We start from the raw sequence: 70571 nt of genomic DNA, 5'->3' as shown, positions 1-70571 counted from the left end.
AAGATAAGGAATATGTAGGGACTGTTATACACTACTGTGTGGGGAATAAATTGGTACTACAATATTGGAAGGCAATTTAGCAATACCTATTAAAGCTAAAGATATCCTTACCTTATCTAACAATTCCATTTTTCCATATATGTATACCCAAGAAACTCCCTCAAATGCATAAGGAGGCATGTAAACACGTGGTCACTGAAGTATGGTCTATAACTGGAAAACAGTTGGAAACAACCTAAATGTTTGTCAACCTGAGAATGGATAAGTAAACTGTTACATGATTACACAGTGGAATACTATATTATCCTATATAATAAAAGGCTAATATGCAAATAGACCAAAATGCAGAACAACCGAACAACCTAACAACCGCTTGCTATGATGTGCACTGACCACCAGGGGCCGTGTGCAGAACATGGCGGGCGTTGGCCACGGTGGGATGGTGGAGCAGGTGGGGGCGCCAGTCACTGTCATCGGGGAAAGCCTCTGGTGATTACTTAAAATTCTTTACTCCCACGGGCCACAATCCCGCCTGGCACTTGCACCTGCAGCTGGTGCAGGAGCTGCTGCTCGTACCCGCTGCTGGCACTGGCCTCAATCGCTCAGTGTCAGCAGCACATGGGAGCGGCAGTGGCAGGAGCGGGGATTCCAGCAGACAAGGGACCAGGGGCCGCAGCAGGAGGGTCCTGGCTGGGGTGCAGAGGATGGGTGGAGACCCGCCTCTGTGCCCACTGCAGCCCCACGGCCCACAGTTCCTTTCAAGGTGCACAAATTCATGCACTGGGCCCCTCGTAGTTAAAATAAATGAACTATCCCGGGTAGCTTGGTTAGAGCATTGTCCCAATACATCAAGGTCGCAGTTTCCATCCCAGGTCAGAGCACATACAAGAATCAACCAATGAATGCGTAAATAAGTGGAACAACAATCAATCTCTCTCTCTCTCTCTCTCTCTCTCTCTCTCTCTCTCTCTCTCTCTTTTCCTCCCTCCCTCCATCAATCCCTCCCTTCCTCTCTTTCTAAAATAAATAAATTTAAAAAGAACTAGAGCAGGAACTAGAATATTTACATATAAGTCTCAAAAAGTAAAATATCAGGTGAAAAAAAAAGTGGCAGAAGAAACACAAAATATACTGCCATTTATATTAAGTTTAAAGGCATGAAGCAATACTATCTATTTTCATGTATGATAAACATTTTAAAAATTTCATGATAATAATAAACTTCAAGTTCAGGATAATTGTTACCTCTGCTGAGGAAGAAAAATAATGACAGTATATGGAGAATCTGTAGCCAAATCTGTATTATTATGTGTGTTTTTAAGTGGCTCTGAAGCAAATATGGCAAAAAGTAAATATTTGACAAAGCCGTGTGTGGAAGGCAAATTTGTTATACTGTTTTCTATACTCTGTATGCTTGTATATATGGGCCTTGGACCCTGGAGTACTGGATTTTTCTTGTGTTTTTTTCCCCCTGCTGCTTTTTATGTGTTGAAATTCCACTCATTCTTTGATATCTAGCTCAAGTTTCACTACTTAATTGAGAATTTTCTTGACAATCTTGTTAGTCCATACTATGTTCTTTCTTTTCCAAATCATGTTAAGTCTATAAAGTTCTCTTACTATGTTTGGATGACCATACTTTTTTATGTTGTTATTTAACTATATATTTTGCCTTGCATTAATATTTGACTATACACACACCTTGTCTTTTCAATTATATTGTAAGAGCCTTAAGATAAGGGACATCTTAAACTTTTAAAATTCTTCCCTAGTGCTCAGTGGAGTCTAACTAGATATTTATTTATTTATTTTTTTAATATATTTTTTATTGATTAAGATATTACATATGTGTCCTTGTCCCCACGTTACCCTCTACCCCCCCCCCCCCCCCGCTCATGCCCTCACCCCCCCGTTGTCCATGTTCATTGATTAGGCCTATATGCTTGCATATAAGTCCTTTGGTTGATCTTTCCCCCTTACCCCCACCCTCCCCTACCTTCCCTCCAAGTCCCGACAGTCCAATCAATGCCTCTCCGTCTCTGGATCAGTCCTTGTTCATCAGTTTATGTTGTTCATTATATTCCACAAATGAGTGAGATCCTGTGGTATTTATCCGCTCTCCAGTTCCATCCATGCTGTGGCAAATGGTAAGAGTTCCTTTTTCTTCTTCCTCTTCTTAAAGAATACCTTTCAGCATTTCATATAATGCTGGTTTGGTGGTGATGAACTCCTTTAGCTTTTTCTTATCCGTGAAGCTCTTTCTCTGACCTTCTATTCTGAATGATAGCTTTGCTGGATAAAGTAATCTTGGTTGCAGGTTCTTGCTATTCATCACTTTGAATATTTCTTGCCACTCTCTTCTGGCCTGCATGGTTTCTGTTGAGAAATCAGCTGACAGTCGTATGGGTACTCCCTTGTAGGTAACTGACTGTCTTTCTCTTGCTGCTTTTAAGATTCTCTCTTTATCTTTTGCTCTTGGCATTTTAATTATGATGTGTCTTGGTGTGGTCCTCTTTGGATTCCTTTTGTTTGGGGTTCTCTGCGCTTCCTGGACTTGTAAGTCCATTTCTTTCACCAGGTAGGGGAAGTTTTCTGTCATTATTTCTTCAAAAAGGTTTTCAATATCTTGCCCTCTCTCTCCTTCTGGTACCCCTATAATTCTGATGTTGGTACGCTTGAAGTTGTCCCAGAGGTTCCTTACACTATCTTCATATTTTTGGAATCTCTTTTCTTTTTTCTTTTTCGGTTGGGTATTTTTTGTTTCTTTGTATTTCAAATCTTTGACTTGATTCTTGGGATCCTCTTGTCTGCTGCTGGATCTCTGTAAATTATTCTTTATTTCAGTCAGTGTATGCTTAATTTCTAGTTGGTCCTTTTTCATGTCCTCCATGGTCTCACTATACTTATTGAGGGATTCATTAAATTTATTGGCGGTTTCCATAAAATTCTTGAAAAACCTTATAAACGTGGCCTTGAACTCTATATCCAATCGTTTGCTTTCCTCCATTTCTGCCATTTGTGACCTGTTTCTTTGTCTCCGCATTTTGGCAGCTTCCCTGTGTTGATAGAGTGGCCCTGCGCGCCAGGTGTCCTGTAGGGCCCAGTAGCTCAGCCTCCCCAGTTACCTGGGGTGGACACTCTTGGTGCACTCTTGGTGCCTTGGTTGTTGTAGGATCACTGGGAGGAATTGACCTCCAGGCCAATTGGCTGTGAGAATCAGCTGTGTCTAAAGTGGGAGAACTTCTGTGCTGAAGATACCCTTCTGGGGCAAGACTTGCTTCAGTGGGGCTTTGGTGCTCACTGAGTCTGCTCCCTGAGTGTGTCCCTTATGGATCTGAGGAGTTGCAGTCTGGATGGTCCCCCTCTGACCACTGGGTACAGTGGCTCCTGGATCTAAGGAGGTGCTAATTCAGCCTCTGCCTGAGGCCACACAGCAGGAGCCACGAAGAGGCTCAGCTGTGAAGCAATGCAAGCCGCTGCGGGGCCTTGGGCCTTCTCTTGGAAGTTCCAGGTCTGCCTGGTTCGGCTGCAGTTAGGTACATTCACATGCAAAAGCCTCTGCCGCAGCCTGGGTGGGGCGGGGTCTCAGGGAGTCAGAGGGCGGAGAAAGCGGCCATGGCCGATTCTCCGCCCAGAGTCGCGCGTCTCAGTGTTCCGGTAACGGCTGCAAGCACCTCTGAGGGAAAGCCGCCCTCAAGTTCGCTCGCTGCCGGACAGACCAGCTTCTCCCCGTGTGAGACCTGGGTCCCCAGAGACTTCCCGGAACCGGAGTTCAGAGCAGTCGGGAGTTTGTGATTCAAAAAGACAGCCGCGTCCTCAGATGCCACCCCCTTTACTCGCGCGCGTGCGCGCGCAAGCCGCCGTACCTCTGCACTTGTACCTCTGCACTTCACCTCTGCAGCTCCTCTGGCTCTCAGCGTGCTTTTCTTTCCTTCTAGTTGTAGAATTTACACTCAGCCAGCCTTCCTGTTGTTCTAGATGATGTTTGCTCTGTCCTTTGCAGTAATTTTCAATTGTTGTGTGAGGCGGCAATTTCCCGGTGTTTACCTATGCCGCCATCTTAGTTTCTCCTAACTAGATATTTATTAAAGAAAAGTGATATGTTAACTAGTAATTATAACCCTCCCTACAAAACCTTTACAGAGAAAGTAAAAAATACTACTAGTATTTGAGCTACATTTGCTTTTATTTTCCCAGAGAGAGAATACTAATGAGCTGTGAAATGACCAAAAATTAGGCAGCAGAAGGGAAAAGAAGATATAACTGGCTTGTGTATTACACATTCTGGAAAATCAGCTCTTGAATGATTAAGTGTGGAAGAACTCTTATGGGGAAAAGCAGATTTTAAAATTTCATTTTATGACTACAGAATTGTTCTATAGATCATTTCCAGTTTTGAGGCAATCCGGGCCAAGCTTGCAAAATATTTTGGATTAACATTTTTTTTTTTTTTTTTTTTTTTTTACGACATACAATGTAACCACATACAAATACACCTTGTTATCATTCTGCCTTCAGTATTTATTGGACTGGACATGGGAATGGTGGTCCAAGGAAACTAAAAAACAAAAGTTGTTCCTTTGGAATAAGAAAGGGTTTTGAAGGAAAAAGAAAATTACTTTGAGTTCAATGTACCCTTAGTCTATCATGTAAAAAGTGCTGTGTACTTGAATTAACCACCTTACCTGAAACCTCAGAGTAATAGCTTAGTCTACACTAGTCCAGGATGACCGCTAAAGAGCACAGGAAATGGTTAGAAGTCTGGACTGTATTGTCTCTCCTCAGGATGGAAAGCTGGGTATCACGGAATGAGATAGATTTAGGGATTAGTATGGTGTCTTTTAGCCTAAGCAGCAGTTGCTATGGTTTAAGTCAAAACTACCACCATTTTGTACCTGGAGAGTTTCCTAATGGGCCTTTGTAATGTTTTATTAAACTAGGCCACTCTCCTGTGGTCCTTTGGCCTAAGTGCCACAGCACTCAGAATAGTTACCTAAATTAAACTGTACCTACACCTGTGTTTATGCCTGCATTTTTTAACTTGGAAGTGTCCCTTAGGGAGGTTCTGTAATGATGACCTCTCTCTATCTCTGTGCTGTTTGTGTCCTGACCGAGAAAGCTAGACAAAAGTTTCTTGCAATTTGGTAAGATACCATATATTCCCTCGTGTTTACCTCTTTTGTAGGCATTATTATTGAAGCAACGCCCTAAAGCAGAGTATTCCTGTAGTAATGATAAGCCTTGTCACTGGTCTCTGCAATTTTGAATTTCCCTAAATAAAGAGAAGCAGGAGAATATACACGTATATATAAAATGAATATATTGGGTTCTCAAAGTTCACTAAAGGATAAGTGTTTGTAAGTTGGAATGAATTTCCCGTGGAAACAGTGTGATTAATTATGGCTAGATTTTAAGTCAAGGCCACAAAACCCAAAGAATATTAGTAGGTATAGCAGGATAAGTTGACTAAGAAAATATATCTTGTTTTCTTGTCTGTGGGCTTATCATGGAAAATGAGAAGTACTTTTCTCTTCTCCTCTCTAGTGGGATGGTTAAGATGTGATTCCCTAAAACCTCAAGGAGGCACAAGACTCAATTATCTGGAAGGGGAAGGGGTCTAAGAAAAGGGGGATGGCTTGACTTCAGGAGAATTTGGATCTTTTGAGCTTAGAAGGAGGAGAGAACCAGAGAAGAGTCAGTTTCCATAAATGGTTAGGACTTATGTCTACTACAAAATAACAGATCAAGAAGCTGTAGACCTCTCTATGGAGGCTGGCTAGGATGTATGGTCTCAAAGTAGTAAAAGTATTAATTTATACTAAACTGAAACAAGTCAAGGGTACATGTGGTAAACTCTATGGCTACTATTAAGAGAATAGTGAAAGTATGTGTAAACAATATCATGCATAAATACTCAGAGAAAACATAATAATAAAATAATAAAAAATCCTCTCAATTAAGTCAAAGAAAGGCAAGACAGAGAATAAAAGGAACAAGTAGTATGAAACAAAATAGTAATATGTTAGCTATGAATACAAATACATCATTAATTAATCATAATATAAATGGCAGGACTAATAATCTAATTAACATGAGACAGATTAGCAGGAGAAAATAACCAACTTTATTGCATATGTACACATGGGGGTTCCATAAGAATATATTACTCGAGGACACATTGGGCAGTTGAAACTTATATACTATTCTGAACTAAGTGGAGGGAGGCAGGGGTCTAAGATTTCAAAGGGAAAGTAGACAATTCATAGGTAGATGAGAAAGTGCAAACATATGTTAGGTCACCCAGAAACAATGAGAGCCAGGGGAGTTCAACAGCTTGGATCCTCCCTGTCTGCCATACTTCATTCATATATGCCAAGGTGAATAGCTAAAGTGAATAGCTCCCTTCCTTTAAGCAGGTTTTTCTATCTGAATTCTTTCAGGCAGGTAAGGGCAGGGTCAAAGGTTCTATCTTGAGTCTGTTGTTTCTTAAAAATAAAAATCAATATCCCAAAAGGCATATTTGGGGATGGCAAACTCTGGTCCCCCTCCATACTAATGTCTTTCTCAGAATCTTCTTTCCAAGGAACCCAGCCTGTGGCATCCTCTGGGGAATGGTACATCTGGAGGATTAGAATGTGTGCTCCCCTACAGCGGGAGGTTGAAAGGTGGCTCATTACTAACATGTTCAGTTTGTCCTTTCAAAATATACAAATATTCATGGGTCATTCCTCTTTCTCTGAGATAGAGTGGTTAAATGCATGGAGAGATGCCAGGAATTGTACCATCTATGTTTCTGCAACAAAGCAGGAAACATCACTACAACATTAACTGATATTAATGAGATAGAATAATTAGGAATTAATGTTTGAATATAGGTGAGGAAAATAGAGCCAGTCAAGAATTCCTCCTAGGTTTCTTACCTGGATAACTGAGTAAATGGCAGTACTTTGAAATAAAAAAAAACCAAGTTTTTAAAATATGAGTTCAGTTGGGGTGTCTTTAGGATGTCAAAGTGGAATTGTTCATTCAGCAATGAAAGATACAAATCTGGAGTTCGGGAGTGAGCTGCAGTATGTATGTATACTCTTCAGCACATGCCTAGTAATGATAAGGATAGCACAAAGCTGACAGAAAAATACTTTAGGGAACAGAGGGATATTTCTCTTTTTTTAAAAAAAACAACAAGCCCATAATCTCTAATTAGTATTTTCAAAGATGTGAGAAGGTATTGCCTACCTAAAACAAGAGCAGGAATACCATAAAGAGAATGATCAGAAATATAAGAAAGCCTTGGGAATGAAAAGTATGATTGGCAAAAGAAAAATTTCACTCAAAGGACTATAATTGATCAAATATTTCAGAAAACACAATATGAGGAGAAGGTGAGAGACAGAAGGATAATTCATAGATCCTGTCTTGGTTCTTTAAAAAAATATATCATTCATCCTCTGGTGAGTTCCTGGACAGGTTTAGTAGGAAGTTCATATGAGGAAAGGCCAGGGGGTTGTGTTCGGCTGCCGGAAAGGATCCAGCAGAGGGGACGGTGGAGAAGGGTATCACTGATGGGATGTTCTCCTGGATAAGACTGAATGCGATGGATTCCATAGCTCTGGTGCCGGGGCTCACCTTAATAGAGAGAATACCCTTTCTTTGCATAGGGGTGAAGAAAATGCATGCAAATGCACATAACTTCATGTAATTGGCTCTTCGTCCATTCAGGCTGCTCTAACAGAATACATAGAATGGGTGGACTATAAACAACAGAAATATATTTCCCATAGTTCTGAAGGCTGGGAAATCCAAGATCAAGGCACAGGCACATTTGGTGTGAGAGAGGGCTTACTTCCTGGCACCTTCTCACTGTGCCCTCATGTGGGGGAAGGGGCAAGAGAGCTCGCTGGGGCCTCTCTTATAAGGGCCCTCATCTGTCATGACAGCTCCACCCTCAGGACCCAATCGCCTCCCAAAGACCCCACCTCCAAATACCATTGCATTGGGGGTTAGGTTACAGCACATGAATTTGGGGGGACACAAACGTTCACAGTGTCGCAGGTGAAGTGACTGGAAATGGAGGGAGTCCTTTCCTAATGGTTCCTGTTTTCTCTATGAAGAATGGACACTGTTTTCTGTTGAGGCTTATCGTGTGAGCATGGAGGTTGGGGTGAGATGTGGGAAGGGAACTCTGAAGAGTGTAGACATTTTTCTGAAACAGTCTAAATGAAGGATGAAAAACAAACTAGAGAAGGGAAAAAAAGCTCCTTAGGGGAAAAGAAATGATTGCCAAGCTACTCTGAGGACCCAGGTGAGTTGTAGGGGAACACCAGGGGTGGCTGAGAGTAGATTTTGACCATCAGAGCCAAAGCGAGGAATCCCTGAAAAAGAGGAGGCAAGCTAGGCTCATAATAAGAAGGCGCCTCGGTCCTTCTGAGAAGAGAGTCGTATAAATGAAAAAATAGGAAAACATTCTCCCATGAGTCATAGGCCTCATTTTCGTCAGCTCCCTGGTCCTGCTTCTTTCCCTTTGATGTTTACAAAGGGACATGTGATTATAAAGGGGAAAGATGAAGCGTATAATAAACCAAGGATGCAGGAGAAGGAGTAGCAGAAGGAAGAGACTCAAGAGCCCAAAGGAGGGAAGGAACACCATGCACCCAGCTGGGAGGCACAGAAACTTCCCGCAGGGATCAGACACTTGGCTGTCTTCACCGCTCTGCCCTCAGCATCTAGAACAGAGCCTGGTGCAGCATATGTGCCAAATAGACATTTGGTGAATGAATGAAGCTCACAGCACACTCACTGGCTTTTTAGATGACTGAGCACACGGATGTCTCCTTTCTATATTTCCTCCCCTCCTTTGTAAAATGTTTCGAACAGCCTTTTCTAAAGACCACTAGTCCTACCGCTGTTCCAGAGGACCCACTGCCCAGCCCCCCAATCAGAGCCGCCTCTCTGTTCTTGTTGGAAAGGAAGGCACAGCTTGCTTTGCAAGAAGCTTGCATAGGAAACAGTGCAATCTGGGCTGCTCTTTGTCCCTTTCAACCTCATTCCCCAAATTGAAGAAAGAGAAATTTAAGGAATCTAAGGAATATGAAACTTGTCTGAAATGGTCTTTATTGAGCTGTGCTTGGAAGCAGCTGAAATCCTGAAGGGCTGTCAAGACAGCCAAGAAGAAAAGAAAATGAAAAATAACTTAAACAATCCTAGCCAAAGTTGGAAAAAAAAAAGTATCTAGAGCAGCTGTTATTTTTTCCTTCCCAGGATGGTTTGCCTTTCCCCTAGTTTGGTGATTGTTATAATATTGTTTCAGATTATTTGGGGGTTGCAGAGGAGAAAGGGGGTGAAACTTCAGTGTTTAGGAAGTGGTATGATGTGGTGGGTTGCACCCTGTAAGCTTTATAATTTACACAGCTGTTTTTTACATGCTGACTTCCTCTCCTTTCGGACGTCACTGACTGGCAAGTAAGGTCTTTATTCATGGCATTGTTTTTAGGAGGAGGTTCACAGCATTTGGGTCCCCTTTCCCAATTCAATCTATTGTCGTCTATGGATCATCTTTCCAGAGCCTCCTCCACGGGGTGAAGGGCCATTTTGTTCTGCTGTACCATTTCCCTCCCCTCCCCCCCTGAAATGCAAGGGAAACTGGACATAGGCTGCCAGATGGGCAAGAACGCTTGACTACACTAAAAATTTCCAGCAAAGCTATCCCCAGCTTGCCCTTTTGCTGTGAGCAGTGCACAAAGTCGACAAGCATTTCCTCTGAATTTTCTACCTCCCCACTGACAGGAGGCAGCCTATAGTATGGCCACGAGCTTACACCCCCAACCCCACCGCATTGTGAAGTAACTGTTCCTTAACTGAGTTGATAAGAGAAAGGAACTGAAACTGAATGTGCCCATGGTCCTCCAGAGTAAATGCTGACCCAGAGTTGCTGTACCCGGCCTGGCCTGGGGCTCGCTGGGCTGAGTCACGGCCTCACCAGGAATGCAGCTGGTCTGGAATGCAGCACAGGGGCCCCGTCCTGACCCGGAGCAGGACCTGACAAAAGGGAAGGGCTTTTTCCAAGTCCCAGTGATGATCAGCATTCGCGAAGCTGCACAGGATCTTAAAAAGGAATCACATATTAGAGGTGAATAAAATACTTTTCTTTTTACCCCTCCTCTCACTTCCATTTCAGGTTCTCACTTCAGTCAAACGCTGGTTTCAATTTGGAGTGCAGCTTTTTATCCCTTCGGGTTCTTATATATTTGTGGTATTTATCTGTATGGTATATGTTTGTATATATTTATATGTATGTGTGTAGGTGTGTACACACGGAGATTAAGAGAGAAAGGGAATTTCGCTTTGACTTAAGTGATACGGTAACATCATAAAGTACGGATGGTTCTTCAGCTGGTTTTCTTTCGTTTGAATTGAACCCTGTCTCGGAGCTTTTCCTGTCAGTGTGCTCCAATTCTTCTCACTTGCTGCATGGGCTTGCTGAACTCAGGTGCATCACTGTTTACTTCACTGGCCCTCCTTTTGATGACCCTTCAGGTTGCTCTCTAAGTTCTTACTACTACAGATAGTACTTCAGTGAGCAACCTAGCGCTAGCTTCCTTTTTGTACATCTGTAAGTATTTCTCTAGGGTGGATACGGAGGTGTGAGCTTGCTGAGTCAAAAGATAGAAACAGTTACAATTGGAAGGACTACTGCCCGAAAGACTTGACCACCGTATATTCCCAGCAATGGTATAAGACAGGGATGGCGAACCTTTTGAGCTCGGCGTGTCAGCATTTTGAAAAACCCTAACTTAACTCTGGTGCCGTGTCACCTATAGAAATTTTTTTGATATTTGCAACCATAGTAAAACAAAGACTTATATTTTTGATGTTTATTTTATATATTTAAATGCCATTTAACAAAGAAAAATCAACCAAAAAAAATGAGTTCGCGTGTCACCTCTGACACGCGTGTCATAGGTTCGCCATCACTGGTGTAAGAAAACACCTCTTTTCCAACACCTTTGCCAACACTCGATATAGTATCCATCTTTCCTATCTGATGTCAATCAAATGTGTGAGAAAATGGTGCCCCCTTGTTTTTATTTGCATTTCCTGCAAAACTGGTGAGATTGAGAATCTTTTTAAATGTTTGCCATTCGTGTTTCCTTTTTGTGAATTGCCTGTTCATACTCTTTGCCCATTTTTCTATTTTATTTGTCTTTTTCCTGAGGACATATAAGAGCAAGCCCTTTGCTATATATGTTACAGTTTTCTCAGCCAGGCTGTCACAAGAATTTTAATCTCATTTAGAGTTTCTTTTGTTGAACAAAATTTTGATAAAGTAAAACTTATTGATCGTTTACAATCCTTTTCCTTATGGCTTTTGAATTTTGTGTATTATTTTAGGAAAACTTTCCTATTCCCAAGGTCATAAACCTGATCTCCTATATATTTTCTTTTACTAGTTTGATAGTATTTTTGTGTGTGTTTTTTTCTCTCCTAAATCTCTCTGGATTTTGAAGAGTTAATTCTTTCCCTTTTTGTTTTGAAATGCCACCTTTATAACATGCCAAATTTCTAAATACATGGGCTCATTTCTGGGTTTTCTGTTCTTTTCCACTGAACTGTTGATCAATTCTTGTTCTAATAGAAATGTATTGAATTTACGAATAATTTGGGGACAGTTGTTATCTTGACAACATTAAATTCTACTATTTATGTCTTTGTCTAGGTTGTATAGCTTTTTCTTGTAATTCTTATACATGTCTTGTTAGTGGTTTGTTTTTTGGTGGCTATTTTAAAATTTTTGTTGCTATTGTGAATGGAATCTGTTTTTTCTTCTTATCACACTTTCTATTTTTAAAATGATTGGTTTATTAACTTTTTTTTGGTATGTTGACCTTGCATCATTGGTTCTAGTAGTTTTTCAGCTGATTTTCTAGATAGCTGATCATGAAGTTTTACCCTCTCTGTTCTTTAATCTTCTGCATTTTCAAATCTTCAATTATCTCTAAAGTGAGTTTTTATCTGTATCACAGGACTTCCCCGCACCCCGAGTTCTCGAGCTAGAAATCTGGTAATGGTATGTTCCAGTCGATGCCCTGTTTTCCCATCAAATATTTCCCCCTTTGAGCCTTCCAAATTCCATCACAGGTAGCATCTTTCTCCTAGTTTTGAAGTTTCAGAATCGTACCCATCCTTTATTCCTCTCATCTTCTCCACAGCCAGTTAATTACACATCCTATGGATCTTCTTTCCTTCAATTTCCTTTCTCAAAATTGTGCTGTTCATACACTTGCTGCGATCCCTTATCATTCCTATTTTAGACCATTTCCGTGTTTCCCAGTGAAGCTGGATCGTTAAATGTGGCAATAGTTTGATGTGTTTGTGTTAAAAATTGTGATTTGGATACCTCTCCCCCCCTAAAAACCCCTAATATAAATCTTTGTAACATCAATACTTTTTCCCTGCTCCATTCTCTCTCCTACCAAGGAGGAAGAATCCTTTGTTTTATGAGTAAAACATCAAAACTGGTATGTTGTGCTGATCTGAGTAATGGTTTTGGTCCAGAAAGATATGCTAGAAAGAGCAAAAAGCTATGTACAAGAAAATAACTAATTTGAGCTGAAGATTAAAGGATGAGGAGGAACTATTTTGGCAACCCAGGGGGAGCGGGAAGCTCAAGTGAAATAGAAGCAAAATACAGCAGAGGTGCGTGTGTGTGTGTGTGTGTGTGTGTGTGTGTGTGTGTGTGTGTGGTCTGTGAAAAGTCAAAGTTGCTGTAAACCAGGAAGAGGAGAGATATGAGGCTGGACAGAAAAGCCTTATCCTCCAAGTCAAGGAATATTATTTGGGGTGTCATGGAAGCATTGGAAGTGGGGATGGAGTCACATGACCACATTGGGAGAGGGAGGAATGGGTATGGGTTAGGGGGTTCTAATGAGATTGTGGTTGCTTCTCTGTGCTACATCCTTAGGACTGCTTGTGACATCCAGAATTGCTGAACAGGGAGTCTCTGGGGAAGGAGTAGAGGGCCAGGCCTCAGAAAGGGGGCTCCTGAGACAGTAGGAATGTGTTTCCCAGGTGGGGGGCGGGACTGACCCATGGTTTAGACCAGAGGAGCTAACATCACAGCTGCGAAGATGACTGAGTGGGTTATTATAACTAAACTAGAGGCCTGGTGCACGAAATTCGTGTACTCGGGGAGAGGGGTCCCCCAGCCTGGCCTGTGCCCTCTTACAGTGCGGGAGCCCCACGATCGATTGCCCCAAAGAGGTAGGCTGGAGCCAGGGGTCCCACCTCCACGGCGGGTGTGGGGCTGCAGGAAGCCCCGGTGGAAGCTGCACAGAGTGGCTGCTGGGCCCCTCCCCCGCGGTGCATGCAGCCATGGCGTGATGGTGTGAGGACCACCTAGGCTTTTATTAGTAAGATGGGGTTTCATAGATGAAAACGAGAACGTGAGTCATGCTGAAATCCAGCCCCCTCATTTCACAGCTCTTACTTGTGAAATTCACGTGGGGCCCCTCAGGGCCCGTCTGAAATGCCAGCTTCTCTCTGAAGTGTCCTCATTAGCCCCCAGCTGGGAGGTAGCTCTTTCTCGTTAGCAACTCTGTAACTTGCATTTTACAGCTTTGTATTTCTTCCTCCTGATGTGTGATATCTCTGAAGATTGTCTTGCTCATCATCGTGTCTCCAACATCACCTGACACTCTGCTCTGTGTACACCTTCTACTAAAGAAAGAATAGCTGAACTGAATCCTACAGGATTTAATAAATAAGAACCTTAAATAATGAAGTAGTTCAAGGAATTTGAATATTTCAATGCTTCAGCCATACAAAGTCTGAATATTCATGCAAATATTTGAAGAAAAGAACAACAGCTTATCTAATAATTCAATATACTGCTCTTTATTTTGGTCCATAAAAGGGGATCTCGTGCTTAGTTTTGGTGGTAAGCTCAGTGCCAGGAGCTTTGAAATGCAGATTATATTAACTACCTCACAAGTACATTTGAAAACTGAAAGGAAGCATTTTCCAAAAGGCATATTCCAAATTTATGCCTTTTCAAAGGAAGTGTCATTTGCAGAAAAACTGAATCACACCATGAAATATGTGTCATTTCTTTCAGTTTCCATTCTCTTTCATACTAGTGATAGGCTCATGTGATATGTAGAAATGTACTTAATCAAATTTAGCCTGACTTCTCAAGTCAAGAAAATGTATATGTGGTATTTCTGAGATAAGAAAGGGCACATTCTTTTTTAGGCACACAGATCTCGTATGCTGCTGCATTTGTCTTATTCCCTTATTTGAAAATTTGGCTTTGTTTATAAATCTACAAATTCCTATTCATTTAGAGCAGGACTAGAATAGCCTGAAATCCTATGGAGCTGAGTGGTATTTTAGAGTGTGAGTCTCATTTTCTCTTCAATAAAGATCATGATACTATCATTTGTATTCATTTTATAGTGCACACATTCGGGATTACCCACTCGGGAATGGGGCCTGAGTTCTGGTGCAAGCCTTCTATTTCCTGAGCTGTGTGATGTTGAGCAAGTCACTTAACCTTGGAAGTAAAGTGACCTTTCACACCTTAAAAGTAACCTTTTAAGTTGTTGCCTAAAATAGCACGACTCTGTAGTTTAAGTATAATCAACTTGAATGTTTTATGCTTTCTTTGAAAATTAAAAAAAAAAATGTTAGTGGCCATAATAAATGCCAACTACTGAGCCCTGAGTCATATTTTTAAAATAATGTAAGACAGGAAGAGAGGGTCAGGAGGTCCCTTCCTTTATTTGAATTTTATGTGGGATGTGTTTGCCTGAGGTAGCACATGCCCAGTGTTAGGAGTCTGTAGATGCTACCAGAATGAGAGGAGATAGAGAAAAGGATAATGAAATTTTCTTAATTTGAAAAAGCAAAAAAAAGCAAAACAGAAATGAGTTTTTAATTTTATTGCAAATAACTTGCAGGACTGGAAATAATTAAACTGTCACACATTTCAATGTTAATAAACACAATGAGAAGGATCAGTTACAACATAGTAATTTACTAAGATTATAAAGAGTATATCATTTTTAAGAGCTCATTTTAAGGGTTGTAGATTTTTAAACCAATTTACTTTTTCTCTTTTGTTCTTTTGTTTCTTAGTTTGTCTTTTGTTCTGAGAAGCTTTCAGAGGTGTATGCAGGAAATAATGTTGTTGCTTTTGTGATGTGATAAAATGGAAAGAAAATTTAACTGTAGTAAGAAAAGTCATACTAAAATGCGGAGAACTTCATACTAAATACAGATTAGATATGATGTATATAGATTATTTATTATGATTTTTAAAATTCAAATTTTTAAGTTACAAATTTTTTTTATTGTAACACATACAATAAAAACAAGGTATTTGGGATGGAATTTAAGTATTATGTGTATATTCATATAGTATATTTACATGCAATGCCTATTTATAATACATGCTACATATTATGTATATATAGTATACACACCTATATATGTTGGAATTCTTATCTATTCTAAAGAAAGAAATGCTATATTTTAAAATATTTAGCATTCAGTTAACTCTGAAAAAAAATCACATTATTTCTTGGCTATTTTTTACTTCCTGTTGGCTGGTGGCAATGATTCATTAACATGTAATATAATACATAGGGCTTCCAGCATCACATGACAAATTTGAATGGGTATATGAAAAATCTGAAACACTATTCTTAGTTTGAAAATGTAACACTCAACAGAAGCTTATTTATTAGAGAATTTGGTGTCACTAAAAAGTAAATGGTTTGATTTCAGTAATTGTAACACTCCAAAAGAATTGATCCTCAGTGAGGAAATGTGACTGAATTGTACTTCTTATTATTTTATAGCTTATACCAGAGGCCCGGTGCACGAATTTGTGCACAGGTGGGGTCCCTCCGGATGGCTTGTAGGGATCAGGCCGAAACTCGCAGTCCAATGCCACCTGCAACTCCTACCTGTCTCTCCCGCTCATCCTGGCCCCACTGTGCCTGCCATGGGCTGATGCCCAATCAGTACCCATCGGGAGAGGCTCGTGCTGCCACAGCAGCACTCACCAGCCATGAGCCCTGTGTCTGGCGCCCTCCCAAGGGGAGTGGCCTGCGGGATCGGGCTGAAACCAGCTCTTTGACATCCCCCAAGGGGTCCCGGATTGTGAGAGGGCGCAGGCCAGGCTGAGGGACCCCACCAGTGCACGATTGGGCCAGGGAGGGACCACGGGAGGGCTCCAGGGCATGTCCAGCCCATCTCATTCGGTCCTGATCAGCCAGACTCCAGCAGCAAGCTAACCTACCAGTCGGAACATCTGCCTCCTGGTGGTCAGTGTACGTCATAGCGACTGGTCGACCAGTTGACTGCCACTTGGTGGTCAGTGCACGTCATAGTGAGCGGTTAAGCATCCCTAGTGTATCATTAGCATATTACGTTTTGATTGGTTGCTCGGTTGTTCTGCCGTTCAGTCTATTTGCATATCACCCTTTTATTATATAGGATGTAAAAACAAAACAAAGCCTTTGAAGTTAGTGTATTGTCTCTTTTTGCAAATAGATAACTTTCATTATATGTGCTGAAATGTTTTCTTAACATTAGGCTTATTTGGTACAGGAACTCATTTTAAAGTTGGAAAAGCAAAGTCCCCAATGATTAACTTTAGAGGGAAAAAGAGTAAACAGAAATACAAACACAAAAGAACAAATATCTTTGAATTAACAATCCTGTAATGAGAGTGGCAGAATTAGATGGACAAACATTTTAATAAAGAAGGTCTCAACAAAGTTTAATCTATGAATTTAATGATAATTCATGGAAATTAATGGAATTCAAGAGTGAAAAAATTTCTGCAATTATAGCATGAGAAAAATGAATAGAATTTTGTTAGAGAAACTGCTATTATTTTTGAAATGAAGAGTTCAGAATTAAGCCATAAGTTAGGACAAGAACAATGCCTGGTAAATAGAACCCAATAAATGTAAATTACCCTTGCTATAGATGGAAAATTTGTTTGATTTTATTCCCACAAGCCACCTCAAGAACCCCTACCAATAAAGTGAGTTACATCTTTGGGCTCAACTTTCTTTATCTGAATAACATCTTTAAGGCAATTAATAATCTTCATTTGGGGCTGGAAACATTTGCATTAGAAATTAATCTGTACCTTATTGTTGTATTTGATTTTATGTGATCTTTATCTTGTTCCATTGAAATTTGTTTTTCAATAAGTTGATGTTTCAATAATACTGCCCTAATATATAAAAAACCCAGGGTCCCTCACAACTGGAGGCTCGATCAACCGGAAGTCAGTCCTGCAGTCATCGCTGGGTTGCTGTGGCGACCCAGCACTGACTGCTGAGGGGGCTGCGAATCAGGCCTGGAGAGAGGCCTGAAGAGAGAAGCAGGGTCTGATCCATAGCCTGTATGGCAGCTTTTGATCAGCACTTGTCTCTCTCTTTTTCTCCTGGCTGGGCCAGCAGCCGGGCCTCCATTTCTCTCCAGACCTTCACTGGGGCTGCTGATCAGCCCCGTCTTTCTATTCAGGCCCCGTTGATAGGCCCAGAGACACTGACTGGCATAGAAACTGACAACTCAGAACCAAATTGGCCAGCAGAGGAGGGCAGTTGGGGGCGAGATCAGGCCAACAGGGGAGGGCAATTGGGGGAAGATCAGGCTGGCAGGGGAGGACAGTTGGGGGCAAGATCAGGCTGGCAGGGGAGGGCTGTTGGAGGTGAGATCAGGCTGGCAGGGGAGGGCAATTGGGGGCAAGATCAGGCAGGCAGGGGAGGGCAGTTGGGGGCAAGATCAGGCTGGCAGGGGAGGGCAGTTGGGGGCAAGATCAGGCTGGCAGGGGAGGGCCATTGGGGGCGAGATCAGGCCAGCAGGGGAGGGTAGTTGGGGGCAACCGGGCCGGCAGGGGAGGGCAGTTGGGGGCAAGATCAGGCCAGCAGGGGAGGGCAGTTGGGGGTGAGATCAGGCTGGCAGTGGAGGGCAGTTGGGGGCAACCAGGCTGGCAGTGGAGGGCAGTTGAGGGTGAGATCAGGCTGGCAGGGGAGGGCAGTTGGGGGTGAGATCAGGTTGGCATGGGAGGGCAGTTGGGGGCAACCAGGCCCGCAGGGGAGGGCAGTTGGGGGCGAGATCAGGCTGGCAGGGGAGGGCAGTTAGGGGTGATCAAGCAGGCAGAGGCAGTTGGGGGCGAGATCAGGCTGGCAGGGGAGAGCAGTTGGGGGAGAAATCAGGCCGGCAGGGGAGGGCAGTTAGGGGCTATCAGGCAAGCAGGCAGAGAGGTTAGGGGCAATCAGGCAGGCAGGCAGATGAGCGGTTAGGAGCCAGCAGTCCCAGATTGAGAGAGGGATGTTCAACTGCTGGTTTAGGCATGCAGCCTGGGTTGAGGGAACCCCCTTCCATGCATGAATTTCGTGCACCGGCCCACTAGTTAAAACATAAAATACAACAACGCATGGTTCAGAAATGTAAATGATAAACCAAGTAGGGCCTAGATTAATAGTTCTCCTACCCAAAGGGTTAAGGGACTTTAAGGTTTCTTTTCTTTTTTTCTTTTTAGTGTATTTTTATTGACTTCAGAGAGGAAAGGAGAGGGAGAGAGAAATAGAAACATCAATGGTGAGAGAGAATCATTGATCGGCTGCAACCTTCTTAAGGAATACTTCCAAGTCCCACGCTGGGGATGGAGCCTGCAACCTGGGTATGTGCCCTGACCAGGAATTGAACCGTGACCTTCTGGTTCATAGGTTGATGCTCAACCACTGAGTCACTCTGGCTGGGTGGCTTTAAGATTTCTACATAGATTTACTTCAGAGGTATTCTAGAGATTCTTTCCCTTTGCTTGGCTCATTTCCTTCTTGTTAAGATTCTATTTCCTTTCTCTTCCTCTTCACTCTGTTACTTAACATAGCCCCCAAATATGGTGTAGCCCACATAAACCACTGCTTTCAGTGAACATATTCATCTTGAGATAACTGAAGATTTGGGGGCATATATGTTACATATATGCCTATGAATTCTTTGCTTCCTTCCCCACTTCTGATATAATAAGCTTTCACATTTGGCACCACATTTTCTTGCTACCATTCTGACACTGAAACAGCAGCCTGAATTTCAGCCAACATTCAGCCACAATGTAGTCTTGAAACAATAAGTACTGTATTTACTTTTTGTTCTTGACCCTTGGTTTAGTAATGAGGAGTCTTGCAAGAAAATGAACCTCTTTTACTCTTTCAAGTATGATGCAATAGACTGAATGTTTGTGTCCCCCAAATTCATATGTTGAAACCTAATTCCCAGTGTGCTAGTCTTTAGAGGTGGGGCCTTTGGAAGGTGATTAGGTCATGAGGGTGGAACTGTCATGACTACATCATCAAGGAGCCCTTATAGGAGACTCCAGAGAGCTCTCTTGCCCCTTTGCCATGTGAAGACACAGCAAGAAGACTGCCATCTATGAACCAGGTAGTGGGCTCTCAACAGGCATGGAATGTGCTGCCACCTTGATCTTGGACTTCCCAACCGTCAGAACTGTGAGAAATAGATTTCTGTTGTTTGTAATCCACCCCATCTATGGTATTCTGTTGTAGAATGGACTAAAACATTTGGTGACTGTGTGTGGGTCTCTCTAGGGCAGCGGTTCTCAACCTGTGGGTCGCGATCCCTTTGAGGGTCGAACGACCCTTTCACAGGGGTCGCCTAAGACCATCGGAAAACACATATATAATTACATATTGCTTTTGTGATTAATCACTATGCTTTAATTATGTTCAATTTGTAACAATGAAAATACATCCTGCATATCAGATATTTACGTTATGATTCATAACAGTAGCAAAATTACAGTTATGAAGTAGCAACGAAAATAATTTTATGGTTGGGGGTCACCACAACATGAGGAACTGTATTGAAGGGTCACGGCATGAGGAAGGTTGAGAACCACCTCTCTAGGGTATAGTGAATCAGGCAGCTCTTATTCCATTCTTTTCCCTGCTACCTATCCATTCCCTTGCCTGGCAAAGAGGGATCTTTGCTGCTTGGATGTCATACATACATTTGGACAGCCACTCCAGGCTGGTTCCAAATCTCACCCCCTCTACTAATCCCTTCACATCCTAAAGCCAGGATTTGGCTCCTCACAATCCCTCCACGCCTGAAGTTCTATGTAATTCCATCTATATTTAAATGCTGGTTAAGAGTTGTAATGGAGGGTGATTTGACTGTGAACCTTGATGGATTCAGAATCTTTTCCAAATATTCAACCAGGCCTCATGGACCACCTTCATTTTTTTTTTTTTTTTTCATTTTCAAATGAAGAAAATGAAGTAGGTAATTAAGGATAAATTCCTTATGTGGGACAACCTGGGAAGCCTGTGACTGCCAATATGAGACTAGGGGTCTCCAGGAAATACAACAGAAATGTATCTCTGCCCTGTTGTCTCTTGGATGCCCATCCCCATCATGTCATTTGCTTTGATAACTACTGTCTTCATTTCAGACGAGGAAATTAAAACCCTAGTAAAGGCTAAATAACTTAAGAGCAGGACCCACAAAGCAAATTAGAGTTCGATCCTTATCTGTTTACACTTTTCCCTAACAATTCTCGCTTGCTGCCTTCCTGTTACATGCCTGGTCAATAGAGAAAGACGAGGATTGTGGCAGATTCTGGTCTCTTAGTGCCATACACTTTCTTCATATTAATGCTATTAATCATCTGCTGTCAAAGGACTTGGTTTAAGTCCTGGTGAGATTAGCAAATCCTGCAATGCCTTTATGGAGCACTGTGCATGCACTGCGGTTTATTAGATTCTATTTGGGGACACTGAAAGAAAAAGTTATGGCCCCTGCCACATAGTATCTTATACTCTAGTTAGGAAACCAATTGCACAGAAAATGATCTTTTTTAAAAAAAATATATATATATATTATTAATTTCAGAAAGGAAGGGAGAGGGAGAGAGAGAAAAAGAAACATCGATGATGAGAGAGAATCATTGATTGGCTGCCTCCTGCATACTCCCCTACTGGGGATCCAGCCCACAACCTGGGCATATGCCCTGACCTGGAATCAAACCATGACCTCCTGCTTCATAGGTCAGTGCTCAACCACTGAGCCATGCAGGCTGGGCAGAAAATGATCTTTAAAAATATGTACATGACAACATATTCCCTTCATCTTGATGAACCTGTTTTCCTTTCTAATGGTCTTACCTTTTTCCACAGCATTCCCATTACATCCAGAAACTCTCTTAATGTGACCCCTCAAAATAAGCTATATTTTGCTCTCAAAAGTAGACTCAAACAAGAATCTATCTCTCCCACATTTCCTTGGCATATGTTTTCAGTCCATTAGCAACTTTTTTGTTTCACAGTCTTTCATAAGGTGGAAACTAGGTTTTCATTGGTAGACATTCTGGGCCATTTTGAATTGGCTGGATTCCAGGGGCACAGTGGGGACTCAAACACATCCTTTCTCTGGCTGCTTGGGCGTGAGGGCCTCCAGGCAATCTGAAGTTCTCTTCTCCTCCCATGGCTGCTTCCTTCTACTCCTCCCGGTGGATGGAGCCGGCCCAGGGTGAGGACATTCCATTGGACAGCAATGCAGGGCATGGTTAGCTGCTCAAGGTGGGATTCTGCCTCTTGGGAAGTTCTTCTTTTCAGAGGCCAGAGAGGTAAGGAGTCAGATTCCCAGCCTGCAAACAGCCAGCCTGGGAATGTGGTGGCCTCACCCCATAACAAAGAAACAGAATTTCCGGAGGATGAGGCACAGAAATCAGGATTTTAAAAAGATTCCCAGGTGATTCTAATGTGCAGCCAAGGTTGAGAACCACTGCTCTACATAGACTTGAAGAATAATGAATCAGATACTGTACCGATTTCTTAATCCTTCTCCATATATTATCTGACACTCATCGGACACTTAACATATATTTAGTACTATATAACGTGCTTTGCATGTGTCAATCAACTCATTTAGCCCTCGCAATGCCCTCTGAGATAGGCACTATTATTAACCCATTTTCCGGTCAGGAAACCAAGTCACAAGTTTAATTAGGTTATCAAATACCACACAGTGAGTGGTAGAGCCAGGATTCACACTTCGTCTGGCTCCAGAGTCTGTGTTCAGTCCCATTCCTAGTCCAACAATTCACAAACGTATCACCCTCTTCTGGACGTACTTTAAGTTTTCCATATTTAAGGGGGAGCCCTTAAGGTGGGAACCCAGGTTGAAAATAATGTTCCAGAGGTGTGACTGACCAGCCAGCCTGTGAAGATCATTGTGATATTGACTCACCATTGCATTAGCTTCCCTGTCAACTTGTGTGCCTTCTATAAATTTGCTCATTATAGCCAGCCGTTCTCAAGAGTAGCTATGAGGATCCCAAGGCAGCTGTGGTTTGGGCTTTTTTTTGTTGTTGTTTTTTGGTGTGGTTTTTTTCTTCTTGTTTTTTTACAAGTAGAGGCAGCAAAGGGCAGCTGAGGTTAACAGCTTTAGCTGATCACTGAGGCAGCAAGAGAAACAGCTCCAAGACAAACACTTTGTTCATTGTGTAACCTGAGGGGAGAGAGCAGGCTGGAAGGGCTGAGCCAGGTAGGGGTGAGGGTGAAACAGGATACAGGGCAGGAGAAGGTTGGTGGCTGGTTAGGACAGAAAGCAAAGTAGAGAGGCCAAAGCAAATTGGCATCTTATAAATGAGCTAGGTCTGGATCAGGGAAGCCAGAGATCCATTCACTCGTTTAATCAATATTCATTGACAACCCCCTAAATTCCAGCTTGCGACATGCTGGTGATCCAGTGAGGGCCCCTGCCCTCAAGGAATTCTAATTCTTATGGGGAGACTGACAAGACTAAACCTAAACCAAACAAGGTTTCAGAAAGATAAACTGGTACAGTCTGTAATGAATGTTGTGAAGGAAAACAAAGGTCAGAGATGGGGAAACCAAGAGGCACTCTACTGTAGGGAGGGTGGTCAAGGAAGACCTTCAGCTGAGACCTAATATCAGACAAGTTAGGCTTGTGAAGAGGGCATTCTGGGCAAGAACCAGCTGTGCAGAAGCCCAAGAGTGGGAAAGAACTTGTCATAGAAGGGAGGACCTGGAGGATTTTGGGAATCCACAGGCATCCATTGGGAATAGGTACAACCTGACATAAAGATTAAACCTGTGAATAGCTGATACAAAACAAAATCAATTGGCTTTGACAGGTAGGTCAATTGTTACCTGGAATATTATGTTGAATTCTTGATATATCAGAGTGTGGAGGCTCAGGAATGATTTGGCTGCCATAGCCTCTGACCTTGGGAGATACTTTCAGGCAAGGTCCAATTTATTATTTGGCCTTTTTTGGAGTTAAAAGGACATCTCTGAGTTTCAAGAGTCTCATGGAGGTGCCAACAACCCTTCCTTTCTCTTCTCTCCCTTCCTCCCAAGTTAAAATCTTACACATGTAGTTAAAATCCCTGTAACCAACCTATCTCTTTCCTTCCTTGCTATCCTCAGAGGTAAAACCTATCCTAAATTTCAAGTTTTAAATTCTGTGCATTTTTTATACTTATACTATACATGTATCCGTAAACAACACATAGTGTTAATTTGCATGTTTTCCATCTGTATTAAATGAATACATTCTATACTTTCTTCTCAAGTTCTCACTTGACATGTGTTGATACACATCTTCTAGTTTATTTAAACTGCTTTATGGTGTTCTATTGTATAAAAAGACCATGATTTATCCATTCTCTTATTGATGGATCTTTAAATTGTTTCCATTCTTTTTCTCTTACAAACAATGCCGGAATAAACATTTTTGTATATGTCTCCTCATGAGAGAGATATACCTAGGTATGGCATCACTGAGTTTCATCATAAGTATTTTGGACAGAATTTTCATGTTGATGGTGAAACAATCTGATTACTTAGGAAAAAATGAGGTCAAGATAAGTGCTGGGAGAAACAGAATGTGAGGAATAGGAAATGAAATAGTATGGAATAGTAGGTGAATTAGATATAGAATCCTATGCATTTTTTTAAATCATTCATCTTTTGAAAAAAGTAGATTGAACATACAAATAAATTGAGCAACCATTGAAAGCCACAGATATTCATCTACCTTTGAGATACTACCCTTTGTGTCAATGCTACTATGAAGCTATCTAGAACTTTCCTTTTTTTATTCTGTGAAAATGGACTACTTCCTCCTTTGGGCCTCCATTCTATCTACCTCTATTATGTGATATATTGCACATTATATTTGCTATGGCTTATTTATATGTCCCTTTTAATCAGCTGCATGTTGTTTGAGGGTGGAGTTCACGTCCTATTTGCATCTCCAGGGTGTGGTAGTTATACTCTGAGGAACCAATGAAAGGTCCAAATCATAGAAAACCCTTGGGACTTAGACTGGTTTTCTGATGACAGGATACTTTAGTGAGAATTAACTTAAAGTATGGAAAAGGTGGTTTGATCTTTTTGGTCTTCAATTGGACCTGCAAAAAGAAGTTTCATATAAAAGCTGATAAGAATGACTAAGAAAGCAGAAAAATCACTTGGAATTTGACTGTAAACACTTGCAATGGCTAACTAGTATGTACCGGTAGACAGTTAATGTTAGGAAAACTTTAATTTTACACATTGTCAAGAAATCACCTCTATAATACCTTCTATTCTCACTTAGGGATTTAATTCTTAATCAACCACTAGGATTTCCAAAACCCTTTATTCTTATAATCTGGGATACTGGCGTTTTGTCTCATTATGATTGCTGATAAAATAAAAGAATTCTTCTAAAGTGCTGAGCACAATGTTTGGCAAATAGTAAGCGCTGAACAAACATTAGCTTTACGATTACTAGCTGATTCCATACTTAGACTCCTCTCATTTATACCGTGTGCTTCTTGGTATATGTTTGAGGGGGCTCCTGACTGTATGTCTGAAGTAGTGCATTAGCAAAGCTGCTATCTCACGAAAAGTAAGGTATCTAAAAATTCAGACTTTAATTTAAGAAAATTTACAATTTTTCCAATAAAATTTTAAAAACTATGCCAATGTCCTCACCAGTGCAGCAACACACACACACACACCACAAAGATATATAAATATTTGGAAAGAAAGACAATAAATTGGAATTGGTTAAAAATGTACATTATCTTCACAGACAATCCAAGAGAGTCTACAGACAAAACTAATTAGAGAGTGTGTTAAGATTTCTGAATATAAGATTAACATGCAAAAATTGATGCATATGAGCAGTAACAAGTTAGAAAATGTGAAAAAAAAAATAGACTCTTCACAGAAGGAAGAATAATTTAAAATAGCTTAGACAAAAAAAAAAGGTGATAATTTGGCATTAACTCAGGCTAATGGAATAGAACAGAGATCTCAGAAATATATGTAAGCATATGTGACTCTTATGTGGAAGAGGAGATAGTAAGGGGAAAAGCTGAACTTTTTAAAAAGGGTGATAAGATAGATAACTTTCCATATGGGAAAAAAGAAGTTAGCTTCCTTACCTCATTCCATACATAAAACTAAAATCCAGTTAGATTATTAGAGACTTAAATATAACTTAAAAACTAAAAACGAAACTAAAATAAAAATTCAGACCTTAAAATTAAGCAAATGCAATAATGGAAAATTCTTGAATATTTCGTGGTTAAGTAAAAAAAAAAAGGGGGGGATTATATATTATACATATATTTTTCAGAATGTAGAAAAGTCATTAGAACATTATAAGAATGCTTACTCTTATCACATGAATTGCTTAGTATGAGTAATATATCACATGCATCAAAGAAGGTGGCAGCTACTTTCATTTCCCCCGAACACCTTTTCAACAGTCAATGTGAGGCAGCTGTGGTTGACCAGAAATGTATGAACCAGTGAGGTCCAACATAACGAGTACGTGTTTACATTTTGACTCACGGCTTTAATCATAGGGGAACAAGTAATATTACTCAGACTTTATTGTTTAATATTCCATTCATTTGTTTTTCAGGTTTGTTTCGGTCTGTGGGAAGGTTCCTTTCTGATTACAACACTAGTCCTGATTTCTGCAGTTTATCTTCATTTGCCATTTTGAGGTGTCTATGAAAAGCCTGTGACAAGCTCCTTATTTCCCAAATCTATGCATGTAGGCCTCATTGAGTTGGCTTCATCCTAAATACATTTTGAAATCACATCAGCACTTTCAGATCAGCAAGTTATTTCTTAATAAATTACTGTCTTGATGTTAGATGCTATTTTAAATACATGAAAGAGAGCAGTTTCCAAGTGTGTGTGACGACTTTTAGGGAAGAGTAAACTGCAGCATTTAAATAGAGGTCCTACATTTTTGTTATGCTGTCACTGGATATTTGAATAACTAGCTGTATATGAGCTCCATTTGTACAAAAGTGATTTTCTAAAGCCAATTGTTGATACTTCAAAATATAGTTCTAGTTCCTGGGAAAAACTGGGAAATGGAATGGCCATTTGTTTTTTCATAGCTAAAACAAATGAGAGGGTTGTAGCAATAAACTGAACCCATAGACAGGGCGTGAAAAGACTTTGAACCTTTTTATTTATTTCTGAACTGATCAGATAATTTACTCAACTAATTTTGTCAAGTCATTTCCTCATTCTAGAATTTTTTTCCAGTCAAGTAAACAATATTGATGCATATAATTTGGATGGAAAAAATCCCTTTAAGAAACATCTGGATCAGTGGTTCTCAACCTGTGGGTCGCGACCCCTTTGGCGGTCGAACGACCCTTTCACAGGGGTTGCCTAAGGCCATTCTGCATATCATATATTTACATTACGATTCATAACAGCAGCAACATTACAGTTATGAAATAGCAACGAAAATAATTTTATGGTTGGGTCACAACATGAGGAACTGTATTTAAAGGGCCAGAAGGTTGAGAACCACTGATCTGGCTAATACCTTGAATAAGCTTCCTCATTTAGGTCACAGAAATTTATTCACAGAGAAACCAGTCAAAGATGATAACAGCTCCGGCCAGTGTGGGTCAGTTGGTTGGGCATCATCCCAGGCACCAAAATGTTGCCAGTTTGATCCCCATCAGGGCTCATGCAAGAATCAACCAATGTATACTAATAATAGCCTAGGTGACATCACTGTCCTCATGTCGTTACAAGATGGCTGCGCGCACAGTGGAGGCGGGGCCGGTGGCCGCTCTACGTGGTGAGGCCTGGGGGTCCCACGGCTCTGTGCAGCGCAGAGGAGGCTGGTCCTGGTGTGCAGAGGAGGCGAGTCCCAGCGGAGGAGGCAGGTTGCAGCAAGAGAGGGCAGTTGTGGGCGATCAGGCTGGCAGGGGAGGGCAGTTGTGGGTGATCAGGCTGGCAGGGGAGGGCAGTTGGGGGTGATCAGGCTGGCAGGGGAGCAGTTAGACATCAATCAGGCTTTCAGGGGAGTGGTTAGGGGGTGATCAGGCTGGCAGGCAGAAGCGGTTAGGGGCAATCAGGCAGGCAGGCAGGTGAGCGGTTAGGAGCCAGCAGTCCCAGATTGTGAGAGGGATCGGGCCTAAACTGGCAGTCGGACATCCCCCCGAGGAGTCCTAGATTGGAGAGGGTGCAGGCTGGGCTGAGGGACACCCCCCACCCCCGTGCATGAATTTCATGCACCGGGCCTCTAGTGAATGCATATATAAGTGGAACCACATCTCTCTGTCTCTCTGTCTCTCTGTCTCTCTCTCTCTCTCCCTCTCTCCCTCTCCCTCTTCTTCTCCCTCTTCCTCTCCTTCTCCCTCTCCCTCTCTTCCTCTCTGTCTAAAATAAATCAATAAATACAAATTTTTTTTAAAAAAAATCCCAGCCCATCTGGTGGTAGTACCAGAGAACTCTTATTCCTCCCCTCTACAAAACACAGTTGATGCAGAGTGGAATAACTTGTATGATCCTTTTGATAGTTGCCTTTTCAGAAAAGCTACAACACATGGGTTAAATGATGATTAAAAACATATCCAATAAGAATGCAATTGCATTTTCCTTAATATTTTCTTTTTCTGACATCTGGTTTTTCTTTCCTCACTTGAGATATTTACAGAATTATACCATTAACCCTCTAACTCTCCTTTCTCCTCACTCTCCTCCTGCTCCCACATACCATTAACATAAAAGAATTTCCTTTCAAATTATGTAACCAACTTTATAACTCACATAGATTGTTATCACATAGAAAAATTTATTAACCCAAATGATGACCACATTTTTGCCAAGATTCACCAGTTCTGAAGTTAGTTGCTAGTAAAACAGATTTCTCAATGGTTTGGTGAGATCAATGCTAAATTACCCAGAGCATGAATTACAATTACTGCCGATCCTGTTGGCCAATCCACCCAGCTGTCCACTGACATTTCCAGCGACTTTAGAGAATTCAGCCAGAACGGACCCCCAAAATCTGCATTGTGAGTTTATCTATGGGTAAGCCAGACTACAAATGCTGTGACCATACCCAACAGAGGTTTAGGTGGTAACCCAAGCAGGAATTCACAAAGAAAGCTCAGATGCACAATAGCTACATATACTACATGAGCTACCACATATGGACTGGTTTCTAAGTGCCAGACACCCATGCTAAGAAATTGTACATGCATTAATTAATGTATTCTTCTTAGGTTTCATAGTCATTAACAACATGGACATAGACCCAAGTTCTGGGTCCTTGGGCAAGCAATGAAAGCTGTGCTTCAGTTTCTGTATCTATAAAATGGGGATAATACTACTTCACAGAGTTGAAGTGAGAAATGAGTTAGTTAAATTATACACAAAGCCTTTAGTAAAGGCTTGGGTGCTGTCTGGGTGTGGAGACAGCATTCACTATACTCAAGATATGTTGCCTTAATGTATTAATCCTTCTAATGACCCATGAGATAGGTACAATAAATTATGATCATCATCTACAGTTCAGGAAATTGTTGCTTAGAAGTGGCATATGGCAGGGCCAGGCTTTGAAAATAGATTTGTTTGACTTCAAAACCCTTTCTCCTTATCACTGTGCTATTCTGACTCTCAGGACAAGACAGATAGCATGTGAACCTAAGTTACCAAAAGAACGTATGGTGTTAGCTGCAAGGCCTTTTGCTGCCATAATACCGCACCCCTCCCCTCGCCCTTATCTTCCTTGGGGGTGAATCCTTGCTGAGGGGCAGCACAAGAATTCTGGGGTTTCCTCTATCCAGTTAGAATGTGAGTGATGCAAACCGTGTTAGTGAAGGCTTACCTGCCGCCAGGTGACTCCTGTGCTGGTGACAAACGTGTACAAATAAAGAACAGGAGGGGAGAGCCTTTCAGCCTCTCAGAACAGGCACATCCCCTGGCTTACATCAGCTGCAGAAATCCATAGCCACTCAGAGCCTCAAAGGAAACCACACGGCCCATCTTGTGTGTTGGATGATAATTTGAATTATTGTGCTTCCGTTGTGTATCTTCTCAAAAATATTATGCATTAGATAATTATCCCATTTAAGAAATGGGGAAACAAGGCTCAAAGAAATTAAGTAAATTATCCAAGCTTATTATACAGCTTGTAAGTGGACGATCAGGATTAAATCATCTGTTTATATCTTAATCCAAAACCCATGTTCCCCTCACTCTTCATGAATTGGGGGTATTAAAAATCATTATTCAGATCTTTTTTTTTCTATTATCTTTTTATCATCTCATTTTTTGTTACTAATTTTATTCAAGAGCAAGAACATGAAATTCTTGAAGTAATAGTTGGAGTTAAATGTTCTAATTTAAGAGATGGCATTACTGGATTATTTGTAGATTATGTCTCCATTCTGTCTCTTTCTTCTTTTTAGTTCTTTGTCTATTTGACATCTGAATATTAGAATCTTTTTAGAGGATTTCGAACACACTCAGTTGTGTGAAAGTGCTAGTTAAAATTTACAAGCAGACATTTTTGTTCTCATAACTGCAGTAGAGGGAAGGAAGTAACTTTTGGGCTCATGAAAATATACACTGCAATGGGTCACCCAGAATTCTCTGCAAAGTGTAGGTAATTTCACAAGCAAAATAATCAATACAGTAGCAAAATTAGGAATGGTTATTGGTTTTACTATTTCAAGCTCACAGCAAATTATCCATCTTTATACCACAAAGCCTACGGGATAATTAGAGGACTTAAACTGTCTTCCCTGTCACTCTTCAGTGCTGCTGAAGGGCCTGAAGCTTCATAAATCTAGTCCTTCACTCCTAGCTCTGACTCTCCCTTTCCTCCTATAGGTAGTGAAGAGGTTGCCTCCAGTAGATGTTTGTCCAATATTTTAATACCATCTCATCACTGTGATGACCAACAGATGTGTTCTGACAATCTGTTCTGTGTAGGCCATCCCTGATGGCAGCATCGGCCACCTGTGGTTCAGATCCTGGCACTTGTACATACGGTGGCAGGAAGGGCAGGAGCCACGACCAAATTGAAACACAAGTGGGGACCTCGTTCTTTAATGTGGACATGCTTTTACTTTCCTCTACCAGCAAGGGTGGCTGGTAACTGTCTTGCTTTTACTTCCAGAAATATATGTCATATATATTTACAAAATTATGGCATATATAGCACATTTCAACTTGGAGAACATTGATTCCCATAACCAGTCTAATCCAGACATAAAACACACAACCACCAATCTCTGCCAGGCCCCTCTCCAGCGACCACCCCCACCTCCAATTTCATAAATAAATACTCTACAATACAAATAGTCTATAATATTTTGTCTACAGGAAACACCGTTGTGTTGTAGGAGTAGTAACTGTATTTATTTTTTCCCCTTGAGTTATAAAATGCTTTCCTGTCTAAAAACAAAAAGAAAAAGAATCTGGAAGAGTTTATCTTATCCATGAAGAGGGATCTTAAGATGAAGGCTTGTCCTGAAGGGATAAAGGGCTGTTGGATTTAGCCTTCAGCTCTCACTTTCGTTAAACAGAGTTGTCATTTCAGACCCCAGCTTTCCCTGGAGACAGTGATTCCACCGGGGGGGAAGCAATATGCAGGGGAAGTTATTGCAAGAAGTTTTTGTGTGAAATTGTGGTTCTTGCCAGAGATGTCATATGTTTTAGTTAACTTTCTTCCCGGGAACTAGGAAAATTTCCCAAGCCCCGGATATATACCACGGGAATGCCGTTCAGAAGTCAGCAGCATGGGGCTGGTCAGAGAGACTGAATTTTACACACTCCATTCGTTTCTGGAGATAAAGCCTCTATTCTATTTTCCTCAAGGTGAAAGTCCAATTCCCTTTGAAAACTGTAAAGCCTTCTTCCACTGGAAGAAAATGACGATGATTCCTGTCACTGCTATTACTATTTATACCGCAGTGAGTTTACCTAAGGAAGGCGGTAGTCTCTGCTGGATTCCTTCCAGAGCTCCCTAAGGAATAAAAGCATACAACTAACGAAGATTGGACCTTCTGTTCTGCCTTTTCCTTCGCAGCCCTGCAGGGTGGGAAGCCACCCACCACAATGCTGTTGATTGGCAACTCTGCACACACAGTGCAATAGTAATTAATGTTCCCCATGCTGACTCTCGGGAACTACAATACCATAAAGTCCTCTTCAGAATTTTCAAGGAGAAATAAAGTTATGCTCAATACAGTTTGAGAGTAATTTTACCCGTGGTTTAGAGCACCTCTATAGGGATGTGCTGAAGTTGGCTCCCATGAGAGCTGATTGTTAAATACTGAGGAACTGTGCGAGTCAGATGGTAAACCTTCGAAATTGGGCCACAGTGGGAGTATTGATATCACAGGAATTGGCATCTGCAGAAAATCAGGGCTTTTTAATTACCCCCCCCCCCCCCCCCGCCCCCGAGAACTGGGTTATCAGCATGTGTGGTCTATACCTTTGGAACTGCACAATCTAATAAATACTCATTAGCTAGGACTCATGATGGACAACAGTTCACTGATCAATCTTGGATAGGATGAAAAGCCACTTAGTAACTGTATTGTTTCCTATGGCTGCTATCCCACACACTTGGTGGCTTAAAACAATTGAAATTTACTCTCTCACAGTTCTGGAGGCCAGAACTCCTAACTCAGTATCACTGGGCTGAATTCAAGGTGTTAACCGGACTGTGCTTCCTCCAGAGACTCCAGGAGAGACTCTGTTCCTTGCATCTCCCAACTACTGGCGGCTGCTGGCATTCCTTGGCTTGTGGCTGTGTTACTTCAGTCTTCAAGGCCAGTGTCTTCCAATTTCCCTCGGCTCTATCTTCACATTGCCCCCCGCCCCTCTGTGAAATCCTCCTCTCTCTTAAAAGGACACTTGTAATTACATTTATGGTCCATCCAGAAAATCCAGGATAATTTCCTCCATCTCAAGATCTTTAACTTAATCTCATCTGCAAACTGTTTTTTTTTTTTTTTTTCCAAGTAAGGTAATACTTGCCAGTTCCAGAGATTAGAACTCGGCATCTTTGGGAGGGCCATTTTCAGCCTACCGCAATACCCACCTCTGCCACCCCTTACATACCTGGACACGCTGCACTTGTATCACATCCTTAACAAACTCGTCTTAATTATAAAGAGCAAAATCTTAATAATAGCAGCAGCTCTTCTTCTTCTTTTTTTTTTAAACATCACCTGAGAATATTTTTTCATTGATTGTAGAGAGGAAGGGAGAGGGAGAGAGAGAGAGAGAAACGCTGATGTGAGAAAGAACCATTGATCAGTTGCCTTCGTATGCACCCTGACTGGGGATCGAACTGGCAAACTGAGTATATGCCCTGCCTGGGAATCAAACCCGTGACCCTTCAGTGCACAAGACAACACTCCAACCAACTGAGCCACACTGGCCAGGGCAGCAGCTCTTCTTTACTGAGTACTTCCTATGTATCAGGCAGAGTGCTCAGCATATACCAGGTAGTCATCTCGTCATCTCATTATTATTCCTACCCAAGTCAGGAAATGTATTTTCAAATTCTTTTTTTTTGGAGCACCAGAACCTATGCCCATTCATCATGATAGACATACCCATTTCTCTCCAACCTGAAAGCCATTCCCTGGGGCTGTTTAGAAAGCTGTTCCAGGGCTCCCATTTGACTAGTATGCAGCCCACTTTTCCCATCTTAGTCCCATAGTTTCCAATTGCCCGTTGACTATCCTTCTCTATCTCGGCTGCATTAAAGGGACTATAGAGAGTATATCTATTGGCTGGGGTGACCTCTCTGGTATGCAGAGTTTCTGGACAAGTGAAGGGAAGGCTCTGGGCCAAGGTCAGTTCCTGGATGAAACTGTAACTGGCAACAGCATCTCTCAAGAGGTGGTTTGGAGAAGGCTATGAACCATGGCTGTGGGTGATAAGCCTGTAATTCTCTATCCTGTTGTCTTTGGATAGGAGTTCTCTCCTGATCTGCTTGCCCAGTTCCCTATTTTATTTCTATTGTTTGTACCAAAGGAGGGAAGGAAGACAGAAGCAATATTTGGTGATTGCCTGATCTGTGTCCGGCTCTGTGCTGGGAGCTTTCTTATTGGGCTAAGGATGGTATAAAATCCAAGGACATGTTCTTGTGTTATTCTTTATAGCTGCAATTAATAAACTGGCAGAACTGGTTTAGAGATGTGATATAATAAGTTGACTGGGTTTGGGTAGCACATTTATTTTTCTGTTAAAATGCAATTTTCAGTTGTGAATAAAAGCTGGTTGAATCTGGCCTATTATAATAGCCAGTGTTTTATGAAGAAATTTAGGCCAAGTTTGCTTAGGTTTAGAAATATTCTATATAGGTCCTGCATGTTTTTTGTATAATAGCAAAAAAACAGATTCCTAGAAATTGGACAAAGTTAACAGTAGCAGGTCAAGAGCAGAGTTGAGGAAGGTGGCTTCAGCCCCACTATTCTGGCTGAAAGTCTCAATTTCTTTAACTGTAAAATGTTGATAATGAGTCCTATCTCCAAGGGTTTTTAGAAGGATTGAATTGAAAATTAATTAAGGCATATTAAAATACCTCATATATAGTAACTACTCCATGAATGGTAGCTCCACTGTCAATATTAGTAGTTCCAAATGATCAAATACACTGTTAGCTTCAGACACACCATCTTGCTCTAGTCACTTGAAAAAATTCAAGTAATGCCTTCCGTTTTTCCCTTTCTACTTCCGAGGTGCAATAGCAATCTCTTATATAAAAAGCCCGTGGCCATCACACCGTCACACCAAACGAGCAGCAGCTCTCCGGGCGGCGGGCAGGGCAGGGTGTGAGCTACTAGCAGCGGAGAGCTATGAGCGGCAGAGGACAGGGCACTGAACTATGAGCAGCGATGGGCGGGGCAGCCAGCTGAGGCAAGCAGAAGGGAGCTACTCGAGCACGATTTCATGCCTCCTGTAGGGATATAACCTCTGGGAAGGATTCTCTGACCTTGCTTGGTCCCTGCCCTTTCCTTCCTGCAGAGCCCTGGTGAGCTCCACCACAGTTGGAGCAACCATCACTCAGAATGACCTTTGCTTTGTTTACATGCTTATCTCTATACCTTAAGACCTTCAGCTGCTTGAATCTTTACTAATTAGTGTAATTCCCGGAACGTGGAAGAGGCACTAAACATTCTCACTGAATAGAATTTGAACAAAGTTACAGGTTTTTGAAGTCGAAACAAAAAAGAACAGATTGAATATTTATTCCAATCCAGTCTCCTCTCATGGGAAAGGAGATCGATGCCATTGCTGTGCTTTTTTACATTCCTTCCTACACATTGTTTACGTTGGCTTTGGGGACAAAGAGAAGCAATGTTTAACTTTTCTGATTTTAGAAATCCCTTTAAAAGACTAACTACAGACATACTGGCTTTTGGTTCTTATTTCCTCATTTTGTGACTCAGACTAGGGGGAATTTGGGGTTAATTTTATGGGGAGTAATTTTAGCCTACTATCAACACTACAAGCTAATATTAGAGAGCATTGAACTAAGCCCCTTATATGTATTATCTTATTTAATCCTTTCCAAAGTTTTATGAACTAGACATTATTATTGTGTCTACTATATAGATCAGGGGTGGGGAACATCGGCCCCACAGGCCGTATAAGGTCCACAAAATCATTTGGTCTGGCCCTGCCAAGGCATTAGGGGTGAGTTAATTAAATGTTTGACCAAATATAGTGAAAGGGCGAGGGCTATGCCCTCCATCTTACCCTGGATCCTCCATTTTGGGGCAGCCATGTGCTCGGCAAGGAGCTTCTTCCCTAAGCCTCTGCTAGCCACACCCAGGACTTCTTTAAACTAACCAATGACAATCAAGGGAAGTGCACGCCATAGATATGACCATATCCTGTGTAACAAGACACCGACTTGCGCCTGGCCAATCGGCAGGGCCCACAGTCCTTTCTCCTCCCCTTACTGCAACCCCCCTATAAAACCTCTCTCCACACAGAGTTCGCTCTCTCTGCCACTTGGCTTGCCGTTGCGTCGGTGAGTGTGGTCGGGGAGCCAAGCTGGCTCGAATAAAGACTCTTTGCTTTTGCATCGGACTTGCTGGCTCCCTGGTGGGCTTTTGGGGATCTTGAAATCTGGGCATAACATTAGCAGGCTAATTTTTAAGCTGATACTTTTATATGGCCAATGAATGATGTTATAAATATCTAAATGGCCCTTGGCAGAAAAAGGTCCCCCCCCCCCCTTTTATAAAGAAACCGAGGCGCGGAGAGTAACTAGATCAGGGTTGTGATAAAGCTAGGGTTGAACATGGGTCTACAAGACTTTAAAATCTGACTTTTGAACACTATGCCTAACTATTTTTAGACTCAACTGTTTTCTTTTTTAATATATATTTTTACTTATTCCAGAGAGGAAGGAAGAGGGAGAGAGAGATAAAAACATCAATGATGAGAGAGAATCATTGATTGGCTGCCTTCTGTTTGCCCACACTGGGGATCAAGTCTGCAACCCAGGCATGTGCTCTGACCGGAACCAAACTGTGACTTCCTGGTTCATAGGTTGACACTCAATCATTGAGCTACGCCAGCTGGGCTTAACTGTTTTTCTTAAACTGAATTTACAGAAATGATTCTGAGAGAGAAAAGGTAATTCAGCTTTTTACTAAATGCTAATTAGGCACTGTTTTAGCTTGGACTGCCATATCAAAATAACAGCAGACATTTATTTTTCTGAGTGTGGAGGCTGGGAAGTCCAAGATCAAAGAGCCAACAGATTTGGTTCCTGGAGAAGACCCACTTCCTGGCCTCTCTGTGTGCTCACATGGCCTTTCCTCAGTGAATGCATGGAGAGAGAGAGAGAGAGAGAGAGAGAGAGAGAGAGAGAGAGAGAGAGAGAGAGAAATCTCTGTCTTCCTCTTCTTAAAGGACACTAATCCCTAAATGAAAGCCCCACCCTCATGACCTCACCTAAACCTAATGACCTCCAAAGGCCCTGTTTCCAAAATACTCACACATTGGAGATTAGAGCTTGAATGTATGATTTTGCAGGGGGACACAACATTCAGCCCATAACAAGTACTAACTAGTATCTCTGGAATGTACTAAACTAAACTTTGGGGGGTGGGGGAGGAAGAGAGAAAGAAAACAACAACACCACACCAGGGTCTGGACTCGGGGGGAGGCAAACAAGGGACCAAGGACATAGACTTCAAGGAGTCACCCACCCGCAGGCATCCACCCTGCACTCGAATGACCCTATAACTCAACGAATCTGTGTGCCTTCCCTGCTTTTCTCACTCCAGCCCTGCAGCAATGTCCTTTGCTCTTGGGGAACTCTGTGTCTAGGAAGGGCGGTATCAGTATGGGTCAGATCAGGAGAAAGTACACAGTGATTTAAGCAGGGAAGTTTTAATACAAAGAATTATTAACTAGCAGCCTATTGTTTAGAAATCCATGAGGGCATAGAAGAAGAGAATATGACAAGTGAAGCCAAAGAGTTTTGACCTTCAGGGTAAGAGTGAGGACTTTGTTTTTCCCTTTGGGCTGTGCCTGAGTGAACATGACTTGCCCTATTTATTAGGCAACATGAGACTGTGCTGCATTTCCTTTCAGAACACCCCAGGCATGTAGGCTATTTAAAAAATCTAAATAACATCTCAGTCAGACTAACATTCTGAGAGAGAAATGTTTTAATCTGTTTTTTTTTTTTCCCCAGAATGGCCTTTTCAGTCTGAGAGGGAGTGCAAATAGGGTGGGTGGTGGTCGATACATTTGGAGACTTACGGGAACACAGAGGTTTTGGCAAAGGTACACATAAATTTCAGAGAAGACTTAAACATAATTTCATATCACACAAACTGCACAGTAGAATTGGAATGCAGGTCAAAACACAACAGCTGTTTATCTTTCATTTAAACTACCACAACAGGGTTGCTTAAACAAATTCCCTTCCTTTCTCGAACTTTCAAACTCTTTAATATTTGCATAATGATTAATCTCCAGCTCCAGAGGAAATTCCCAACGGAAAGAGACAACACAGAAGCATTTTAAACTCCAACCACATGGAAAAGAGTGAAGAGGGAGCGTGTCAAATCTTCAGTGTTGGAGCCTGCTCCCTCGGGAGAATTCTAAATAACGGCGGTCATCCTGTTGAATATTAAACTGAGGACTGGATGGCCGAGAGAACACAATCCCAAACATCTGGACACTGTCTACTAACTAGGCCAAAGGTACAGCTCCAATTAAGGGTTGATATCACAGCCCATATTCATATCGTTGTAGATCTTAACTATGGCAAGAAAGTTTGGTTCTATGCTGTGAAAGAGGCTAAAGGCTTATTCTCAGAACCATGGAATACATCCCCACCTGCTCATCCAAGGAAAAGTCTAGTATTTTCTTTTTCATACAGGGTCTTCAACTAGCTGTTCATTTACTGTGATGTCAGGAAGTTTTTAGCTGGGAAAGGGCCCAGGCTTGAAATACACTTCTGGACCTCAGTATTTGACCTGTAACATCAAGGCATCTGGCTAAATCAACATTTTAGAATTACAAGGGGAATTTTAAAATAATACCCAACCCTGGAACCCACCCCAGGCTAATGAAATTAGGATGTTTGGCAGGTGGGGCCACAACATCAGTATTTTAAAAAACATTCCCAAGAGATGCCAATGTGCAGCGCAGCTTGAGAGCCACTGGAAGCTCTCATACACGGTGTTACTGATACCTCTGTGATGACCATCCTGTGTGTATTTTAATCATCGTTCCTGATAGATAAACTCTCATAGAAGTTAATTGCATGTGAATATGAATATGCATTTGGTTGAAGACTAAATGAGATTACCTAAAAATGAAAACAACTGTACTAGGGCCCAGGACTAAAGGGAAGTTTTATTTAAAAAATTTAAAACATTATATTGTTTTCATAAGCAAGAAAACACTAACAAAACACTCCCTCCCCACTTACGCTTTTTGCATGTTGGGGCTTAGGACTGTTTTCAGAAGGCTTTTGAAGCTTGACCTCTGAACATGATAAAAGTATTTGTGTTGTTTGGTCAGAGCTGGGCTTCTCAAGTAACTTCCTGTGTTTCTGCTCTGAAAGACTATTTCACAAAAGAAGCTGAAAGTTCTATGTGGATATGGGCATTCTCATTGTGGAGGGCCTAATATAAAGTGATCATTCATTGTGTACCCAATGACAATGACTAACCATATCTCATGACTCCATTCTGAATCCAGTACTAAATGCATAGTTCATGGATCATATTCATCAACCATGGCCATCATAAATATTCATCTAATGTCTGTCCTCATTAGGTGGTTATTAACATGTCAAAGATATTTGTGGAGAAAATGAAAGTGATAAATTCTATCTACATTTATTCTTATTTGAAAGGCTAATTTATTTTTAGAGTAGTCTGATAAAATCCCTTAATAAGAGGAAGATTCCTTTAGCAACAGCCTTCTGTTTTCAAGCAAATAATCTTTTATTTTTCTTTCTTTTTTTGCTGCAAAAAACTTTTATTGTTTCTTTTGGTCCAATGCATGGGAGGGGGCTTCAGGGTGGTTAAAAGAATGGCTAGTAGTTTCCGAGAGAGGCACAGGTAAAAGCCAGACACCAGGGGCATGCAGAGGAGCCTCTCAAGGGCCTCTGGGCTCCAAAGGCTCCTAGTCATGCTTGAGGGTGAGCCTTTCAAAGAGATACTTACCCAGCCCAGCCTGGGGGTCAGCCATCTTGAGGAGGTGAGTCAGGTGAAGCCCATCTTCTTGATGAGTTTCACCTCCTCACCCAGGAAGTGGTTCTGCAGGAAATCACAGAGCTGAGGGTCTGCGTGGGTAGAACCCAGGGCCTGCAGCTCTAAAAGGGCCTGGTTCAGGTTCCTCTCCAAGGCCAAGGAGACTTCCATGGCATGCTGAGTTTTGCCCACTCATCTTGGGGAGGCTTCAGCACGTCCTGGAGAGAATGTGGCCACCGCGCTGGTTTTGCAACTTTAAGAGATGCTCAGCGCCCTCCAGCTTCTTCTCTGACAACTCATGGAAGAAGTGGCCCACGCCCTTGAGAGCCACATCATCTTGGTTAATAGAAACCCAGAGAGAGGTAGGTGTGGGAGGCCACAGATGTAGGTTGGCCAGGCAGTTGACTACAGCCTCCACTTCGGTGGAATCATTCTGACGAATTTGGGAGCTCATGGCTGTTGGCCAATAAGGAGTTAAGGTAGAAAAGAAACTGGTGGGCCCCAGTCAGACCTACTGAATATAAATCTGCTTTTTAACCTTTGCTGGTCCCAGAGGTAGTTCTGAAAGTGGTGACTGGATAAGATGCAGGAGAGTGTCTGGAGGCTGGAAGAAGGGGCGTCCCTGGGTCTGTTCCATCCAAACACTGTTGAAGCAAGAAACAGATCTGGGCTTGCTGAGGGCACTGCCTCAAGCTAATAATCTTACACAAAAAAGTTTATTAATATTTTGCTTGTTGAATGGACTTTTGCCAAATGATGGACTATGTAACTAGTCTGATTCAGAGAAGGATAATATAAAGCACAGCTCTTAAAGGGTTGAATTGACACCCTCTCTACTAATAGTACTTGGAATTGTTTTTTGAGTGAAAAGAGGTGGCAGTGATTCATTCCCACCCTTACCTGGTCTCCTTGGTGATCAATAACCCATTCCGAGATTGTTGCACGGACTTGGTACATAATCTGTGAGTAGAACAGAACAGGGATTGGCAACCTTTCTTTAAAGAACAAAACTATAAATATTTTAGGCTTTGCTATTCAACTCAGGTGTTGCAGCACTAAAGCAGCCATAGATAATATGTAAATGAGTGGATGTGTCTGTGTTCCAAAAAAAACTTTATTTGAAAAAACAGGTAGTAGGCTGGATTTGGCTTACAGGCCCTAGTTTGCACACTCCTGGAACAGAAAAACCCCAATAGGGTATCAGACTGGCTCTCCAGTTACAGTGGGTGGGTATAAGCCAAGATTGGGAATTTTAAGTAAATCCAAAGAAGCCAGTGGGTGTTGGTGTTCTATATGAGCAAGCAGGTCCATTATGATTGGAAAAGTCATGAGAACACATTAATAGTAAGAGAGTGGTAATAGCAGTGGCTAATGTTTGCAGAGGACTTGCTATGTAACTTGTGTTAAATACTTTACATGTAATCTTTATCATCCATGAGTTCATAATCATACTAAAGTAAAATTTATTGGTGGTTTTTAGAGGATGCTAAGGAATCAAGTCATTATTTGGAAACTGGAAAATAAAGGTTTTGAAGCATTTAATCAGTATTTTCCTAAAGGAGTGGTCGGCAAACTCATTAGTCAACAGAGCCAAATATCAACAGTACAACGATTGAAATTTCTTTTGAGAGCCAAATTTTTACAACTTAAACTATATAGGTAGGTACATTGTTATTAACTTAATTAGGGTACTCCTAAGCTGGCCTTTGCTAAAAACATCCTCAATCTGATTGAGATACGTTAGCTGAGGTTGACCCCTTCCAACTCTCCCATCCACACTCGTCTTGTATACTTGTTTCACCCAGGCTGAAAACCGACTTCTGTGCATGGGCCATGAAGTTTCAATCGCACTGTATGTATGCGCCCGCATGTGGTATGTTGTGGAAGAGCCACACTCAAGGGGCCAAAGAGCCACATGTGGCTCGCAAGCCACAGTTTGCTGACCACTGTCCTAAAGGAAAGGCTGTATAAATGTTTGAGACAGTACTGAGATGTCTTTCTGAAGGCCCATTAGCAGGTCCCACGGGGCTGAGTACCTGGTGCCCTTTGAGATCATCAGTTCAATCACACATCCTTGTATTGTTTTTTCTTCCTTTTATTTCTCACTCCCCATATCCCTGTCTCCTATTTTCTGGGATTCCCAAATAAATGACTATGTGCAAACTTCTATCTCAGGCTCTACTTTGTGGAGAATCCAGGCTAGGATAGCATTCTATTCAAATTCTTGAAAGAGAATCTAACCCCACTTGGCATATAGATTTGGTTGTTTGGTTATGATTCCACTACTGGTCCAATCTCCCTTGAAGACTGTCCCTTCCAGAAGTATAGCGGGATTTCTTCAAGCAGAAGAGGCAGATGGATTAACATGACCAGTCTGGAGCCTTTTCCACTAAATGAGTGACCTGCTGACCAGCAGCAGCACCTGGGAGCTTGTTAGAAATGGGGAATCTTGGGCCCCAGTCAGACCTACTGAATATAAATCTGGTTTTTAACAAGATTCCCTTGGTGATTTGCCTGTACATTAAAGTTTAAAAATGTACTCTAGAGGGAGTGATAATTATCCAGCTCAGGGATATTTTTGGAAGAGATAAGATGTTGAAGACAAAGGTCAATGGGAAGCACATACAGGGGAAAGGGAACACAAACTATTGTATGGGTGGTTGGAAGAGCAAAAGAGGAAGTGAATCTATGTGAACACACTTTAAATCCATAATAGGAAAAACACTCTGGACCTAGGTTGTTTCTGTTTTTTGTTTTCCTGAGCAGGTTTTATTACCTACAGAAGGGATGGGGCTCAGTCCTTCTTGCCTGCTGCCTTCCTCATGACTGCAAGAACATTGCTCAGCTCCTTTTTTCCTCTTGGCACAGATGTGTGTCCCCACCCTTTCCTTGATGAATTTCAGGCCCTCTTGTTCGTAGAGACCTTGAGCAGCTTCATGGTGTGCCACTCATAGAGGGCAAAGCCACACACCTCTCAGATCATGTCCTGCATGAACTTGGTATGCTTACTGAGGTGCCCATGGTAACTACTGGGCCTCAGCTTGCCCACTTTCTTGGTCACCTTGTGGCCCTACTTGAGGCCATGGCCATGGGGTAGCCCAGAGCCATGGCTGCTACTCCTCAATGGCTGTTGTGGTAGAAGGACCAACAGCTGGACTTATTATACCTTGCACCATAAACCTCAAGAAAATGTTCAAGTGGGAAGATTAAAAAAAACACCTAAATCACCAGAAAACAATGTCTACATGTCATTGTAGACACAAGAGCCGGTTCTTACTGAGCAACTGTTAAGCATGGAATCCAAGGTTTGTGTTGGGGTGGAGTGTGTGTCCATGAGGAGGGCAGAACCAGTCTTGGCAACCCACCACTTTCCTCTAGATCAGTGGTTCTCAACCTTCCTAATGCCGCGACCCTTTAATACAGCTCCTCATGTTGTGGTGACCCCCAATTTCATTGTTACAAATTGAACATAATTAAAGCATAGTGATTAATCACAAAAACAATATGTAATTGTATATGTGTTTTCCGATGGTCTTAGGCGACCCCTGTGGAAGGGTCATTCGACCCCAAAGGGGCCGTGACCCACAGGTTGAGAACAGCTTCTCTAGATACTCGGCTTCGCCATTTGCCTCCCAAACTTCTTACATCGTGCCCCTTCAGTTCGCCAACCCCTCTTCCATGTAAAAACTCAGTGACAGGCATGGTGTACTGGCAAATGTTTTAACAATTGGCTATTCAGAAAAAATAAACAAATCTCAAATTTATAGCATTTGTTCTTTCTGTAATATAAATACTCCCACCATGCTGGTGATAAGCTGCCTTGTGGCATTACTGAACACAGAGTTGGGAGGTGGTCCAAAGTGGCTCCAGCTAACCACTGGAAATCCGTGGGACAAAGAGCAAGAAGGAAAGTAAAAGGCCAAAAGGTCACCAGAGAGTGAGAAGGAAAATTAAGTGGATGAAGACATGGAGTTAGCTTTCATTGCTGTGATTCAGAAGCATAGCGACCTACTTCAAGGCCAAGGGTTTGCCTCCTCTCCTTGGCTCTGTGCTGCAGATCTGGCCATTGCGTCCCATCTATGTCTCAGCTTCAACTTTATTGAGAGCTTAATGTTGTAGCTTCAAAAGAACCAGAAACTCAGCAGGAGAAAAGGTTGTAGGACAGCCAGAGGAACTCACGTTCTGTATTTACCGAAGCATCTTCCATAAACAGTGTCCAGGCTCTGGAATGCTGACACCCACGCTTCATGGACACGCCACACCCCACGCTCCCCTGCCTGAGTGTAGTCTAATGACTCCCACCCAGCTTCCCCAGGTGTACACACCCTGCTTCTCTGGCCAGAGTTCAAGCCCTCACTTGGTTTCCTTGGACATCATCCAAGAGCTACATACCTGTCTTTTCTGGGAGATTTCCAGCTGGCACAAAACTTCCTTCCCTTGGGGATAGTAGCAGATAATGCACACCGATATCTAACACTGCAGGCACTGGCAGACAGCTTAGACCTGTCCCCTGCCCACAAGCACTGCCTTGGCAGCTCAATGTTGGTTTCTTAAAGGCATGAGCCAGGGGTATCATCCCTTCTGGGCACATCCCAAGCTGCAAAACCATTGCTTTCTGTTTGTTGCAGCTCTGGATCAGCTGAATCACCCCCTCTTCACCTTTATCGACAAATCACACTCCTGAATTTCCCATAATAGCTTTGTTTGCACACCTTTTACTTTTTCTTAGAAAGCATCCAGTGCTAAGAATCCAGCTCACTACAGGCAGCCCAAATGAATACTTCTTAACCTGCCTGAAAAGTAATTTTTTTGGAACCTTATCTTTGGTGATTTTCAGGAAAGAAACATTCCCACTAGCAGGTTAAAAGTCTTCACTTTTGCCGTCCTAATATCTGCTTGGAATGTAACAGCTTGTTTAATTCTCTCCCCAGATGAATGGACCATCATCTTTAGATTTATGATTTGCTTTTTATTTCTTCTAAAATAGAAACAGAAGTAGTGAAAGTTCCCTTATCTCTGTCTGTTGGAGCTGGGGCCCCTTGTCTGAGGATTCCTTCTTTTCCAGCCACCCAAAGCAGCCACTAGTTGGGTTTATTACTTTTAATTTTCATTCTCTCTCCAGGAGGTTTTCTCCTCTGAGCACATAAACACATCACCACCCTTTCTCACAAAGTCAAGGCCAGCTGACACAGATGAGGACAGTTTGCACTGACAGAAGCACCCCAGGTGGCTCAGCTAAGTCACCACAGCTTTTGTGTCTTCTGCCCAGATTGGCCAAGGCACGGGGGCCAGGGGTCAGTGTGTCCTTCCTGTCAGCTGGGGACCTTACTCTGCCCTTTGAGTGTTCCATCCAGAGTGAAGCCAGAGGTCTTCAGACTAAAAAAAAAGTAATGCCTTTAATTCAAGCCCAAGTTATGCAGGAAGGAATTCCAGCTTCTGCTGTCAAGCCTTGGTCAGAGAGGCCGACCAAGCTGGAGCATCCTTGACTCTTCTTTCTCCCAGATGCCCAACGCACTTACGTCCAATTTTTCCTCTAACCCTCCACAGAGGGTTTCATTCTGTGAGGCCTCTGGTGAGTTGGGAAGGCTGCCAATCTGAACACAAAAATGGAAGTGCCTGAGGGGAGAGCTGCTTCCTAAATTTGTGGTTGTCACAGAGATGAACATCACCAAATGGCTCTGAAAGAAAAAATGGAAAGGCTTAACATTGTAAGCAGTTCTGAGATTAGACTGTCTAAGCCAGTGGTTGCCAACCAGTGGTCCACTGGTGGTCCGTGAGGTCTGAAAGGTTGGCGACCACTGGTCTAAGCAACTAGGTTCAAGATGAGGCAGGAGCCATCGCAGAGAACACCCTGCAGTGGGATTGCTAGCGTTATGATCAGGGTTCCGGGGAACTATCAGAGAAGGCCAGTGGGAGTGGACACTAATGAGTCCATGACTCAAACCTAGGAATGGGTAAGACCATAGCAACTAAAGTCATACAGAGGTGGCATGCTGTGTAATTGTAGCAACCCCTGGGGACAGGCATTGGACCACAGGACCAGACTGGCTGACCTCTGCCAGTGAGCAGATGATCAGCTATTGAACTAAAATTTGGACTGTGAATACACCCAGAAGAATTCTTTTTTTTTTTTTAAATATGTTTTATTGATTTTCTACAGAGAGGAAGGGAGAGGGATAGAGAGTTAGAAACATCGATGAGAGAGAAACACCGATCAGCCGCCTCCTGCACGCCCCGCACTGGGGATGTGCCCGCAACCCAGGTACATGCCCTTGACCGGAATCGAACCTGGGACCCTTGAGTCCGCAGGCCGACGCTCTATCCACTGAGCCAAACCGGTTCTGGCAGAAGAATTCTTAGTACATGCACTCAAATATGTTAGCTCTCCCCATCTTTTATTAAAGCCCTTCTTTGGATGGAGGGCTAAAGTAGATGTGGACAGAAAATGGATAAGATCAATTTTACCTGAGCCTTGGATAGTGTAGGTACTCAGAAAATGGTTTATTGATTGAAACGTAATACTAGTAGGGCTCATCCCCTGTCATGAGGGTTACGGTCATGGTCTTCTAAGAGTGAGGGATAGTGACAAATGTTCAGAATGTCCCACAACTGCAGATGGACTGTCCCTCTGCTGGGATGGGGCTTTATCTGTTTACTTCAAAATGGTGAAATGTGAAGTGATAAGACATAGCACCAGGCATTAACATGTCTTGAAATCAAGGTAAGTGTGTCAGATGTGGGCATTAACATTTATCTTGAAATCAGGAAAGTAGCCTCTCCCTCATCCTCCTCTCTTCCAAAAATATCTTTCCAAGATATTCTCTATTGTTTTGCTCAGTGCAGTCAGGTCTTACTCAGTTTGCCTTATAAGGAATTACAGGGATTCAAGAGCTGTCGCCATAGGAAGTTTTTCCTACTGTTCTGCCTGAATTGCCTTCTGCTTAATTTTAGTTCATTATGCCCGTAAACTCAGGGAGGGCTTTATGGAGCAAAAGGCCCAATCATCGTGGGAACAATGAGTCATTCCAAGAACAGTGAACTGGGCTGGAAGGCAAAGACCAACGAGGAGGGGTGGAAGCTGGGGGTGCGTGGGTTACTGAGAACAGCATCAAAGCAATCTCTCTTCTCTCTCCATTACTCCCACTAGGGGGTGCCCAGCATCCCAAAATAATCTCTGTTACTAGGAAGTTGAGGTTGGAGGGGACTGACTAATAGAAGGGTACGGGCTGACTCAGGTTTCCTACATCTGTGCCCTTTGAGAAGCGATCTGGGGGACAGTAGGGGAGAAGGGGAGGGGCAGGAGGGGAGAAGGGAAGGGGAGGGGTTTCACTTTAGTTAGCACACAAATGCCTCTTAAGCTTTTGGGGATTCTCAAGCCATGAAAACCACTGGTCTTGAAGTCAGTGACTAGAATAATTGCAGACCAGAAAAGTCCTCCTGGGCCCAGCAGAGGTGGCAGCATATTTTACCCCTAGGGGTCAAGAAGTTGTGGGAATAAGAAATGAGCAGGGCTGAGGGGTTGGAGGTCAGGGATGCAATAAAGAGCAAGGATGTGGGGAGATTCTGAAACAGAGTGGGCAACAGGTATGCATAACAGCCAGGGAGATGTAAGCTTATTTTGAGGGTCTCAAAACATCTAGGCCTTCAGAATGGCCACAGTAAAACTTTTGGTTTTGAATAGTTTTGTGGAAAGAACATGGAATTTGTACCTTGACAGGCAAGAGTTCAAATTTCAGCTCAAGCATTCAGGAGCCATATGATGTTGGGAATTTAGGCAAGTTATTCAATCTCTTTGAATCTCAATGGTCTCATCTTCAGAAGGAGACTAACGAGACTAGGGTTATTTGAGAATTTAGAAAACAGTGCATGTAAAGCACTAAATAAATCTCTTCTTTCTTTCCTTTCCCCCTATTTGTAAATGACTGAAGGCGAAGAAAGGAGATGAATCTACTACAGTTGTCCTTGTATCCCAAGACCTCAGACACCAAGACAGACTGCAGTCCTGGGGCAAGAGGCTCCTCCTTGTGTCCAGGGATTTCTGCACTGCAGAGCTTCAGGGAATGTGCAGGGCACGCTGGAGAAGCCCTGGCCCCTCTGACCCTTTGGGCCAACCCTCATACTTTGCAGGCCTTTGGACCGTACTTTAGAAACCAGCCCCCGACTAAACCTATAGAGGTCACCATCTGGTCCTGAGGCTTTCTGAGGTGGAGAATGAACTTGTTTTGCCCACAGAGGGCCAACGCCTAGAATTCAGGTGTGGTGCTATCCCGCATCACCAGTCAATCCATGCGAATGTGACAATGACTCACAATTCTCTGCAGCACAGTTTTCCAAAGTATGGGCCATAGGCCCCTTGCACCAACATCTGTGGGTGAGCTTGATAAAAATGCAAATTCCTGGCCCCCTGACACACCTGTGCAATCAGACCCACCAAGTTTAAATGCAATGGCTTACAAAGTTACCAGCCCCGGATTACACTCCAGCATGGAAACAGAACGCCATAGGTTTCCAGAGCAGTTTCTAGTGGGGGAAAGTTGGGGCCCTTGAGCAGACTTCCTGGTGCTTCGGAAATCATACCCTGCAGGTGTTTCTGACCCTGCGTATTTATAGAGCCAACTCTGTTCCTAGGTACTTACTTCCCCTGGAACATCTTAAATGTTGTTGGAATCATCGCTGTGAATGTCACAGGAGACCATTTCTGTGGATACCTGATGAGACAGAGTGTTTTGGAAAGGTCAGTTTGATTCACTCTTGAGCACAGTAATAACCTGGCTTTCTGTCAAGGTAGTGGGGGACCGGGGAGTTTTGGTTCTTGTTTCTGGGGATGGGTAGCCCGGGATAAAAGCTGATCACCAGCTGCCACTTCCTTTGCATCAAGTGGACACTTGCTGCCAGGTTAGCAGTGTTATAACAAGGTGGGGCAAAGATGACCCCTACCTCTAAAGCTGTGAGTTCAGATCTCTCAGTCTAGAGAGAGGTGGGCTCTGGACTCGAACAGGTTCCACAGGCTTCCTCTAGACACCAGGGGCTGCACGAGCTGGCTTTTCGGAAGGAACATGTGACTGAGGGTCACTCTCTAGAGAGACAAACCTTTCAGACTTAGACACACAATAGTGGCAGCAGCTTCCGCATTATTTTGACTGGCTCCTATAGCCCTTGGAATAAGAGGGTTCACTTTGGCTTCTGGGGGGTAGGGGTCTCTGCACTGTAGAACTACAGAGGTGTCCAAGACATACTGGGGGCTGCAGAGAGAATTTACAATAAAGACTCACATCAGCTTCAAAGTACCCCCCAAAATGAGCAAACAAATGCTACAAAGATCGTTGTTGCTACCTTAATTCTTTTCTGTGGGAGATAAATATCGATAAAATAAAAACAAAGCAGGCCATTGTATAGCAAATGTCACTGTCCTAACTGGCCTGCTGGTTGACCCCTATAAGTCAAGGGTGGGGCCGTGTGGAGCTGGTTTCAGCCTCCTTCCTTCAAGGGGGGCTGCGTCCCTACATGGGGAACTGTAGTAAAGAGCTCCCCTCCACAAAGCATCATGTGCACCCGCCCCAGTCTGTTCTTTCCCGTTTTGTTTTTTAGGAACAAGGGGATTCAGCTGACTCCACTGGAGGGGGCTACCGTCCCTAATTTACTGTTCCATTCCTAAAGCTTCACCCTCCTGGGCTCAGTGTGAGCAGACAGGAGCACAGGAGGCTAAAACCACCATGGAGATTCAAGTTCACAGTCACAGAGCTGCCCCTCCACTGGGCCAGAGGCAAAGAAAAATCCCAACCTCTTCCTTGTGATCATCTGGTTTTATTGAACCTGGAAAGGAAGTAAATTCCAAAGGCAGGAAATGACCCAGGGACCATAACAACATGTGAAAAGCCAAGCCGGTGCTTCCGTCACTTTGTTTCAAACTATTCTAATCTGTGTCCCGGGAAGCCTAACCCATTACCAGATGGAGATCTGTTTTCATTCGCCTCTTGGCATCTGCCACTCCCGGCTGGTGACATTTGCACGTTTCAGAAGGCAAACCTGTGCCGACATCTTCAAACTTCCGGAGAGTGCAGCCCCAGGAAAGTCCTTGGGTCTCTGGCTGACAGCACCAGCCATCTGACGCGCTTCGTCTGCAGCCGAACTGCCGCTGGCCTCCAGCCTAGAACACTAGCACACCGTGTCTGTTCTTGAAGATTTGCAGAATCTGAAATCAAAATGCCCCATGTTGCCAGAAAAAGGCAGGCTCCCTCCCTAATCCCTTCTCACCAGGCTTTCCTAACCCGGTGAGTCAGGAAGGACAAAAATGTGTCTGAAGATCTGGGGGTGGCCCTGTTTCTCTTCTTGCTTCTAAAAATGTCCTCCCCTTTTCCAATGTGTGTAATGGTTAGGGATGCGGTTGTACTTTTTCTTTGGTCCTTCCTCTATCAGCTCTCACTTGGAGAGACCCTTCATTTACCACTCATGAAATCAGCTCTGCAAAAGCACCAGGCCCTCTGATGAGGAATTAGTCACTCACTGTTGCAAAGAAGTTCTGACTTCACTTCTATCCCCAGGAGCAAGGCAAGAAAAAACTCCTACCTCTTCTCTCAGAAGGAACCATCATTCAGCTGCTTTGTTCTGGTCCCTGGGGGCCTGTATTTTCCTAGGCTTTTAATTTTTCCTGAACACCGAGCATTAGCCTTCCTATGAAGGCTGTGTGCCAGCTGGATTCTAAACACAGCGATCGAGGTACCCTGTTAAGAGCTCCCCTCCACCAGGTAATCAGAAAGTAGAAAGTAGCTATAGTTGAATGAATAATCCGCCTCTTTCAACACTTTCAAATGTTAAACAGATTGAAGTATAAAGAATCCAATATATTTGTTGACGTCTGGTCCGCAGAAAAGCTCCAGCAAGAAAGAAGTGGGAAGTCCCACATCAAGCTGGGGAAATGGGAACAGCGGTGGAGGGCTGTGAGCAAAACCACTCCAGGCCACTGTCTACAATTATGTTCTGTTTGTTAGGAAAGACGCTTTAAAAAGTATGTTCTGCCCAGCCATGGTGGCTCATTGGTTGAGTGTGGACCTATGAACCAGGAAGTCACGGTTTGATTCCCCCTTGGAGTACACGTGCCTGGGTTTTGGGCTCCATCCTCAATGTGGGGTGTGCAGGAGGCAGCCAGTCAATGATTCTCTCATCATTGATGTTTCTATCTCTCGTTCCCTCTCCTTTCCTCTCTCTGAAATCAATAAAAACATATTTTTAAAAAACGTTCTGATAAGCTTGGATTTCTCCATGGAAAGGGAATATAGTCTCCATTACAAGAGAGCAGGTTGATATCAGAGGCAGGTTGTATCCACTGTGGGTCGCTGGCAGTAGATAGAAGATAAAAGAAGCTAAGAGATCTTCATAAAAAGGGAGGGGAGAGAGAGAGTGAGCGAGCCTTTTTTGTTATTGCTGGGAAGAGATGGTCTTGTAGAAGATATAAGAGATGTATGTGTCTGTCTCTCCCCTTTGCTCTGCCTATGGAAAATGAGCCAGGAAAAAGCTAGAAACAGGAGACAGAGGGAGGCCGTCTTCCCAACTGTTGACAGCAGCCAAACAGGATAAATAGTTCATATGTTGATGATCTTGACAACAGTAATCATGAAGAGAAGGTATTGACCCAGATGAAAGAAATAGGCTTTTAATTTCAAGCTATGCTTAAGCCCCAACGTGCTCCTATCGGAGCCACTTACATCATCCAAGGGACTTTTGACTACAATGACAGGAATTTAGGGTAAATGAAATCATACAACTTTTTTTTTTTTTTTAAAGATTTCCTTCCATAACTTTTTTTTTAAAATATATTTTTATTGATTTTTTACAGAGAGGAAGGGAGAGGGATAGAGAGTTAGAAACATCGATGAGAGAGAAACATCGATCAGCTGCCTCCTGCACATCTCCCACTGGGGATGTGCCCGCAACCCAGGTACATGCCCTTGACCGGAATCGAACCCAGGACCTTTCAGTCCACAGGCCGACGCTCTATCCACTGAGCCAAACCGGTTTCGGCGAAATCATACAACTTAATAGAAAAATCAGGATTAGATTAAGATGTGATTAAGAATGATTAAAAATTTGTGGGAAAGGTACAAAATTATACATATTTCTGTACTGCTCTCAGTCTTGATCTAATTGTTAGAAAATGAACATAGTTGAAAACGGTGTTCTTATTTAAATATACAACAGAGTCACAGATTTTGTTATTCTCTCTGGAGGCACATATTTGGGATGACTGGACATTGGGGGGGAGTGGGGGTGTCTGCCAATCTTTGATAACCTTCACCATAGACAAAGAACAGAGGAGGGAAGAACACAGCTTCTTGAGTGTTAGCCACTTAAAATAGATTCTTATCATTTTGCAAATGAGGGATCAGAATCAAAAATAGAAAAAGAATAGAACTATGAGTCCTCAACTATGCTCCAAGTACCCAGGATACCATAGCAAACTCTTAGGGGCGCTGTGGCATATGTTAAATGTCAAGGAGTGCATGGTAATACTTGACATATGTTGGATGCCAGGTGAATGAACTACTAGGTCAAGATGACTCATAGTTTCAACATGAGATTGCTCTCCATTCCTTTCAAAGATGTCTTATCTTTGAGAAGTGGGGTTTTCAGCTGTTATAAAATGCAAGTACCGACTGAAAATCAGTGTGGAGCAAGATGTGCAGGTGGTGGTGTCTTCACAGTTTCCAAGATTTGAGATGATGTTCAGCTTACACACCCTTTTATACGCAACGGTGGTTAAGAATACAATTAAAATATTTGTCTTTCAATTTATGTATATTGGGGTTTTTTTCAAACAGCTAAGTTATTAGGACCTAACTGTTGCATACATATTTCTGTTAGGTATTTCTTGTGGCCTAGGGGCTCTGTGAAAAAATCAGTGAGACATGAAGATGCTGTGAGTTGAGAAAGTTTGGGAGCCTCTGAATTAGAGCAATACAAACTATATCAATGGGCAAAGGTAGATTTTAATGGCGTAGGCTCATTGTTGAGAATAAAAAAGTGATTCTATCCTTTCCCCTTCTAGCCAGGCCACTGCTCCAGTATTTTACCCTGTTCCCACATGAAGTGAGCATTCTTGGTCTGAATGTTTTTTTAATTAATGCAACTATTTGGTAGACTATTTTATTTTTATTTATTTTTAAATATATATATATTTTATTGATTTCAGAAAGGAAGGGAGAGATAGAAACAGCAATGATGAGAGAGATTCATTGATTGGCTGCCTCCTGCACGCCCCCTACTGGAGATCGAGCCCACAACCCAGGCATGTGCTCTGACTGGCAATCAAACCCGGGACCTCTTGGTTCACAGATCGAGGCTCAATCCACTGAGCCACACCAGCCGGCCAGGTGGGTGATAGCTTGAAGTTCAAAGCTCAGCGTGATCTTAAAGATGTCTGCCACACCCAGTTCCCTCATCAGCTGTATCATTTTTTGTTTGTTTATGTAAATAAAAGCACATGCTGACACATTCCTCCCCCCACCCCCGCAGGTCTGTATTTTGCTTCTCACTTGGCCTCATGCTCTGAAGACCTCACAGCAGCATGCAGCTCGCTCTCGCTCTCGCTCTCGCTCTTGCTCTCCCTCTCGCTCAGAGCTGCCTGGTGTCCCAGCAGCCCGGGCACAATAACCCAGGCCCTCCCACCCTCTGCCCTGCGGGCTCTGCCCCGGGAGCCATGGTATATGTAGGTGCTGTGCAGGTGGCCGGTGTGACCGAGTTACCGAGCTGGGGCTGCGGGCCAGGTCCCTGTGTCTCCCTACCTGTGGGGACAAGACAGATCCCTCCCCGATGCTGCTGCCCACACCCACCTCGGGGTGCAGCCCCTGCTCCCAGGCTCAGCCCAGTGCCTCTGGCCTGCGGACGGACCGTGTGCTCATCTGCGGGGTGAGAAATGGAGTCTGTTAGTTCAGTTGCATTCCTGTTGTTGGGAACGACGAAGAGCCACTGGACTGTGTGTTCCTGGAAGAACGATCCGGACCTCTTGTCCAACATCCACCCGAACAGCCAGCACCGGCTTTGGGAGGCGCCTATTGAGACCGCATCGCGCCCCGCCCTCCCCTCCCCTCCTCCTCGGTGGCTCCCCCTGGAAGAGGAGGAAGCGCCCAGCACGGGAGACCCGCTGAGGCCGGGTCATCTGCTCCTGTTTGGTGGCTGAGCGGTGGCCCAGGGGGCTTTGCCAATGCCAGCGTGAGCGATCCAGGCTGAGCCAGGGCGATCCTAGGGGCGCGCCGTCTCAGCACCCGGGCCCCTCCCCGCCCAGGCCGGCGTCCCTCTCCTCTGAGCGGGGTCCCGAGGGTGGCCTGCCAGGCCGTGAAGACCCTGAGCCTTCGTGTGGCCCCAACCTCAGCCCCTGTGCTCACAACCACCTTTGTCGCAGCCACAGGCCCCTGGTCTCCTCAGAGGTGACCTCGCCCAGGGCGCAGGCTGCCCCCGCTGGCGGAAGCCGGGTGCTGAGGGTTGGAAATACACAGACATTTTTAATGGAAGCAAAATGGGGCAACAGAGTCACGGCCATCGGGGATTGAGCTCAGGCGAGGCAGGGCAGGCGCTGTGCCCTTGTCATGGCATCCACAGCAGCCTGGCGGCAGCGGGGAGGGGGCTGGCCGTGGGGGGCCTGCGAGGAGCCCAGGCTGCCAGCTTCATCCCTGGGCAGGAGCGGAGGCTCTGGCCCAGCTGGTACTGCGAGCACCCGGAGGGTGGGCACCTGGCGGCTCCCAGAGCCCCCTCAGAGTAATTACGTAATCACACCCCACAAGCACTTAAGCACACCCTGCTGGTGGGCGGCCTTGTGAGCCGGTGGACTATTAATAGTTATCTTGTACGATATTTCTTAAATCATCTTCAGTGAAGGATTTGTAAAATTTTCTAATCTGTCATGGACTATGTGATGATTGATTTTATGTATTAACTTGGCTGGGCCATGTGTACATGTTACATGCCATTGTGGTGGCTCTGACTCCTGGCAATCTTGTGAATGAGTGTCCACAATATCCTGCCCTCAACAGCCCTGTTCAGCTCCGGTAGATTCATGCCTGTGGCCTCTCTTATGGAGTTAACCCATCTCATAGTTGGTCTACTTCTTTTTCTGCTGCCTTCTATTTTTCTCAGCATTATTGTTTTTCAAAGAATCCTGCCTCTCATAATGTACTTGAAGTAAGACAGCTTCTGTTTTGTCACGTTTTCCCTCAAGCAGTGTTCCCTCAAGGATTAATTTGCTCTTAGGACTCCCTAGCTGTCTTTCTGGTGGTCCAAGGTATCCACAGAGCTCTTCTCCAACACTATAACTCAAATTAATCAATTTTTTTCTATCAGCCTTCTTAACTCTCCAACTTTTGCATCTGTACATAGTGATTGGGAATATGAGAAATGTGGATAATCATAGCCTTGGTCTCTAATGACGCATCCTTGCTCTTTTTTTAAAAAAAATTTTTTTTATTGATTTCAGAGAGGAAGGGAGAGGGAGAGAGAGAAACATCAATGATGAGAGAGAATCATTGATCGGCTGCCTCCTGCATGACCCCCCCCCTCCCCAGGGGTTGAGTCTATAACCTGGGCATGTGCCCTGACAGGGAATTGAACTGTGACCTCCTGGTTCATAAGTCAATGCTCAACCACTGAGCCACACCAGCTGGGCAACACATCTTTGCTCTTGATGAGCCTGTCCCAGTCTCAGCCTTCTCTTGATTTCTTGAATGCAGTCTCTGAATGGATGGCTGAATAAAAGTAAGCAAAATCTTTAACAATTTCATTGTCTTCATTGTCAATGTTAAAGTTGTGTATTTCTTCTGTAGTCATGATTTTTGTCTTCTTGATGTTCAAATGCAGTCCTGCTTTGGCACTTTCTTCTTTCACTTCCATCGGAAATCGTTTCAAGTCATTGCCACTTTCTGCCAGTAAGGTGGTATCATCTGCATATCTTAAGTTATTGATATTTCTTCCAGCAATTTTCACTCCTTCTTCCTCTGAGTCAAAGCTCAGTTTTTGTATATGTTCTGCATACAGATTCAGCAAATAGGGAGTCAGAATGCCCCCTGTGTGACAGCTTTGCCTATTGGAAAGCATTCTGTCTCTCCATTTTCTGTGCTGACAGTGGCTTCCTGTCCACCATACAGGTTATGTACCAGGACAATCAAGTGCTGAGGCACACCCATTTCTTTCAGAGCAACCCATAGCTTTTCATGGTCCATGCAGTTAAAGGTTTTACTGTATCTATAAAACATAGACTAACCTTCTGAAATTCCCTGGAGCACTCCAGTATCCTGCGAATGCTCACAATTAAATACTGAGTGCCTCTTTTTCTGAATCCAGCTTGAACGTCCAGCCTTTCTTGCTCCATATAATGCAGAGAGTTGCATCGCCATGAGCATCACTTTACTTGCGTGGGAAATTAGAGCAATGATCCTGTAGTGATTGCACTCCTGGACGATGGAACCCAGATATTTGATCAAACATTATTATTCTGGATGTTTATGTAAAATTTTTTTTTGATGAGGTTAACATTGAAATCAGTAGACTTTGAGTAAAGCAGATTACCTCTATAATGTGGGTAGGCCTTATCCAATCAGTTGACGGTCTTAATAGGAAAGACTGAACTCCCTTAAGCATGAGAAATTCTGTCAGCAGACTACCTACCAATGCAATAAAATAATTACATTTCTAGGAAAATGTTCATATGCTTAAATGTTGTGGAAATGTTAAATTGTTATAAATATTTCTAATTTCTTGCTTTCAGTTTTCATATTTAGTTTGATTGGTAATAGTTTGTGGAATACATGGAATAGCTCTGACCTCATATACATACATACATACATGCATACTAATTTTTATTCACATATATACTTATTTACTTTTTATTTTGAAATAGTTTTAAATTTACTAAAATGTTGCAAAATTGGTACAGAGCTTTCCCATCTATTCCCTCACCCAAGTTCCCCAATTTTTACATCTAAGTAACCATAGTACAATTTTAAAAATAAAGGCATTAACATTAGTACAAAACTATTAATTAAACTACAAAGCTTATTCAAATTTCACCAGATATATTTTAAATAGTGAAGGCACAACTGTAGGATGTGCAACTTTAATAGATACTGAGCCAGAACATTTTTGCAGAATAAATTACAGCCATTGCTTTATTTTGTTTGCAGGTCAGCCAGTGGAGAACCAGAAAAGATGGACAGTGATTGTGGATTTTTCTGTAGAGTAATATGCAAACCACAAACCTCAGTTAAAAACATCTCACTCTTGGAGTGGTAAACACACAATACAATACATAGATTAGGTATGATAGAATTGTACACCTGAAATCTATATAATTTCATTAACAAATGTCACCTCAATAAATTCAATAAAAAAGAAAAACGTCTCACACATGTGATCAAGCCAATACCACACCTCCTAAGCTTGTCTATCATTACTGCCAGAAATAAATTCTTTTGTATCTAGAAAGATTAGCCACCTAGTGACAGAATGCATAGAAAGCGGATGTTTGATTAGGAATCTGAAATGTTATACCCTTGTGGCCAAGTTTCCATTTGTCATCTCTTCTACGTTTGAATGGATGACCTTTCACAGAGAACACGCTCTAATGGCTTTTTGGGCTCCTACTATAAAGACTTTACAAATTTCTGTCATGGCACCTGCAACACTAAATTGCTATAATTTGTGTGGGTGCTCTCTAAATTGTGAGCTACTCGTGGGCCCAACTCTGTCTTATTAACCCCGCTATCTCAGTGCCTGGCATTAATACCTTCAGCACAGCAGGCATGCAGCAATGGTCCAGGAAGGAATGAATCAATAAATGGAACACACAATAAAATCACATTGACATTTTCCCTCCTACTTGCTCTTGTTGAGAAAAGAGCCCGCACCTTGAAATTATCCCAGCGAAAAAGACAATGCTACATGTATATTAAAAAGGAAAAGCATGCAAGGGCCTTGTGTTTGAGAAACAGATAGGCTTCGAAGGCCAGGTGTGGCTTCAGAGCTGAATAGAGAATGCCACTTTCACAAATAGCACAAGGGTGTGGGTGCTGACTCGCTCTGTTCAGTAGATTCATTGTCCTCCTCAGGTAATTTTATCGGAGTAAAGTCTGCTTTCTGCTTAAGCTTATTATTAGTTATCAGTATTATTCAGCATTTCTACAGGACGTGTTTTCAAAGTGTTATGTTCTTCATTCTTTTTTTTTCTCTTTCTGATGGAAGAAAGAGTTTGAGCTAAACTGATGACATATATGGGGAGCAAGACTCAAATGCTCCCCATGTTCCTCATTCTTTTTCTCCCTCCCCCCTCATTCTTAATGATCTATGCAGATGATAGATAACGAAAGGGGCTGAATCTAGTCTTACACAGAGCTGGTACTCAATAAATTTTTGTTGACTGATTTATCACTGAACTCAGCTGGGGACAGGCCAGTGCACACTTGTGGGAAGAATACCTCCCCCACTTTTACCTGGAGGAGGTGTGGGGAGTGAGGGAGGAGAGTAGGTGGGGCAGGAGTAAAAGGTTGGAAAGGGAAAGAAGTGGGGATTCTCCTCAGATGGGAGTGGGACACCTTTTGAGTCTCTGATCCACTTCAGCAATCCTCAGGACACTCTGGGATTAGAGACTCGTCCTGTGTATTTGCCCTGTGAGGTAGTAAGTGCTTTGAGATTAGAGCTGCTCTTTCTTAGGAACAGACTCTTTGGGGACTGCTTTTATGAGACTGGTAATCCATTTTCAGCATTCTACTTACGCTTTTTATATCACCTGATTATAAAGCTGGGGAAAATAAGATACCAAGAGAAGTTAATGGGAATTCAGATCTTAGCCTTGGTCTCTGATGTGAAGTAAAAGCTGAATACTGAGATATTCTCATAGGTATTGCTATTACAGTGGGGTGACAAGTGACAAGGACTATTGATCCTAAGGGTCCCTAGTGGCAAGGATAGACTGAATACACAGTTGGAAAATGGACAGGGGAAGAGATTTACCTCCTATTTCTTAGAAACCTCACCTCCTCCTAGAAGCCCTGCTCAGTGGTTTGCTCTGGTTCTGTCAATTGAGAGATGAGAAGGGTTTTGACAGTGGGGGTTGGGTCGGGGTTGGTGGCTTTAAAAAGAATAATGTATCAGGTCCCTGGTAAGTACTCAGAAAATCCTGCCTCTTTCTTTCTTTCTTTCTTTCTTTCTTTCTTTCTTTCTTTCTTTCTTTCTTTCTTTTTTTTTTTCTTTTCACATATTTGTGCACTTTGGTTTTATTGGGCAATGACCACAATTATTTGTCTGAAACACAAGTTGGAAAAGGGGAAAGTTGAGAAGGTAAAATGCAAAGCTTTTCCAGCAGTCGGGTTGGCCAGGAGAAGTATGGAAATGCTCAGAAAAAAGTGCTGCTGTGAACTGAAACACCTCTCTCATTCTGGGCCTGGTAGGAAGGCCATTGGGGATATAAAAGGACCAGCCTAGAGCTCTCAGCAAAGCACCAAAGCAGATTTCTCTAATCTTGAGCAGACGCTCAGATCCATGTATCATAGAGTATTATGAGAATTAAATGATATAATGTTCAAAAGCAACCCACACAGAGCCTTCTCCATAAGCTTTTCTTGATATCTTATTTCCCCCAGCTTTATAACCAGGTGATAAAACACAAGAAAAAGGCCCTAAATGGAGCCTCTTCTGCTAGGCCTCACATCACCCAACCATACTGAATTCCAGGTGAGGATGCTGTTCAGGACTTCAGGCTTAGGCAATGAGAGAGGACCACCCGAGGAAGGTGATCTCCCACCTGGGACCCTAAGATCCTGGAATTGGAGGGAACCCTTAGTAACCACTTAGTTCAGTTTCTCAGGCAAAACAGAAATCCTTTCCACGCCTCTCCTGACAGTTAATAATAGCTAATGTTTATTGTCATAGGTCAGTTATTGTCTTAAGACCATTTGTATGGATTAACCCATTTAATCCTTCCCAATCCCATGGGTAAGTACAGTTACCATCATGTACCTTTCAATGGTCTCAATCAAGAACTCAAAGAGAAATCTATGAACTCATCTCTGAGAGTCCTTCTGTCACTCAGGTGGCGAGGCCTCAGTCACACATCTGTGTCCTCTCTTTTGCGTTGGAGCTGTATAGCAACCATCAGCCTGTTCTCTGTATTTATGAGTCTGTTTTGTTTGTTTATATTGTTTAGATTTCACATATAAGTGAAATCATATGCTATCTGTCTTTCTCTGACTGACTTATTTCACTTAGAATATTTCACTTTCAGCCCATTCATGCTGTTGCAAATTGAAAGACTTTATTCTTTTTATGGCCAAGCAATATTCCATTGTACATATGTACCACATACTTCTTTCCTGTCTCCTTCTCCTTCTCCTTCTCCTTCTCCTTCTCCTTCTCCTTCTCCTTCTCCTTCTCCTTCTCCTTCTCCTTCTCCTTCTCCTTCTCCTGCCCCTGCCCCTGCCCCTGCCCCTGCCCCTTCCCCTTCCCCTTCCCCTTCCCCTTCCCCTTCCCTTTCTCCTCCTCCTCCTCCTCCTCCTCCTCCTCCTCCTCCTCCTCCTCCTCCTCCTCTTTCTTCTTCTTGCTGCAAAAGGCTTTATTGTTTCATTTGGTCCAATACATGGGAGAGGGTTTCAGGGCAGTTAAAAGAATACTAGTAGTTTCGGGGAGAGGCTCAGGTACATGAAAGGTACATGGAGATGGAGACAGAGTGGAACTGCTCTCTGAGGTCATAGGAATAGTAAATGGCACAGTCAAGATCTGAACCCAGGAAGTTTGGCAGAGCAAGAGCTTTTAACCCCTGTGTTATGCTACACCACCTCTGCAGTTAGCCAGCGTCTAGGTGGACACTTCCGGGGACAGGCACTCACTCCCCTGTGAGCTGGACAGTTCGCCTAAAGTTGTCTTCTGTAACTTCAAGCCATTTTTCCTACTTCCAGCCTCTAAACCCATACAGAATAGCCCGCTCCAACTCCCAAATTCAAATATTTTCAAATACTAAGAATAGTTTTTCTCTAGTCATAAAAATAACACATGCTCATTGTAGAAAATTTGGAAAATTCAGAAGGGTATAAAGAAAATAAGAATCCTTGATAACCAAGGAGAAAATAAATATTAACGGCCAAGAATCTATTAGCTTTTCGTTGCTGTTTTAAAAATCCATGACTCATTAGCCAACCAAATAAAACCCATGGCCAACCAGATTTTGTCTTAATATAAATTCCCAGATGCAAAATTTTATATTTATCTCTTATAAACTCTATTTTGTTTGTTTGGGTTCTTTCATCCCACTGAAATGTTTAAATGTAGATGCTGCTGTCTAACTGTTAGTCTTCCAGCTTTGTAGACTATGTGCTTTTGATAACAGGGCTTTCTAAAACTTTATTCTAGACACTGATAAAGTGCTGAGTAGGAGAGAGTCCTGTGATATACTATGAGGGCTCTCCCTCCAGGATCACATGAATCTACTCATCTATCATTTTGTACAGAAAACATAAATCCATATAATTGCATTTGCAAATGCATCGTCAGTATCTGAGTTAGTTTCATCTATGGGGTTTCTCAACTTTAGTGGTATAGTAACTCTAAAAAAAAAAAAAGGATACCATTTATCTTTTTTTAAAAATTTATTTAGTGAACCTAGGCTGACTCTGAGTGATCACTTCCTAATTCCTAAGTGCTCACAAATCATCATTTATATACTCCGTTCTAGAACTTTCCTGGAAATCACTGCATGCCCATCTGTTACTTCAGCCTTCCCACTGCAGTGGAAGTAGCTATGTGTAGACACACTGGCCCTGAATAATATTTCATGGGGCTGAAGGAATGATCCCATGGGTATACATTGTGTTATTCTTTCTACTTCAGGGGATCCGCTTCCTGTCAACACACAGGAAACTGGAAAGCCGCCGTCTAATAATGTAGCCACTGACAGGAAGATTGTTGTTGAGAGTGCTCTTCTAGATTACTCGATTGAATATTGTTGGTGAAGAATGACTGCAGCTTCTTTTATTTATGACTTTGGATCAACTACAAGGCTGCCTGCCTTTACATAGCAGATGTGCGGCTCAGCGCTGCAGATGAATTCTTTTGTTAAGTCCAGCCCTGCCTACAATGTACTACAACGGGACTTTCCGTTTTAAGGCCATCTTGTGGCGAGATGTATTATAAAGCCAAGGATTCTTCAGGGATTTATCTGTTTGGATTTTTTAAATCAGCATAGCTTAAAGCAAGGCAAAATTATACTGTGTATATTCTTTACTTTTAGGAAAGTAGCTCAACATTATTTTCTGTGACTGTCACCCTGAGGACATAGAATTGGGACCAACTTGGGATTGCCAGGCAGCCTGCTGATAAATAAAACCAGCACCTCCACCCTCAGCCACATTCTCAGCTCACAGTTTTCCAGGGCACTCCTGATGGAAGACTGCTTCTGTTGACTCCCCTGATGGATACTTTTCTCATTTCGCAACGGTCTCAATCAGTAACTGACAGAGAAACCTACGGACTCATCTCGGAGTCCTTCTGTCCCTCAGGTGGTGAGGCCTCAGTCACACACCTGTGTCCTCCTCTTTTCGGTTGGAGCCTGCTCTCTGTATGTATGAGTCTGTTTCTGTTTTGCTTGTTTGTTTATATTGTTTAGATTTCACATATAAGTGAAATCATATGGTACCTGTCTTTCTCTGACTGACTTATTTCACTTAGGATAATGCCCTTTCGGTCCATTCATGCTATTGCAAATGGGAAGACTTTATTCTTTTTATGGCCAAGCAATATTCCATTGTACATATGTACCACATACTTCTTTCCCTTCCCCTCCTCCTCCTCCTCCTCCTCCTCCTCCTCCTCCTCCTCCTCCTCCTCCTCCTCCTCCTCCTCCTCCTTCTTTCCTTCCTCCTTCTCTTCCTCCTTCTCTTTCTCCTCCTCCTTCTCCTCCTCCTCCTCCTCTTTTCTGCAAAAGACTTTATTGTTTCATTTGGTCCAGTGCGTGGGAGAGGGCTTCAGGGTGGTTAAAAGAATGGCTAGTAGTTTTGGGGAGAGGCTCAGGTAAAAGCCAGACATGAGGGGAATGCAGAGCAGCCTCTCAAGGGCCTCTGGGCTCCACAGGCTCCTAGTTGTGCCTGAGGGTGAGCCTTCGAAGAGATACTTCCCCTGCTCAGCCTGGGGGCCGGCAGCCTGTGGAGGTGAGTCAGGTGTCGCCCATCTTCCTGATAAGTTTCACCTCCTCACTCAGGAAGTGGTTCTGCAGGAAGTCAGAGAGCTGAGGGTCTGCGGGTAGAACCAGGGCCTGCAGCTCCAGGAGGGCCTGGTTCAGGCTCCTCTCCAAGACCAGGGCGGGTTCCATGGCATGCTGAGTTTTGCCCACTCATCTTGGGGAGGCTTCAGCACGACCTGGTGGAGAATGTGGCCACCACGCTGGTTTTGCAACTTTAAGAGATGCTCAGCGCCCTCGCCCTCACGCTTCTTCTCCGCCAACTCCCAGAAGAAGAGACCTACGCCCTCCATGGCCGCGTCATCCTGGTTGAATAGAAGCCCCGAGAGAGGTAGAGAGGTACGTGTGGGAGGCGGGCAGGTGCAGGTTGGCCAGGCGGTTGACTGCAGCCTCCACCTCGGTGGAGTAATTCTGACGAATTTGGGAGCTCATGGTTGTTGGGCAATAAGGAGTTAAGGTAAAAAAGAAACTGGTGTGTTGGCTGGTCCTGAAGGTGGTTCAGAAGGTGGTGACTAGGTGAGATGCAGGAGGGTGGCCGGAAGCTGGAAGAAGGGGTGTTTTTGGGTCTGTTCCGTCCAAACACTGTTGAAGCAAGAGACAGATCCGGGACTGCAGAGGGCACTGGCTGTACCACACATTTCTTATCCACTCATCTATTGATGGGCACTTGAGTTATTTCCATAGCTTGGCTGTTGTAAATAATGCTGCAATGAACCTCGGGGTACATATGTTCTTTCAAATTAGTGTTTCGGGTTTCTTTGGATATATCCCCAGAAGTGGAATCCCTGGGTCATAAAGCAATTCCATTAAAAAAAAAATTGAGGACCCTTCATACTATTTTCCACAGTGTCTGTACCAGTCTGCATTCCCACCAACAGTGCACAAGGGTTCCCTTTTCTTCTCATCCTCATCACCAACACTTGTTGTTTGTTGATTGACTGATGCTAGTCATTATGACAGGTGTGAGGTGATATCTCATTGTGGTTTTAATTTGCATCCCTATAATGATTAGTGACATTGAGCATCTTTTCATATGTCTATTGGTCATCTTTATGTCCTCTTTGGAGATTCCACTGGTTTTCTTGAAAACTGTGAGATGTGTGAGTGCTGGTGGAGGGAAAGCTACTTTGGGACAATGCAGATTGGATTCTCCCCTTGGCCTCAGTGGTAAAAAGGATGTGTGCCTTCACATCAACTTTCTCCCCTCTGCCCAAATCCCAGCGTATGCTAATGGTTAAGTGTAAGCCTAAATGTCTTTGCTGAAACAGCCTCAGGATAGGCTCCTGATTACTCTGGATACCAGTAAAGAGAGGGCAAGAAATTCCACTTGGAGAATTTTTCAAATAGAAAATACCATTACTTCAGTCCTTAAGAAATCAATTCTCAATCTCCTCAACCTCCTGCTCTACCTTAATTCATTCCCATCTTGAATTAACCATGTCTGCTGTTTATCAGAATTCCATGGACTTGAGAATCTGATAAAGAATTTTATTTCCTTCTTTCTCCCCAGAGGGACTCAACAATCAGTGGCTGGAGGAATTCAAACCCCTTTATTATGCCAAACTCCCCCAAGCTGTACATTGCATTAACTTCTGAATTCATCCAAGCCAGTCCCTTTGAGAAGGAGGTACTGTTGCCCTGAGTTGGCATCTATGCTGACTCAGCCTTGTGTTAGCCTACAGGCTGTTTTTTTAAGTTGATTAGTAAAATTCAAGCAAGCCTGAAGGAACACTTGCTTCAATGATAACAAGAATACCTAGGTTTTTTTTCTGTGTGTTTTTAAAGGGGGCGGGGGAGGAGGAAATTTCACATTATCCCTACATAGATAAAATAAAGACATAAAGGCACAGGGACATTTTAATAATGATATAAAACAAATTACTAAGGAACAAAGGCAAAATACCGATGTGCTTCTTGGGGGCAATGAGGAGCAGAATGAAAGGATCATGTCAGTTAACCAGGGAGGGCTTCCTGAAGGAGGCACCTGTTTAATGCAGAGTTTTGAAGATGGTCTAGGCTAGTGTGGAGGAAATGCTAAGGGAAAAGGAAGGAGGGCAATCCCTTTGGGAAGTGAGAGGATACTATGAATTATCTAGTTAATAAATCTGCTTTCCCCCTCACTTATTATATGTTATCAATCGTGTGTATTTTTGTTCTGGTCTAAATGATTCAGACTGCTCTGTCTGTCCAGAACTGATTTCCGAGGTATCGTCCATTGGTTTTGCAGGTATTTATAGTTATACTATAAAGTGCCTTTATTTTTAAAAAAAGAAACCCAAACAAAAACACATAGAGCATGAATGTATGGTGTGAAATCCTAATTCTGGATTAAAATGCCAAGATGTGAACTATGCTGACTCCTTTTAGTAATTACTCATTACACACACACACACATACACACACACACACACACACACACACGCTTAATTTACCCCCAGGACAACTTAAAAACACTGCTGCAGTTAATTCACTCCCAACCCTGCTCCTCAAAGCACTTTTTTCTTTTCTCTCTCATTTGAGTCCTCATTTTACAAGTTGCATATCTTTTCTGATTCATGGCTGTGTAGGCATTCAGCTGAAGTTAAGGTTAACACGTTACTCGAAAGGCAAATATGCTTTATTCTCTCTGGGAATACCATACATGGAAAAGAGCTATAGATTATATTTCTTAAGTGTGGACAAATTACATATGCATTCTGTGTATGGCTTGATCCTTTCTTCAGGCAGTCATTAGAAAATAAAACCAGATATAATTAACAAACAAACAAACCTATCTGCCTGCTGTTCTGACTTGTTATAATAAGTGTTATTTCTACATACAGTTTCCTGTCAGCATCCTGCTGCTTCTTTACTAAGACTTCTGCACTGGGGAAGCAAAAGCTCTGCATTAAAATTAAGCCTTGACTTGTTGTCACTTCTCTTCCCACACATCTGTGTTCAGATCCAGTTTGCTTGGAGGTTGAAGGAACTAAAATGTCAAAACCATGGCTGAGAGAGGGAGGGTGGACCTCTCTGCTCCTAGAATTGGCTGAAGGACAGAAGATGCCATTAGACCAGGGGTGGGCAACCCCCGGCAGGCGTTCCAAACATGGCACGCTAGTAACTTTTGCTGGCACGCGAAACCCTCTCTTATAATCTTCCATTTACAATTTTTTTCTTACTATCGACTTTTTTATTTTTCAGATAAATTCAGTGTAGGTGCATCTTAGATAAATAAATAATTTTACATAACAAGTTATCTTAAAGACCATAGACATGGCTTGACGAGAGAGGGGAAGAGCAATTTCTGTGCCTCTGCCTTAACTCTCCCTGCCTTCCTAGATCTAACCAGTGTCTTGGTTTCATCCACATACGCTTGTGAATCTTTGTTCTCAATGATGAGTTTTGTTAAGTCTTGTAATAGGAGTAGCCTGACGGATGAAAGTAGTAGCTTGTGCATATCTCTGAAGGTCACGAAATATAAACTTGATGTAGAATCTCTGTCATCAGTGATGCAGCAACAAAAGTCCCACTGATAATATCCAACGGAGTCATAAAGTTTTCTGTCTGACTATCAGTGTACATGTATACATTAAAAAATAAATGTATTTTTCATAATCATATACTGTGTTTTTGTCGCTCAAATGAATTTTATTATTTCTTCAAGGTTCTTTACATACGTACACATTAAGAGATATCAAGTAGGCATAACATGTTCTCAAAAAATTAGGGTTGGCACACAGAAGAATTTTGAGTCAGAGATTTTGCTGGTTTTGGCACGCACTCACAAAAAGGTTGCCCACCCTTGCATTAGACTCATGATAAACACCCTCTTTTCTCACACCTGTGCTCCAGAGACCCTTGTGGCCCCCAGAGTATGGGGAAAACCTATGCAGGTTCCTGGGGTTGGTTTCTTAGGTTTTGGATGATGATATTCTAGGACTTCTGAGGCAGTTCCAGAGGCTCATGTGAGTGGATCATCTAGAGAGAACTTTGACCCCCAAAGGTGGTCTGTGGATTTGGTAAGAATAGGAGACTGGATGAAAATAATTGGGGAGTTTTTGAGGTGGCAAATACAGCAACAAAAATGATACTATGTGTTCAGCTGAAACCGGGTTGGCTCAGTGGATAGAGTGTCGGCCTGTGGACTGAAAGGTCCCAGGTTCGATTCCGGTCAAGGGCATGTGCCTGGGTTATGGGCATATCCCCTGTGGGGGATATGCAGGAGGCAGCTGATTGATGTTTCTCTCTCATCGATGTTTCTGACTCTCTGTCTCTCTCCCTTCCTCTCTGTAAAAAATCAATAAAATATATTTAAAAAAAAATGATACTATGTGTTCAAAATGTAGGGGATTATGTTTTTTCTCCTTTGGATTTAAAAAATTAATTTCTTGTAATTCTAAAAATTAAAAAGAAGGAAAGCAGAATAATGAACTCCTATATATTCATCATCCATTTTTTTCCAATAAAAATTTCAGTAGAGTTTTTAACAAATGGATTTAAAAATATAAACACAACAACAAAGGGACATGAATACTTGAGACCTTCCTGAAGAAGAACAAAGTACGAGAACTTAGCCTGGCTGATATCAAGAATTATTACAAAGCTAAAACATTTTCAACATTTACTCATCCTTGGTTAACCGACATCTCCAACTTCCCCTTCCAGTATTATTTTTGAAACAAATTCAAGATGTTATATTATTTTGACATAGTAGGCAGTTAGACAGACATGAGCAGAGTAGGAACCACAGGCCAGGTACAGAAGGCCACCCAGGGCAGAAATCCCTGAGGGCCAACAATGGACAATTGTAGGGTGGGACCTCACCACCAGTGTGACCTTTTCTCCCCAGCATATGTGGTTTAGATCCTCTGACTTTTCAGATTGATGGTTATGTGGTTCAGCCCCTCCCCACACCCCTGACTTTTCCTTCTCTGGCTTGTTGCTAGTCATGTGGTAGACACCCTTAGAGGAGGAACAAGGGAGGCAGAGAGTAGCCTCATGTGACTTCCATACAAGCCCTTGCACGACCACTCCCTTAAACATTAAGCCCTAGAGCAGTGGTTCTCAACCTTCCAGCTCTTTAAATACAGTTCCTCATGTGACCCAACTGAAGCAGGGGGTCCCTCGGGGGTTATCAGCGCTGGTGCCAGGCCAGGCCTTTAGGTGTGGTCTCACAGCCCCCATCCCAACACACGGGGCTTTATGCAAAACCCGAGAAAGATCCGGAAGTCTGATCCTTATTTGGGGGACAAAGAAACCAAAGGGTGTAAAGGGAAAGCTTCCTCCACATTTAAGGCTCAGGATTTAGAAACAGGCTCCTCTGAGTCATGGTATTCGTACATCTGGAAATAAATGGTTTTTTTCCTGTATCTCCAAGTACTCCTGTGTGTACATTTCTCGGTCGCCGGGTAAATTCTGTAACAATATAATACATGTAACTTACAAAATATGTGTTAACACCTTTCTTACCGCTCAGGAGTTTTCTCGTGTTTCGCGCGCCATCTGTTAAGAACCGCTCACGAGTGTTCTCGTTTTTCACGCCCATGGAAAAAGGAGCGAATCTAGATACTTAGGTAAATTTTGTTTGGTCTCTCTTCATAGAGGAAAATGTTTTACGCAGTACCATACGTTAAAAAAGTACTAGGAACTTTAATTGTTTAATTGTTTTTGTAAATAAAAATGTTATAATTATTGAAAAACGACACCTAAAGTGCAGTTTGCCCGAAAACGTGCGGTCCCTGGCGTATGTCTTAGAGATTTCTATGCAGTACAAAAGGTGTTAATAGACTGTTTATGTTATTAATAAGACTTTTGGTCAACAGTAGGTTATTAGTAGTTAAATTGGGGGAGGGGGGAGGTCAGAAGTTAATATACATGGATTATTGACTGTGTGTGTGGCCAGTGCCCTAACCCCTGCATTGTTCAAGAGTCAACTGTCATTTGTTTGATCAAGACTCAAGTACAGTCCCACAATATGATTGGTTGACATGTTTATTAAGTCTTTTAGAAATAAACTGTTTATATTTGAATAATTTTAGATTTATGCAATTACTGGTACATAGTACAGAGAGTTCCTGTGTACCCTTCACTCAGTTTCCCCTAATGTTAGCATCTTATATAACCGAGGCATACTTGTAAAACTAAGAGATTAACATTGGTACATTACCATCAACTAACCCATAGGCTTTCTCCAGAGTTCACCAGTTTCCCCCCTGCTGCCCCTTTTTCTTCCAGGATCCAGTTCAGCACACCTCAATACATGTAGCCATCATGATTCCTTAGACTCCTCTGATTGGTGAGTTTCTCAATCGTGGTTTTTTTTGTTGTTGTTTGTTTGTTTGTTTGTTTTTTTTCATGACCTGGATACTAATCAGGCATTTTGTAGAAAGTTCCTCAGTTTGGATTTGTCTGATGTTTTTTCATGATCAGACTGGGGTTATGGGTTTTGGGAAAGTGTGTTTCTCATGGGCATCATATCAAGAGGTATACACATATATTATTGTTACTAGAGAATACATTTCACCAAGAATTCAGAGAACCCTTCTAAATGGACAGCTATTAGCTTACATGATTAAAATCTTCTGGTTACGTTGGCTCCAGCTGACCAGAGTCCTCAAGTTTTCACTTGGCAGGCTGGTAGCAGAAATGAACAAAGAAATCATCTTCTTCTTGGACACACTGCTTTACATTTTACCACGCATCTTTACTTGCGTTACTTAATGACATTGTTTAAATATTATAAGGCCAAGTGGGAAGTATTGCTTTTCCCCAGATAAGAAAACTGGAGAAGGCTGAGCGAGGTACTGTGACTTGGTCACATGGCTAGGTATGCATAGAGATGAGATTAGAAAACAGGTGTCCTTCCTTTGCATGCTGCTGTCAGATATGTTCAAGCTGATGTCATTTGTGGACTTTTTACTTTCTTATCAAACACCTCAGGACGGCTGGTTAATATTAGAGTTTAAAGGTATTGCCCCCAGTTTCTCACAGTGAACAGTCCAAAAGCCGGTTTAGAGCACCAGATTTGTGTTGCCATATCAATAGATATCGTTAACAGTACGCCGGGGTGGTAGTTTCCGTCATACATGTGACAGGAGTAAGTGCAAAGCATAGAATGCAAGGGGATGGTGAGCTAGAGGAGCGATTCGCCCCTGCCCTCCTGGGAAGAAAAGGCCAGCACTTAAACACGTCAGTGATGGTGCTGACACCAGAGTGAGTGCTATTGGGATGGGGCCCCCTTGTTAACAGAGGACTGACTGTAAAGTGGGTGCAAAGCTCAGGCGACTGAGGGTGACTTTGAGTATACCTTTAGTTTCTTGCTTGGTCTATGGGCAGTGCAGTTTAATGACGCTTCACGCCAGTGTGCTTCAACCGTGGTAAGGTATTTTGAGAAAACTCTAGTTGGGCCGAAACCAGTTTGGCTCAGTGGATAGAGCGTCGGCCTGCGGACTGAAAGGTCCCAGGTTCAATTCCGGTCAAGGGCATGTACCTGGGTTGCGGGCATATCCCCAGTAGATGTGCAGGAGGCAGCTGATCGATGTTTCTCTCTCATCGATGTTTCTAACTCTCTATCTCTCTCCCTTCCTCTCTGTAAAAAACCAATAAAATATATTTAAAAAAAAGAAAAGAAAACTCTAGTTGGTCTTCTGGATTCTTGGACTATTAATATTTTTAATGGTGACAATAAAGGCTGGAGGAACTCCAGTCTCAGCAAGGGTTTTTGAGATGTGGTATGATAATGAGGCAAGCAGAGCCCTGGGTGGTCCGGCCTCCAGGCTTTTGCTCTGCCCCTGGCTGTCTGTGTCCTTGATCTTGCCACTTAACCTCCCCTACTGCATTCCAGTGGAATGTACTCATAAAACTCTCCTTGACCTGCCTAATAGGTATGTTTTGAGAAACATCTGATTGGGAGTATAGAAGGTGAGGGAAGCTTGAAAGGAATAGGAAAGGGGAAAAATGCATTTTGGAAACAGAAATTACTTAATAACAAATAGTGACAGAATGCCTGCACATTAGAGTTTTATAGTCAGAGTGGAGATTTATTTGGCATTTTGAATTTGTTTTTTCAGTGAACAGAGGCTATTGGGGGGAGTTCAGAGAAAAGAGAAAAAGGAACGAAATTTAAAATGCCAAGAATAATCTATGTAGAGGTCTCTACCAAGAATTCCACCGATTTACCACTCTTCTTACTTATATAAAAAGATCTTTCTATTATGATTACACTATGTCTGTTTTCTACATTAATAGCTTCCTACTCCCACCCTATTCCCTCCAGCAATGGTCTAAAAAGCT

General features: G+C 42.7%; 1 long non-coding RNA gene and 3 pseudogenes across 4 annotated transcripts; 1 reads left to right on the top strand and 3 right to left on the bottom strand.

Annotated features, from left to right (window-relative positions):
- Nucleotides 1-19357: 19357 nt before the first annotated feature.
- Nucleotides 19358-50922, top strand: LOC118669076. Of its 4 annotated transcripts, none has more exons than XR_004971871.1 (5): nt 19358-19532; nt 37365-37591; nt 47023-47465; nt 47723-47828; nt 48683-50922. It is a non-coding gene; the product is annotated as an uncharacterized LOC118669076 (long non-coding RNA). The 4 variants fall into 4 exon arrangements; XR_004971873.1 differs by having other exon boundaries at nt 19360-19532; nt 47023-47298; nt 48683-50921; XR_004971872.1 differs by having other exon boundaries at nt 19360-19532; nt 47023-47348; nt 48683-50921.
- Nucleotides 38890-39722, bottom strand: LOC118669074 (annotated as a pseudogene).
- LOC118669075 lies at nt 41889-42202 on the bottom strand (annotated as a pseudogene).
- Nucleotides 50923-62127: 11205 nt separating the features above from the next.
- Nucleotides 62128-62720, bottom strand: LOC118669445 (annotated as a pseudogene).
- Nucleotides 62721-70571: the final 7851 nt, after the last annotated feature.

The sequence above is a fragment of the Myotis myotis genome, unplaced genomic scaffold (assembly GCF_014108235.1).
Source record: "Myotis myotis isolate mMyoMyo1 unplaced genomic scaffold, mMyoMyo1.p scaffold_m19_p_14, whole genome shotgun sequence".
NCBI lineage: Eukaryota > Metazoa > Chordata > Mammalia > Chiroptera > Vespertilionidae > Myotis > Myotis myotis.
This window is presented reverse-complemented; position numbering and strand designations above follow the sequence as displayed.